This window comes from Magallana gigas, chromosome 3 (assembly GCF_963853765.1).
Source record: "Magallana gigas chromosome 3, xbMagGiga1.1, whole genome shotgun sequence".
NCBI lineage: Eukaryota > Metazoa > Mollusca > Bivalvia > Ostreida > Ostreidae > Magallana > Magallana gigas.
This window is the reverse complement of record NC_088855.1, coordinates 37,880,067-37,936,183: the sequence shown is the minus strand read 5'-3', so window position 1 is coordinate 37,936,183 and position 56,117 is coordinate 37,880,067. Positions and strand designations below refer to the sequence as shown.

The 56,117-nt window shown below is 32.7% G+C and overlaps 1 protein-coding gene and 1 long non-coding RNA gene across 4 annotated transcripts; one reads left to right on the top strand and one right to left on the bottom strand.

Moving 5' to 3' along the window:
- Positions 1-13,580: 13,580 nt before the first annotated feature.
- Positions 13,581-51,242, bottom strand: LOC105322944 (sodium- and chloride-dependent betaine transporter). 3 transcript variants are annotated; one of them, XM_066079654.1, is made up of 14 exons: positions 51,081-51,242; positions 41,237-41,444; positions 40,947-41,078; positions 33,447-33,759; positions 33,100-33,232; positions 32,779-32,913; positions 30,979-31,082; positions 29,943-30,073; positions 28,795-28,907; positions 27,267-27,398; positions 27,004-27,103; positions 16,564-16,664; positions 15,949-16,116; positions 13,581-14,404 (listed from the first exon to the last, which is right to left on the bottom strand). In XM_066079654.1, exons 2-14 carry the CDS (start codon positions 41,433-41,435, stop codon positions 14,264-14,266), a joined length of 1,902 nt encoding a protein of 633 aa, XP_065935726.1. In that variant the 5' UTR covers positions 41,436-41,444; positions 51,081-51,242; the 3' UTR covers positions 13,581-14,263. The 3 variants fall into 3 exon arrangements, with proteins under 3 accessions (XP_065935726.1, XP_034336023.2, XP_034336024.2); XM_034480132.2 differs by lacking the exon at positions 51,081-51,242 and adding an exon at positions 42,910-43,177; XM_034480133.2 differs by lacking the exon at positions 51,081-51,242 and adding an exon at positions 42,201-42,793.
- On the top strand, positions 25,453-25,968 carry LOC136273927 (uncharacterized). The gene is made up of 3 exons (XR_010712140.1): positions 25,453-25,562; positions 25,658-25,726; positions 25,923-25,968. It is a non-coding gene; the product is annotated as an uncharacterized lncRNA (long non-coding RNA).
- Positions 51,243-56,117: the final 4,875 nt, after the last annotated feature.

The window sequence follows — 56,117 nt, the reverse complement described above, 5'->3', positions numbered from 1 at the left end:
TGAAAAATGACGTTTGGTCGCAGTTTTAACGTTAGAAAAGCCCCCGCCCCTCCTCCCCCCCCCCCCCCCCCCGCCCCCAATATCCCAAATCAATAATCAATGTTGAAAAATGAAATCCGGGTGTACATTTCACGACTTTTGGTCTCAGTTTTCAACGTTAAAAAAGCCCCCCACCCCCTCCCCGAATCAATAATCAATGTTGAAAAATGAAACGCGGGCCAATTTTTAACTTGGGCTAATATTCTTTGTTACAACGACATGATCCCTATTGTTTAAGTAGTTTTAATTCAACCAACTTTAATTGATATTCCTTGTTGTTCTAATCTATAATTAACAAACCCATATATATATATATATATATATATATATATATATATATATATATATATATATATATATATATATATATATATATATATATATATATATAATCTTTTATCATGTTATATCATTAAAGGTTTCAAATCCATCCACGAATGCAATTGAAATGTGTGCAAATGTATATCATTAGTGGTCAAGGTAGTACTTATTTCTCATTTTTTTTCCATATCATTAGAGGTTACGGTTTTTGACCGCTAATGATACAAATCTGAAATTATATCATTAGCGGACGGTTAGGTTGTTCGTTAATGATAAAATTATATCATTAGTGGTCAACATCCTGACCACTAATGAAACATTATATCATTAGTGGACGTCGTATCATTAGAGGTTGCTACAGGGCTCTCATTACCGGTTCTTATTTCATAAAATATTGGGATTTTTTTTTGTGTGAAATAAGAGAGAGAGAGAGAGAGAGAGAGAGAGAGAGAGAGAAAGAGAGAGAGACTGTATACAGGGTTTTTTCGGCGCGTAGAATTTCAGACAATTTACACTTGCTAACATTTTCGCCCCGTCTTGAATTACCAGACACATCAAGTTTTGTGTTTAAAGAGAGATAATTTGAGACTTTGGAATTCGTCCAGTTTTAAAATAGCCCGCTGACAACGAGGGCAGAAGTGACGAAAATAAGACGGAGCGAATATTGCCCTGTATACAGCATACATCTTGATGACTAATTAGTATATTTTGTAAAATTAGACAGTCTTTAAGAAGCTGACTATTCAAATTTGTTTTTTATTTAATAACGTACTTCGTTTAATTTGACTTATTAGTGGGGGATTTGAGGAGGTATTGATTGATATTATTGGAGAAATAAGACCTTCAGTTATAAAAACGTTTATTTAAGGCTTATTGTGTGATAGTACGATTACAGAGTTTTATGACGATTGAATAAAAATTTTAACTACATTTAATTGTTTCTTTTTCTATTTTCAGACGCAGAATAATAAACAGATGATGATAGGGAGACCTATACCTATCCTCATGCGAATTAGCTGGTGTGTAGTGACTCCAATAGTTACGTCGGTAAGAACGTGACAGATGCTGTCACGCAGACCTATACCCATAGGTAGATAATATTTTGTATTGTTTATCGACAGTCATAATATCCTTATACATATCAGATGCCGATATTGAAATATTTTCCATTCTTTTGCCAATATCTTTAGCCATAAGTCTCAGAATGAAAAAAAAAACCAACACCCCAACGTGGTACCCACCATGGATCTCTTTAAGTAAAAAAAAATATACAGAAATAATTTTAGTTCTTTAAAAGATACCTTGTGTCATTTAAAATGCGTGATGATTTGTTATGTTAATGTGACAAGAGTGATGTTAAAAGAAAACGATCGCACAACTTTGCTTTGCAAAACTTAAAACCTTGCTCACTTCATACACTTGTTGCTAAATTCATTGTAAATCGACAAAGTAATGATTCTTATAAAGACAGGCCAGTGAAAAGAAAGCCTTTATTCCTGCTTTATTCCTACATTCAACATTCATTGTTCAAATAAAAAAGCATGATCACTCGTAAAACCTCAAGAAATCATAATTACTATTCATCTAAAACGTTTCGTTATTTATAGAGAGCCGAATTAGAAAATTTGTAACTTTTGAAAAGTTCGGTTTAAGGCTGAAAATATCCAATATGTAGCGCCATCTAGAGTCAAGCCTCGAATTAATATGACTGTCAGGAGAATGTATGGTAAAATGACCGTCCCGTATGCAACCTAAAACAGGCGAGTATCGTGAAATGAGAGAAAAGGCTGAATGTAAAACAATGCTACATGAAACAAGCATTCTGAGAGTATTGCATAAGCAATACACGTCCTCTACCGGTCTGTAGAAATTTGTGAAAAAAATGCCATGTTATGCAGAATATTATTTCTTACCGTCTCAACAGACCAACCCGATAACGAACCCGATTGTAATAATACAAAAACCTCTGTCGATTAAATTTACAACACAATGCTTGACACTATTTTACAGAACTTATTTGTTTAATATGTTTGTTAGAAACAATAAACGGAATGGTCCAAGTAATGCACGATATTATTTCTGACAACTACTTCCCTCGTTTATTTGATACACACCGAGTCCGATAACGAACCCGAACATTAAAAAATTGGAATATAAAAATTAATTTTCTCGAAAATATGTCAACCAGACACTACAAAAGTGTAAACTTGATCTGTAGTTTGACATTTTGAAGCTGTTCAGCAAATTTCATATTATTTCTCCAACGCATAAAGAAAAAAGTGTGGAAAACTGAAGTGGGACAGACAGACGGACGGACGGACGCAGAGGAAAGCTATAGTCCCCTCCGGTGGAAACCGGTAGGGGACTAAAAATACTATAATCTGATTACTGAAAATTCTACTTGATTTAAATCCTGTTATTAGTCCCCTACCGGTTTCACCGGAGGGGACTATAGCTTTACTCTGCGTCCGTCCGTCCGTCCGTCCGTCTGTCTGTCCCACTTCAGTTTTCACACTTTTTTTCTTCATGAATTTGATGAATAATATGAAACTTGCTGAACAGCTTCAAAATGTCAAACTACAGATCAAGTTTACACTTTTGTAGCGTCTGATTGACATATTTTCGAGAAAATTAATTTTTTATATTCCAATTTGTTTAATGTTCGGGTTCGTTATCGGGTTCGGTGTGTACTGAATAAAGAGGTATAGTGTAAAATAGTGTCAAACATTGTGTTGTAAATTTAATCGGCATGGTTTTTTTTGTATTATTACAATCGGGTTCGTTGTCGGGTTGGGCTGTTTAACTGTTTGGTTTGATTCGGGGTATAGAAGACGGTAAGAAATGCTATTGTGCATAACAGTGCATTGTTTTCACAAATTTTTACCAGCGAATACAGAATAGACTTGGCGAAATTACAGGAGATGAAATAAAGAGTATTATTTTACCTATTTTGTATATAATTTCTATATCAGCTATATAGTTTTAATTTCCTATGTTCATTTATCTCTGATTAAAGTATGACATCTCGTTTACAATAGCTCTGAAATAGTTGTGTGCTTGGAAGCTTTCATAGAATAATACAAACCGGAAGGGGACGTGTATTGCTTATGCAATACTCTCCGAATGCTTGTTAAATAAGAGATTGCACTGTACAGAATTTAACTAATTTCCGTGTATTCCCACTTATTCAACGAAATGCACCTCTTTAATCAAGCAATCAAACGATACACGGTAATACGTAAATTAAAATCAGGACCAGATGCCATTATACTGTCCTTTCTGATATATTTTATTTTATCAAATAAAATATACAACATGACTACTTTATGATCCCTCAAACTAAAATTGCAAGCAATCAACGTCAAACACGCGCTTTGTTACTTTTATTGGTTGTTTGTCAAAAAGTATATTTGGTACAGCAACCATGGATGACGTTAATATTTTGTCTGGTCATATTAATGCTTTGAATCGAAAAACAGAGAAGTTAGCTGAAACTTTAGAACAACATGGTGCTCATCTTTCCTCTTTTATATCACTAACCGATAAACGTATGAAAAATTTAGTACATGGAATCAAGGCTAATTCTGACTATATAACCAGTGTAGCAACCTCTTTCAACAACAAATTGTTTGATCTTGAGTCTGCTTTCACTAATGTCTCTGAAATCCTCATTAATCAGGTTAATCAAGCTTCATCACTTAGAACAAATTTCGCAAAGTTAGAAAATGCAGTAGAAAGTCTCTTAGAAGGAAAAATTAGCCCATTTTTGATTCCAAAATACATTTTGGCAGAGGTCATCTCAAGTATTCAACATAAACTTCGAAAGTCATACCAAAAATTTTATTTGATTCAATTGGATTCTTCAGTTTATTACTCAAGTAATAAATTCCTTTTTGCTCGTCACAATAATGATTTGTTTGTAACAGTGAAATTTCCTATTTCCTCTCAGAGACTTCCACTTAAGTTATACAAAGTAATCAGTCTACCTGTACCAACTTCAGAAAATGTCACCTCTGAGATGCAAGCAACCCAACTTTTGTCACTGTCAGATTATTTTGCAATTACCCCTCATCATGATTATTTTTTGTCTTTATATTCTCAGGATTTGGCTGATTTTGTTCATGGCACCTTAATTTTGTGTTTTTCTATTTGGCCTTAATCCCCAATAACCGTTCCTGATTGTACAATGGCGTTATTTGCAAACAATGTTCAACAGGTTAAGGAATTATGTAATTTTAGGTATCTTCAAAATATGTTAAATTCTAATATTATATAATTGTCTTCTGCGTCGGTTTTGTTGTACAATACACCAACAGTTGTTCTTGATTGTCCCAAAGAAAAGAGGGTTTTGAAAGGTTGTGCTTTTTGTATATTCCATATTCCCTGTAGATGTTCGTTGTCTACAGAAACATTGTTTTTCGCACCACGTTTGGTCAGTTGTTATGAGAATATATCAAATTTGTCTGTTATTCATCCTGTAAATTTAGCCCTATTGCAACAATTCTTTGACGAACCGTCCCTACAACAAATATATGGAAACACCTTCTTCCCAACCCCTATAAATATGTATATCCCAGAATTCATCTTTTACAATCATACAATGTATGATGTTTTAGTCAATGACCACAAAGCTCATTTAAATCTTAAGAAAATAGCTAAAGCAGTTAAGAAGGAGAAGAAAATTTTGAAGTCCCTTGTTGAGCCCATGTTAGATGGTCAAATTAAAATTCCTCAAGAGTGGCCCAATACCTCAGATATCATTACCTTAGTTTCTCTAAGTTTAGCAGGTATATGTTTTGTATTATGTATCAAGTTAAGGAAAATGTGTACCACCTTGTTAATTTTGAAGGAGGTGCACCATGCATCTTCTCAAAATGTCCCTTCGTTTATATATAAAAAGTCCAGTAGTGAAGCAGCTCTTAAAGAGACTTCTGATATCGGTCATTGTTTTGGTTATCCTTTTAATTGTATTATATCTATTATACAAATCTCAGTCGCAGAAGGGGTCAATTATAGCATTAGAGTTAACCTCCGGTGGAAATTGTGTTATAGTTCCTATTACCCATTTATCACTCTGTCCTTCATACTATGTCATAACCAAACCAATCATTTCTGATGTTTCAGTATCAAATTTTCCGTCTTGTAAAGTCATTACTAAATGGTCCGAGTTCTCTGTCACAGATAAACAAACAAATCCCTCACAAATTTTCTGTCAATCCGTTCTTACATTACAAGTTACACAACATTTTAAAACAACCCTTCAGAGCTTATGTAATCATTATTCACAACAAATATGCATTACACCTACAATAAATGCATTATTAATTTGGGCAATTTCTTTCACTGACTAACCAACAAAAAGATTAACTTTAAAGTTCTCCTAATTTCTTTTTGTTTGATTATTTTCTTTATTGAATTAGTTAAATGTTAAAAAAAAATTTCTTTCTTTCGAAACTAAAAACAAACAGAATCACAAAACGTTACCAGACTTATCTTCTTGGTTACTAACCAAATTTTGTTTTTCTATATTAACAAGCTTAACAGCATATTTTTTTTTTTTTTTTTTGTTTCTCTTAACTTTTCAGTTTTTTTTTCTTGTATTTAGTCAATTTTTTTTATAATGTGATGGTATTTTCATGGTTTTGTATATCATTAGAATCAACTCAGGGTTATTGTATTTCATTTTTTTTTCTTTAAAGAATCACTTAAAACATATATTTTTTTTACTCCCCTCAATACTTTGCTGATGTACATAGTTAATTGAAGGTATATAATAGTCTTTGTTTTATTTTTTTTTCTCTTGGTTATATACCAGTATAATGTTTCACCTTGCTCCTCTTAACTTTTTTTTTTGGTTTGTTTTCTTTTACTACTATGCTTGAAATTTGAGCTTTCGAGGACGAAAGTAATTGGAGCAAGGGGGAAAGTAGTCATGTTGTATATTTTATTTGATAAAATGAAATATATCAGAAAGGACAGATAGGTTACTTAACAGTCTATGTGTGTTTAATTAAATATATATGAGTTAAATTGTTTAGTGTAGAATATTAGTAGAGGAATTTTTAATCATAGTTTGTTTGATAAAGTAGAGTAGTAAATTTGTTTTATTGATCTCAATATTTTGTTCAGGTTTATGGTTTACAGCAATGTTCACATTTATTGCATTTTTCTTTTAATTCAAAATACATTACAAAATGTTGAATATAATGATTACTTTAAAAGTCGTTTTCGGCATATCCAACAGTTATAGATTTTTATTTTGTACAAAGCAATGTTGCTCAAAGTAAATACCTAAAGGTTGTCCAATTACTTATCAAAACTTATCCTGTTAGGTATGCGGAGTAACAATATCGCAAAAATGTAGTATTATGTAGTTTATTAGTCCGACGACCAAGTTAATTTACACTTGGGTGTTACGATGTTTATAATTGTTATTAAGGTTTCCTTTTATCTTTTTTACCTAGTGTCAAGATCAAGATGTGCTCAGGTGTCAGCAGATTTTTCTTTGTTAGGGGATTATCTACGTTAACTTTATTTCTTTATGGCCAGTGTCCGGAGATCAGGGTCACGTGGGTTAATATTTAATTACCAAAATTGTGTCCGAACAAAGTATCTAAATTTTGATTGGCTTAAATAGATCAGGGAAGCCCAGGTCTCCGATTGGGATAGCGTACCCTACCTTGGTCATTCTAATCGGAGACCTACAACAATAAACGTCATCTTTTAATTGTCTAAAGGCTTCCCTGTTCTAATTTCAGTGCAATCGCCCCAACCTTTTGGACTGGGCATTGCAAAACGGGTCCTCACACTGCAAGCGAGCAAAACTTTCCCCATATAACATCATAGTCAAAAATACGACACGACAATACGAAACCAAAATGTTCTAGACCCTCGGAACACCTCAGACCACTGAACCTGTTGAAAGACTTATCTTGAATCAAACCTATTCTTTTAAAGTCTTTGATTAAGTGAATTCCTTTTTGAGTGTTGAATCAAAATGGCATGGTATTTAAAAGAAAGGAGAACTGCTCCTTGGACTTCAACGTGATGTTACGATCGCGGGTTTCGGGAAGTGAGAGGCATGAATATAAAGTCACAACGAAACACGTGTTGCACATACAAACCCTGCCATTTGATTAGATACGGGAAACCTGACTTTACTAAACTGGCACCTAATATACAACAGTAATTATACCTAAGTTAATTTAATTACTCTTTTTCCGAGGAATAGGATTCAGGCTCTAGAATCGATGACTGGTTTTCTTGAACATCCATGGGGACTGTCTTTTCTTTAATCTAAAATCGAATCAGCTACACAACACCTCTGTTCATAGTTTAATTTCATTAAAAAGCTTTGTTATTTATCATCAGAAGATATCTCTATTTCTTGTTGGAGCATAAAAACTTGGGTGACAATTACAAATTACGAATGATTTTTCCTTTACATTTCACATCATGTATTTGACAATGACTAAATGTGACACAGTGTCCGCAACTGGGTGACAACTACATGTGCAATAAACTGTTGAGACTTTGTGTTAGCCAAGCAGAACTATTTCTATTTCTCATTTTCATGAATTCATTGCACAATTACTATATAATTATACTATTTAAACTTTATGGATCAATAATTAGTTCTAGCAAATTACATTATCCATTCCGGAACGTTTATACATATCAAAAAAAACCTTTTCCCTCAACAACTACAAGATGACAACTAAATTTGAAAACATCAGTCTCATTGATTGTCAATACCAGATGCCACCACTCTTGCTCTTTTATCAGGATGACGAGTTGAGTTTCATAAATTTTATTAATCATTTTTAACTGTCAAATTTGATGAATTTTTAATTTCATTTTGCTAGCTTTCAAATACCCCTAAAGTATTGCTGCTTCGAAGTATGAATCTTTTAACTTGAGACCTTATATAATGCTCTTTCTGCATGAGTTTATAGATCTACTTCTTTGTCCAAATATATATGATAGTGACACTGTGTGATGATGAAAACGAAATTTAAAGTTTATTCATGTATTTAACTTAATTAAACAATAAATAATTGACAATAATGATAACAGAGTTTTCCCTATGTCTTTATTATTTTATATCATATTTGAAGTTTAAAAGAAGACAAGAATCCAATAAGCCTTAACGGTCATCTGAGTAGCATATAACCCGTACACGAACTTGTCGAGGAGTCTCATATATGCATTTAATTTAGTTTCATTCTGGAGTAGAAAACTTATAAATTTGTAATGACGACCTGACCTCCCTGCATGAAATCTTTTAAAAAAGGCCAATGAAACCCATAATTTTAGCGAAAAACTTAACGATCTGGTCTGCAAATTCATAAATACAGTTTCCTTACAGGTGTGTGGGAGCGCAGCAGTGTAATATTACTACAGTTTAAGCTACTTATCATACTTTTATATCTATTCATATCTTAAGATATGTACATGATTATATTGTCTTAATATGTCCACTCACTTACTGCACATTGCACATTTGTATATAATTTTATATGTATTATAATTTCTTTTCCGATGAGTTGTAAAGCTCAAGGATAATAAATTGAATTAAATTGAATTGGGAGTAAAGATAATTTACTTAATTAATTAATTATATGCATTAACATTTATACATCCATTTTCGCCCTGTTCTAGAATCAAAACCCATATTCCAGCGTCAAGAAATTTGAAGATGGGTGGATAAGGCGTGTGAAATGCCCATACACGGTCGGACAAGCTGCTGAAAAATTAAAATATCAATAAATCTCATATATTTTTAAAAAATCATTTAAAACAATAGACATTTAACATATCATTGATTTTTAACCTATAAACATGTTCAATACTTGGAATATGTTGACTCAAACAGGCGTATACGTATCAAAACCTGCAAATACTGTCATTTTCTATAACTTTAAGGCATTTTCTTTCATAGAGTGGGTCTGTGCTCCATATTTTTCTCATAGTCTAAATAAGGTCTATTGGAAAACAAACCGATTTCAATCAACAAAAACGTGGAGAGATGACCCACTATACATTAAAAATATCATTTTGTATCCCAACAATTGAACGTTTTGAAAAAATAATACAAGTCCGTAAACTCGTGGTCAAAGTCACACATACTATTTAAACAGCCTACTTTCTTAGGACTGAAATGGCTCAGTGGTTAGAGTACCCGACATAAGCTAACCTTAAGTATCTAGGGTTTTTATGTTATGGGTTCGATACCGCAAAAATTTCTGACAATATTTTTTTTATCTTTTGTGAAATATATTAAAAACTGAATATAGTTAGAAATTGTGCTTTTGCAAACTTGTATTATAATATATTAGAATAGATTTAATTGGGAAAAAATAAATTAAAAGTTGTATTTCACTATTAAACCGAATGGGCATATGCGCCATCTTATTCCCCCATCTTCTTTAAAATCTTAGTACAGGACTTCCTGGTAAACAGAATTCTGAAGTCAGTTTTTACTACAGATATGTGAAAATAGAGAAGATTTTGAACCACCCCCTAGATCCTGAATCCCTGACCCAGGGGACATGAAGTTCACAATTTTGGTAGAGGAGTTAGTGGATATCATAACCATGCATTCAGTTGCTTTGCCCACACGTGTGGGAGTGTAACATAAATAGTAAATGAAAATGGGTGGTGAGTACCGAGAGACACCCTGAAGTCGTAAACGCCCGACTCTTTGATTGATCCGAGTATCTCATATCACGTGATCAAAGGGTTTAAATATGAGATGTCGTGAGTCTGCATTCAGTCGCAGTGTAGACGCTGAAATGAATACTTCCAAGTAAGGTTATTGTTCGTGAGTCAATATTGCTCAGCGATTTGCAGAACAATAATACTGGTATATAGAAGTAACTTGTCTTCGTGAGCGTTGCTTGTTAGATTCAGCGGGTAGACACTTGTTTTCAGTTACAAGGGTGCTTCGCGGGGTCACTTTGAAGTGACCGATAGAAGCGACGGGTCGCTTGAAGTGACTGATAGTAGCGACGGGGTGCTTCAAAGCGACGTATAGAGTTTGGCTAAGGCCCATACATTAATATATTTATATTTAATTGAATTTTGAATCAATAAACGCTAGGGAAGCGAAAAGGAAAATTATTATACATCTTAAACAATTATTATAATAATCAAACACCTCAGCAAGGTATCTGATGGGACCCATTAATATAATACAGTGTTTAGGCAGACACGTTACAGGAGTAAAGAAGAAGATTTTCTGAGATTTAATAAATTTTCACTATATGGCTATTTTGGCCCTGCCCTAGGGCTTGAACCACTGTCCCAGGGGTCATGAATTTCACAATTTAGGTAGAAGATTCCATGGACATCATAACCATACATTTAGTTTTCAACAAATATATATGGAAGTAGATAAGAAGGTTTTCTAAGATTTAATACATTTTTATTATATCCTAGAGTCTGAACCCTTGACCCAGGGACCATGAATTTCACAATAATTGGTAGAGGGCTTCATGGACATCATAACCATGCAATCAGTTTTTTCCTTACATGTGAGGGGGTAAATTGTTTCGAAAACATGGCGCTTTTTGCATATTTGGCCACGCCTGAATATCACAATACCATAGAGTTGCTTCACACCAAAAATGGTAACAATTGGCCCTGTAGTTTTTTAAAAGTTAAAAATGTAAAATTGTTAACGCACGACGAATGACGACGGACAAAAACAGATAACAATAGGTCACTGGGTTTACTCAGGTGACCTAAAAAGATAAAACTGCTTTTTATACAGCTTTATATTCATTAACAAGAGGCCAATTGGCCTTAACGGTCACCTGAGTAGCATATATCCCATACACAAACTTGTCATGGAGTCTCATATATGCATCTAATTAATTAGGTTTCATACTGGAGTAGAAAAATTATAAATTTGTAATGACAACCACATTTCAAAAAGAACTGTGAAACCTATAATTTGGTGAAAAACTAAAAGATCTGGTCTACAAAATCATGAATTCAGTTTACCTTTCAGGTGTGTTGGAGTAAAGAAGATAATTTTTTAACGTTATATATGCATTAACATCTATACATCAATTTTGACCCTGCCCTAGAGTCAAAACCCATACCCCAGGGGACATGAAAATTAAAATTTCAGTAGAGGACTTCCTGGTAAACATAGTTATTAGTCAGTTTTTTCATACAGATGTGTGAGAATAGAGAAGAAGATTTTTAAACATTATATGCATTAACACTGTATTACCATATTGCCCCCCCCCCCCCCTCATGTCCTGAACCCCTGACCCAGGGGCCATGAATTTCACAATTTAGGTATAGGAGATTGTGGATATCATAACCATGTATTCAGATTTTTGCCCACATGTGTGGGAGTAGAGAAGAAGATTTTTTAAGATTTAAAACATTTTTATTGGCCCCACCCTAGAGCCTGAACATCTAACAAAGGGGTCATGAATTTCACACTTTTGGTAGAGGGCCTTATGGACATCATAACCAGGCATTTAGTTTTTAACAAATATATATGGAAGTAGAAAAGAAGATTTTTTAAAAGAATTAATACATTTTTACTAATTGGCCATATTGGCCCCACCCTAGAGCCTGAACCCCTGACCAACGGGTCATAAATTTCACAATTAAGGTAGAGGGCTTCATGGACATCATTGTTATGCATTTAGTTTTGAACAAATATATATGGGAATAGAGAAGAAGATTTTCTAAGATTTAATACACTTTTACTATTTGGCCATATTTGCCCCACCCCAGAGCCTAAACCCCTGACCCAAGGGTCATGAATTTCACAATTTTGGTAGAGGGCCTCATGGACATCATAACCATGCATTTAATTTTTTACAAATATATATGGGAGTAGAGAAGAAGATTTTCTAATATTTGATACATTTTTACTATGTGGCCATATTGGCCCCACCCTAGAGCCAGACCACCTAACAAAGGGGTCATGAATTTCACAATTTAGGTTGAGAGCTTCATGGACATCATTATTATGCATTTAGTTTTTAACAAATATATATGATAGTAGAGAAGAAGATTTTCTAAGATTTAATACATTTTTACTATTTGGCCATATTGGCCCCACCCTAGAGCCTGAACCCCTGACCCAGGGGTCATGAATTTCACAATTTAGGTAGAGGGCTTCATGGATATCATAATAATGCATTTAGTTTTTAAAAAATATATATGGTAGTAGAGAAGAAGATTTTCTAAGATTTAATATATTTTTACTATATGGCCATATTGGCCCCACCCTAGAGCCAGAACCCCTGACCCAGGGGCCATAAATTTCACAATTTTGGTAGAGGGCCTCATGGACATCATAACCATGCAACCAGTTTTTTCCTCACATGTGTGGGAGTAGAGAAGAAGATTTTTGAAAATTTGGCTTTTTTTGCATATTTGGCCCCGCCCGTGGCACCCTAGGGGTGCTAGAGCCATAAATTTCACAATTTAGGTTTTTCTTACCATAGAGATGCTCCACACCAAAATTGATAAGGATTGGCCTGGTAGTTTTCAAGAAGAAGTTAAAAATGTAAAATACTTAACGCACGACGCACGGCGCACGACGCACGACGACGGACGAAGACCAATTGCAATAGGTCACCTGAGTGACTCAGGTGACCTAAAAAGCCCTTTAAATGAGTTTATTTTAACCCCCTTTCCCGATATTTTTATTCATTTATTGATTTGGATGTTACGAGGTCCCGTGACATTGTCACATATATTTACATACCAGTAAGTATTTGAAAAGTTTACATGTAAGAAATACGCAACATACATGTACATGTAAGCATCAAAGACCTCGATTCTGAATTTGTTCTACATGCATTAATCCATGCCAATTTTCATTATTGATATCGAGATAATAAAGATTTTAAATTAGGACAACAATTTTTAGAGAAATACTGAGGGTTCACAACATACAAAATTTAATATGACCGAAAGGCTAACATTTATCGTGGAAAATTAAAAGAATATTGGCTGAAATTTTCAATCTTTTCTTAAATTTATGAAAACCTTACAAAAATGACAACATGTTTTATTTTAGTCATATATTTGTAAGATAACACATTTATTTTATGCTAGAATTATGACGGATTGATACCTACAACGTCACACTAAATAGCGCGCTGCTATCGCTTTCAAAGTATGCATATCCTAAAATTTGAACTTTAATGCTTAAAGTATTTAGATTTAAGATTTTATTTCAACAATATTTTATATAAACATGAACCAGTGAACTTTTCAAAAATGCTTTTGGAAACGGGTTCAAAACCTTAAAAATAAATCATTAAATTCTATCAGATAAAAGGTAGCAAGAGGCAACACGCCAGAAAAGAACCACGAACTCTTGATCATGACTACTCGCGATGGTTAAGTCCAAGTAGGTATTAGTCGCAGAGTTTCGCTTATTTCCTCAAAGAAGTAGAGAGCAATTTCAAATGATATGTCAAGTGTGTAAAGTTTCCCAAATGTCGATTTTGATTACCTTATTCCCCGTGGTTTACTATTTTTTTCTCGCGATCCTACTAAAATATAAAATTACTTAATGGTCTATACACATGAATCATATTAAAAATTTTAAATGTCTAGAGCATTGAAAACATAATTTTATTAAAATCAGACTTTGAGTTCCACATTGTTAATTGATTTTCTTTTATTTTAAAGGATAAAAGGATTCCAAACAGGCATTGTAATGAATATTTGAAAACCTAGTTATCGACTGAAATAAGCAAAATGAAAATGAATATAAGCGCTCAAAACATACACAAAGTTCAATTTTTTACTTTTTGATATACAAATAACAACCAAGCTTCCAGATATTTGGGTAAAGAGTTTACAGCCAAATAATAGCCAGCACTTTCCATGGTGTGTCCTTCCTTGGTCTTTCAGCCTATCGGCGACGGTCCCCCAGCAAATTGACCCGGATTCTGTCCACAACGCCTCCTCTGTATTCATACACTTTGTACGTCTGCCAGTGTCGTTTGTTGTTGGGCCCCCAGCTTGAATCCGGACGAGCAAGGGTTTTAATCCTCTACAAATCAGGAAAAAATTGATATGATTTCCATTACCACTCATAAATATCATAGAGATATATAAACCCTTTCAATTTCTTTACATCCGATTGCGCATCCGAAACACGTAGCCGATTTGTAGTATTGCTTTCGTTCTTAGATTTTTTTACTTTATTTAAAGAATAAGGAATCATTCTTTGAGCATTATGAAGTTATAATTTTGGTCGGGAGGGCTTTATGATAGATTTGAACACACCCCGACCGAAATTATCACCTCATAATATTCAAAGAATGATTCCTTATCATTTATTTTTCTATAATTTTAAACCATCGTACGATTAAATATTTAAATATAAATAAGCAAACCCCGCTGGCGCCTCAATTTGGCGTCATTTGAAGTTATGGGTTATATAGTACAAAATCGATACGTAGTATTATCACTGGCAAAGACACTGGAAAATGTAAATATTCCTTGTTTTATGTGTATTTTTTGTTTGTAAATAGCACATTAAACCGTATATTTGATGTTAGTATTCTCCTGGCTTTTAATTTTAATAATTTCATCGCGACAGTGTTACACTGCAAAGTAAGATGTACGCCAAAACAATTGAGACCTCTACAGTGACATGCTTTGAACTTTTAGAGGATCTGCGTCTTATACAGGGGTTGTAGGGATAGCCGCGATGAAATAAAGATAAGGCGAACAATTCCTTTGACGATTAAAAAGATTGTCCTTTTCACGTGTTTATTTATTTAAACAATATTTTATTATGTAAAAAATATTACATAATATGATTAGGCAGCGGGCAATCTGCCTATTTGAGCCCTCTCCTTTAACAGCCAATTTGACAAACATTGATGGTACAATGTAACAATAGAATATAGTTGAGAAAAACAAAGGAAAAATAAGTGGAATTAGGATGTTTCACATGTTTTAATACTAGTCTTTATAAAAAAATTATTAAAAAAATTGAGACCTGTCAATCATTAATAATTTGAACTTAATTAAAAGATAAAATGATTCTCATTTACATCACTTTCAGATTGTTGCGCCTCGAGATGCTCCTACATGCGTCATGATGGAAATCTATCTGTTAGGGGTAATCAATAATCATAAACAGTGGACATCATATTTTCAGATACTTTGCTCTCGTACTTTCGATATCGAAAGTTTTGCTCTCTTAAAAGTGAATTGAAAATACATGTACAGTTAAAATTCGGTATCTCGAACACCGATATCTCGAATACCAGGGATATCTCGAGGTATGTCTGTGGGGACCATTTTTACTATCTAAGTGATTGAAAATACATGTATATAGATTACTCCGGAAAATAAGTTCATTTAGTGCCTAAAGTCAGTAACCACTTGCAAAAATTGGCATTGATTTCCAAAAAGGCTACCTTAATAAATGAAGCAGTGTGTTATTTAAGTCAATTTGGGCGAGGATGGGTATACCGATACGACCGTCTACACACTAACAAGGTAAACAAATGAGCACACCAACACACTCTAAATACGAATAAAAAAGATGTACTTGGACAATGACGCCTTATTAACTATTACCTGCAGAAATGTTCCTTCAGAATGAACGAGTCCCCAAATTATCGCAATAGGAACCGGTAACATTGGTAGAAGGGCGAAAAACTGGCCGATGGCAATGGCGAAGTCAGGATACGTGTAGCTAGCCGAGTTGGGAGGACCGTACTTGGCACATATTGTCAAGAAGAGGGCCTACATGGTAAGAAAAGAACTTCACAAAATCACCGTGAAAGATGACAACATTTAAAATCTTCAAACGGCATAGAAATAAATACATACGTACATGTACTCTAAGGATTACCTAAACATTTTAGTTTGAACGAAAACAAGAAAACATATAATAATTTTACTTATAATTTTTTTAGTATAAATGTTTATAAATAGTGAAATTATTGGCAAAAACAATAAAAAATAATTAAATATATATTTATTGAAGGTAAAAAAAATCTGAAATAATATGAATGTTGTATTACAGAATGGAGGGTTTTTGCTAGAAAAAATATCGATCATGAAGTGTCACGAAAAAAGACGCGCCTTTAACCGAGAATTGCCAAGTTTTACAAAATTTCTTTTAACCGCATTTTTTTCAGTTTGTAGGAGTTTTGGCAGTTAATTTTAATGTTTAGCACAAATTCTTACCAACATGAAAATCGGAGTAATCAAGCACCAGCCGATTCTCATTATTAAGGGGATTGATTTCCCTATCATCATCTCTATATCCCGATTAAAACGTTCTGCGCCTTAAACGATAAAAAAACCCATTTAATACAATTATACAACGGTTTGATTTGCATAATAAAATATGTTCAAATCAAATCAAAGGTTTGATTTGAACATATTTAATTGTATATATAATTTAAAATGTGTTTGAACATAAGTTCTAGCAACTTACTACATCCTAATACATATACAGACTTTAGGGTTGGTTATAAAAATGATCAAAGCTATCCCTTTACATGCAACACCAAGTAAAGATAATGTTAAAATATCTAAACAAATGTGTTATACATCAACTTACAAAAATAATGTTGAAAAACGTTAAGCTTTATTGATACGAGTTGAATATGGTTTTTTATAACAACATGTTTACACCCACGGAGTATATTTCCCTCAATTTCTTAAGGAAATTGATTGTAATTCATGCATGCGAAATCTACGCAATCCAACGCATGTAGCTGTCTGCGTAAGAATATACGTACTCTTGTAACTTTTAGATTCTGTTTTCGATGTTTAGCTTTTTATATAATAGTAGTTATAATTAATAATTTTCACATCGTTAATAAATGCTTAAATACTTTGGATTATTTCTTAAACAATCGATACTAAAGCTACACCGAAAGCACGAACTCAACGGACTTGCAACTTGGATTGACCTCTAACTTTAAAGTAGACTGTACATATAGTCTGTACTGTACAACGCAGAACTACTATACTCTGTCCCAAGATATTTTGGATTCACGTTTGGACGATTTTTAATAAAAATACACTTACCTGTGAAAGAAGTGCAATTGAAATAGTTGAAAGGGATATTTTCCAAGATAATTTCATTGACACATTATCATCTTTCACTCGGAAAAATTCACAGGAATGAAAACAGATTCCTTACGGAGATTTATAATGGGGAATGTTTACATCTTTTCTCCATTCGGAATACACTCGGAATACATCGCGCAATATTTCAACGTTATCATCCGGGCTTACTGCAATGCAAAATCTCCGTAGACATCACATTTTTTAGCATTGTATTGAAACCCGATAAGCTAACAGGGGCGTTTTGACTGAGAAATCTTGGAAATTTTTCATACTTTTGAATGAACATCGTTTGGATCCTGAGGTATTTATAAATATTAAACAATTAAGCCAAACGTGAATCCAAAATATCTTGGGACAGAGTATAGCTAAGAGTGGCGGCCGTGCACTTGGACAAAACATCGCCAAAATACATAATAACAATTATTCTGGTTTTACGCCGTACGAAAAACTATTTTCCTCGTGTGTTGCCCCTATCCTAGACTATGGAGCTGGTGTGTGGGGCTACCGTAAGTTTCAGGCTATAGACAATATACAGAACAGGGCAATGAGATGCTTCCCGGGGGTTCACAGATTTACACCAATTTTGTTCCTTAACGGTGACGTAGGCTGGCTCCCGAGTCAATTTCGACGGTGGTTCTGCATGTTGAGATATTGGAACAAGCTTAAATGTTTTGGTTTGAACATATTTTATTGTATATATAATATACAAAGGGTTCGAACACAAGTTCTTGCAACTTACTAGGTTCTCACCCAATTACAAGTTATTTGCAATTGTCATAAAATATGGTATATACATATATTGAAAAAATGGTAAAGAACAAAATAGTACACTTATATAAATCTGCAAGAATTGATTATAAAGTTCTGTACAGCTGTAAAAATTCTAGGATTAGTTTTATAATCTAGGTTGTCATTACCCCATAGTAAAGTATGCGAATCTATAATACCTAAATTTTGTATTTGGAAAAGTTCATTAAATAAGGTATTCCTTGCATATAATATCATTAAGATATTGTGGTACAAGATTGCAATGAATTTTGTACATATATGTTTTGAGGATGACCGAATAACAAAGATGGCTTTTAATCTGTACTATGAATGATGCCGTGATTACTGGTGCAGTGAAGTGACACCGAATGCGCTACTGATTTGGGGTTGGTGGAATCACATCTTTCGAATTTCTACTCGAAAATATGAAAAGACTCCTTGGAAAACGTACCAAAATTGCGGACGTACAAGACTTTCAAGACCGATTTCGGATTAGAAAATTATACAACGCTTATACTCTGTCCCGATTTTTTGCTTCCACCACTTTTTGCTTGATATTTCGATAATCATAAATACCTTTGTGCTCAAACTATGTTCATCCACTAATATGAAAAATGTCCAGATTATCTGTTTTGAAACGCCCTCTCTACCGCTTCAGGTTTCAATACGCATCCCAAAATAAAAAGTCTACGGGAGTTTTGCATTGCATTAGCCATTTAAAAGCCCGGATAAATATGTTGAAAAATTGCGAGAGGTATCCATTTTTAACTTGTTTTGACGCAAGGATTAGATAGCTACGTCCTACTGAAAGTCCAAGGTCTTGTTAAAATGGTTCTGTAATATATTATTATGCCTCCTGTCAGTTTGTCGCTATATATTCAATACTCATCTATTTTCGCATAGTATACAATGGGTTTATATAGCATAAGCATACTATGCCGAAATAGAGCACGGCTAATGTTTACAACAAAAACTTTGCAAGCACTGACAGCGGGTTTCGAACTCTTGCCACTAAAAGCATTACGTCTTGAAGTATGGGCAGCGGAAAGGGCAAAAATACAATTTTACAAAATCAACGATAAACTAAATTCAGCAATCTAAAATAATATTATCAATGACCATAAGTGCAAAACCAACAGTCTTCTTTGCAAAATAAATGTAAATAAAATCAACCAAAGATATCTAAATACACAAAAAGTAAAACCAACAGACATAAATGTAAAACGAACATACATCAACATGAAACAAGCGGACGCACAAATAAACGCCAGGTGGCGTTTTTTGGGAAGCAATATGCGTCATCGATTATTGGAATCCGGGATGGTTCCAACCTATTCTGTTTTTAATATTTGTATGGTTTTTTTAGGCTTGTCAAGGACAGTTTCCATTGAAAGAATAGAATATTCCATATAATGTAAGTCAATTTATTTAATATCTTGTAATATTTGTATGATACATGTAGTATGAAGCATTTTCATAAATGAATACGTACGACTGTACATTCATATGCATATGTTTTGAAGCTAAACTTCTATATGTTTCATGCAAGTACACTATTCATTACAGAAATATTGAACAATTTTTGATGGATTAAAAAAATTCCTACTACATGTAATTTTACAGATATAGATATATGTGTTTTATGCTGCGTGTCTACGTCTTTGTACATTGTCTATGTGTATTTGTGTACGTCACATCACAAATTTATTATGCTTTTATTAACTTCAAACAGCGTATATATGGAAAAATTCTTTTTCTATAACATTACGTTTATTACAATGTCTTTGACCAATGAAAAGGTTGTTCAAATATATAAAAAACACTAGATCGTTCTCGTTGCGAGCAACGAGTGGGTCTTCCGTCCGATTTTTGTGTAAATGAGATAAAATCCTTCACTTTTAAGACTAAATTATTAATAAACGCAAAAAAAATTAGGGAAATTTTTTTTCGGCACCCGGGGCTTGAACCCGGATCGCCTGTACACATGTCCATGACTCTAACGACTGAGCTAATCGAATTCTCGCTTCAGGACTTTGATGCTTAATATCTCAGGAACGCATCAATCGATATTAATACAAATTACATATTCTGAATCAGTAAAAGAGTCTCTATCAACCCGTTAGAAAAATATATAAAAAGCAAAAAGCTGAAAAAATCGATTTTTTATCTTTCCTTCCCGTGACGACCGGAAGTGACGGCGGACGTTTTTATGACCATGTTGCAACAGGTAAAAGTGATGTCTATCTTCACTGAAAATTTCAGCCCTATATCTTTATTCGTTTTTTAGATCTCTAGCCGACGAAATTGACTTTTAAAATTCGTTAACGGACGATAACTTCCGACCGGAAGTGATTATGAAAAAATTGAAACGGCGGTACAAACTTCAGATGCCGACACATCAACCCTTAAAATTTGAAGAAAATCGAATGAAGCATCTTCGAGAAATCGCTTGCACAAAATTTGTAAGACAAAAAAAAAGAATAAAAAGAACTAGATACGACCTCGTTACGAGTAACGAGTAGGTCTTCCGTCCAATTTTTTTTTTTTGTTAAAATGATACCATGAAATATCGATACAATTTCAAAATTCCCCCCCCCCCAAATTTGAAGATAAAGAATAAAAACCCTAATTACGTCAAACATGCGCCTAACGATGACTTTTTCAAACCGATAATGTACAGATCAACAACTTTGATTTTTATAATGCATAACAAAATATTGATCGTTTTCAAGTTATTCGTAATAGAATTTACGAGTCTCTTGGTCCCTAATTAAAGAGGCCAGCCCCTATTTCTTGATTTTATTGGATAGAACTTTTGATTCTCTACTACTTTTGTTCTATATGTCTTGTCAAAATATCAACTGATAAAAAGATACTGATCAAAACATATGGAAATTTTGATTTGAAATCTGTACCCCATTTTTGTGCCTAAGCGAGCTCCAAGGAATAGTGCCACTGGTGCAAAACAACTAAATAGTGCACAACTTCAAACCATACTCTACCTATCCTGAAAATTCCAAAGTCATATCTCTTATAGTTTCTGAGATCAGCTCTGCACAAAATTGGTCCTAAAAAATTGCAAAATCGACCGTAGATCCGGACCGGAAGTGACGACGACAAAAAATTCAAAAACATATAAAATTCAGATAATTTCCCATCATCTGTGCAAAAAATTGTTGAGATCGGTTGAGTAGTTTTCGAGAAATCGCGTGCACAAAATTTGGAAAAAAAAATAACAATAAACAGTACGAAAACAATAAGGTCCTCCGTTGGAAACGGAAGACCTTAATAATAAGAAAAGTGAAAAAGAAACAATAGAATAATAGTAGGGTCTTCCGCTGAAGACGGAAGACCCTAATAATGGTTCCATGAATTGTGTCCATAAAGAAATCTGCCAAACTCTGCACATCGACTCGTGTCAAATAATAAAAGCAGCTAACATTGGAAAATTAAAAAATTATCAAAGAATTTCAAAGACTCAATAAATCTATCAGTAAGAAATCAATATATGAGCAATATAAGAGGAAAGAATTCAAATGTCCATCAAAAACCAATAAAGAACCAGCAAGCACATGTGTAACGTCAGAAACAGACACTGAAAAAATAACAACAAGAGCTGAACAAGACATTATCATATCCCAACTAAAAATGAAAATATTAAACTTAAAGAAAATATCCGAGGCTATAGAATTAAAGAAATTAACTAGAAAATGAAACGAACCAAAGAAAAGGTGAGGAAACTGCAAGAAAAAGTGAATATCAGAGGAAGGAACAACAAGAGAAAGATAATAAAGTTGACAAAGGAGTTCAGTGCAACACTCTAAATACTTAAATTGAAGAACTCAAATGTGAAATCGACAATCTGATCGCTGAGAAAGATGACAATGTAGCAGATGAAGATGATTATGTACATGTAAAGAAATATTGGTGTTCACCATATTGTTCCTGTTTTAGAAGCTGTTTTTAATATAAGTGTAAAAAAATTAACAAGAGCACTGCTTCTGTTTTAACTAGTGAAATGGGTGTTTTAAGTAGATGTCATTTGAATGAAGAACTTTTAAACAGTAGAGACATTACAATGCATAGAGATGCAACTACAAAATGGACATCATCTTTATGCAGTTCAAATTAGTACTTGGGAGAAAGTTTTGACAGCACGTGTGAGAGAAGTGAGTGATGGGAAGGGAGAGACGTATGTGAGTGCTACAAATGAGATTTTTAATGATATTGTCAATAATGTTTCATGTTTTATGACGGATAGAAGTTCTACAGAACAGAAGGTTAACAATATTTTATGTCAAGATATATCTCATGATGTCCAATCTTTTAAATATTCAGTTCATCCCCTTCTCCAATGTTCTGAGGCTTGTTTGGAAGAAATTTTTCATATTGAAAAAGAGCTAAATATTCATTTTGATGGACCAACAGGGGCCCGTTTCATAAAGCATACTTAGGAGTAAGTTATATCTTAGGAAAGAACTTTTTCCTAAGTTCATTACTTATCCGTTTCACTATTCAAATCTTATCTTATGAAATTCCTAAGTTATGTCTTAACTTTAAGACAGGTAAATCGATGTGTTGGGAACAAACTGAACATGGCGACTGTTTATTTCATAATGAAATGAATTACATGCACATTAAAGTTGAACAAAAATACAAGAAAAAACGAATCAATATGACATGTTCACTTTACTTGTTAACTGAAAACTTTACAACTATCAAAATAAACATATATTTTTTCATTTAATTTCTTTTGTGTAGACTTTTAATTTACTATATTTTTTTAAGATTATCTGGTCGCACGCGCAGATAATTATCGGGTATTGTAGATCTAGTGCATTGATGATAATGAAATTAGTCATGTCCGAGAATCACTGATATCTTAGATAGTTTAATAAATATAGGAATAAATACTAAATAAAACTCAATTACAGAATGACTGGACGATTTTTCCTATCCCTCCACCAAATAAGCTTTTCTTTTACGAAAGAAATTTTAGGTGTTTTCTTTGCGGTGGGATGAGGGGTTGTTTATTTCAGGTTTTGTTAACGTTGGGAGGGGTAGGAGTGACCGGCAAGTGGTTTAGGTTTGTCGATGCTAAATTATCCTTGAGAATGCTGTTTCATTAAAAAATTGTTGCCTTTTATCCTCGCTTCCTCTTTTAGCCAAGATGCATTTATTTGCAATGTTTCCTTTTGTTAAAAAAAAACCCTTTTCTTATACCAACCATTACAAGAAAACACGCGTTACATTAAACTTGTTTAAAAGTTCCACATCTTTCCATTCTAAATCCTACTTGTCACTGCATGTGAGTATTGCATTCTCTTTTGAAATATACCGTAAGATATAGTAAAATCCTAATATTTGGATATCTCAACGGATATTTTTAATTTAGGATTAAGCATATCTGTATATGTTAACACGGACTATTTATAATGGACCAACTAGACAAAACATTCGACTAATGTTTTCAAATGATTCATGCTGTCAAGAATTATATGTAGCTGTAGCAAAAAACAAAAAAAGATACTGCGATCTCTCAAATTCAAAAATACCGTTTTCAAAGAATATACGGTGTTATTACGTTATTTTTATCTAATCGTGAAGGTAAAATATTTTACAAAATTTCAGGACATGCACATAGGCACTACACTATTTGCACTCTATTAAACGTTTTAACTTTTTTTTTAATTTGTTTCTAGGTGAATAAGGTAATGTGTCTTTACATTTACTTAGAAAGTTTACACCCACGCCATATTGAAAATAATTTACATAATCGATATAAGTTTGACGAAACAAACGAAATGGTTTAAAAGTGGCTTACAATGTATCTTAAGATAAGATTCAGTCAACTACGTTACGCTAAGAAAGTTTTGTGAAACAGCTATGACAAATCTTAAGAACTTCCTGAGTTACAACTAAGGCATATCTTAAGTTCTATCTTAGACTATTTGAAGGACCAGAATTAGAAGATACTGTTTCTGAATTTTTATTTACATATCCTATTAATGATGACTTATCATGTGTTTTTATCAAATGTTTCTGTGTTGTTTTGAAAACCAAAGTTGAAAAACTATTTGCTGATTTTTCAAAAGATAGTAAATATTTTAATGTACAAAAGAATTTAGATTTTAAGTGTTCATCCTGTCCCACGAGCAATATTTGTGTAGAACAGTTGATGGGATAGGTTGATTATCATATACAATCATCTTCCATGTCATCAAATTATACTGTGGAAAGTAAACTATTATATGTTAACAACAAAACTTCAGAATGGTTCAATAACAAAATTGAGGAAGTACACTGTACAAAATCACTGTACAAACCATGAAAAAGAACAGAACATTTATGACCTTAGAGAAACATAGAAAACAGACTTTATTAAGGAAACATCTCACTAACTTAAAAATTGATAGTGAGCTCCAGAAAATGAAAACCAAAAAAGACAGATTGTTAGCATTGAAAAAGCAAATCAACATCCACAAGGAAGTGTTTCAAATAAGGAAACGCCATAAAAATTTATTTAACTTTAGCAAAAAAGGAAAAGTCTTTGATGAAGGAACATTACGAAACAATCTCTTAAAGAATTTAAGAAAAGAAAATAGTGATACACCTGTCTGTGAAACCTCCTTTTTTCCCAAGGACCTGCTCAGTACAGAGATTATACATACCTGGTCCAAAGATGGCAAGGATGTTCAGTGGGAGGGAAAAATATTAAGCCATGCTAATGGAGTTTTTAAAGTAATTTAATCACAAAATTGCACTGCATGGTTCTTACAAAAATGGTGTAAATGGCATCCTACTCCCCTAACCAAGACAAATAATTACTTTTACTTTATGTAAAACGTCATTAAAAGTTATAGCATATTTACTCAGATATATAATTCATTAATCATGAATGGTACAATGGTGAGCATTTTACTTACTTAATGTGTTTTAATATATATCAATTTGATATGTTAATATATTCTATGTAAACTTAATAAAAGAGTATTAATAAAAGAGTAATAATGTTTAACACTGAATCCAAAAGATATTTAAAATTTAGTAAACTATTCAATGTTTCATGCTTTTGTTTGTCTACGTCAGTGTTTGTGTTTGTGTAAATGTTTGTGTATGTGTTCATAGTCATATTCAAAACAAAAAAAAATGAATTTTATCATTAAATTTTTGATTTTAATATTCATAATATTATTCTGTAAGAACAAACATTACAATTATTTAAATATTTCAGGTTTTTTATTGGAATGATAAAGAAAAGACAGACAGCAGTGTGTTTGACTTGACGGAACAAGAAATAAACAAAGACATTGAGGACGGAAATTTATTCTTTAAAGGTATTACAATGTAAAATGTATCTATTGGGTTATATTAAATATTATTACATTTTATTTATAAAAAAAACACATAACTGGTATTTCATTTATTTTAGACGCAGCAACTAGATTGGATCATTCCTACATTTGAAAAAGACTATAAAAAGAGGAGTTGTCTTTCATAGGTAATTGCACTATTATAAAGAGTAGGAGCTATGACCCTTTGGTCACAAGGCCAATTTAATTTGACCAACATATATAGATGATTTGCATATTTATTAACCATCAACCAATGAAAAGCTTTTTAGTTCGAGTCAAGGTATGGTCAAAGAAAGAAGGTTTTGCAAGTTTACTGAAGAAATTTTTATTTTTAAATTTTAGGTGGACTAGCTATTTCTCGGTAAGGTGAAACCTCTTTCATTTCTTGAAAAGAACATAAACCTTTGTTGATTTTTAATTGTACAACAACTTGTTGATTAAATAATCAATGAAATTGAAATCAATTGATTAATTTGAAAAAACAAACGCTAGCTTTCCCGATGATTATTTTTTGGGACAAGACAACACTCAAACGTCACAGCTACTTATAGCAAAGCACGTCAGTATACACAACACTCAGCATAATAATAACAATAGTGTTGTGTTGTGCATGTATTATGCCTAAATAGTAGTCACGGTTTGATACATGGTGCACGATCCTCGCCTCCGGCTCGTGCACCATGTATCAAACCCTGGCTACTATTTAGGCATAGTACATGCACAACACAACACTATTATATAAATATTTCCAAAGGTGACTTAAATGCCCAATGGGCCGGATGCCCAATATTCATGTACAAGTAGTTGTTATAAAATTTGTATCATACGGCACAATTGTACATAATATGCACATGTCACTATAATAAATAATTTACTTACTTATTTATAGTCACAATGGCAACCTTCACAGATATCGAAAATTGGTTATACCTTAATATGTGAAACCTTTTAATTGACAATAATTATAATTAACGTACTTTTACTCAGATTAGTGGATAGTTGATAAAATTATTCAAATTAAGTAATTATAAACAATAAAATGTTTTCCATGGTGCTTCATTCGGGCTATGAAGGTAGGTATATGTACCATCGCAGAAAATTATTAAATAACCCGCTAAAGTGGGTTCTGTATTATTTTCTGCAATGCTAGCTGCCTTCATAACTGCATAAAACACAAGAGGAAGTATTTTATTGTTTAATTAAAAAATTTGTCCTCGAGTTACAAAATTGTTTAAGAAACTAAATATTTTCGAAAAATATAACAATAGGAGGTAACTGAAAGGTTCAAATGTGATTTACAACTTTGATTCGAAAATTAATGCAACGTATACTGTATTTACATGTAAACAATAACTTTATTTACAGTTAATATTATATTCCTATGAATTATTGGGTAAACAGGAAAAAGAAATTCCTTGCTTACCGTAGATCCAGGATATTATGATACACTCTGAGAGGGCCGCAAACGTAATGCATAAACTTGCAGCGTACCAATCTATCAGCTGGAATATGTAAATCCCACCCTAGAGTAAAAAAATATTCACTGCAATGGATACAAATGCGGTAAATGTTGAGAAATAACGATAAGAAAGACATTATTTTACAGAACAGTTGTAAATAAAGAAGTTACATTACATAAATTGATTATATGTAGATTTTACAAATCTTGAAAAGAAAAAAAATTACGTTTGTTGTTAAAGGAATTCCCAACACAAAGAAAATAGTACACAAAAATGCCGTTAAAAGAACTCTGTGTGAATTCAGTTGCTTTGGAAATATGTCAGCCACACCACTAGAAACCGTCTCTACATTCGCAAACTAAAAGAGATAAGCAAATACGTAATCAAAAGAGTAATAGATATTTAAACAGATGGATTAATAGGGATCTGTAAGACTTTTAATGTACCATTGTCTATATGTGTCTTTTGAACAGCTTTAACCGCGAAATCAGAACATCCCAGGACAGTTATGTTTTTCTCATTTGGGTGTTTTAATTTAATTCTTATTCTCCAGACCATTTTATATGAAATAAAATATCCAAAAATTATTTCAGAGTTGAACTGAAAAATATTTCAAAATATCAATGAATGATTACTTATGACTTATATTTCTATAGTTTTCAGCAATCGTATGATTAATTATGCAAACCCCGCCTGCGAACCAACAATACGTCATTAAAATCTATTGGAATGTAAAATAAAAATTGTTCGTTATGTTACTTATTACAGACAAAGACACTATAAGATGTAAATATTTTGGAATAGAGGACGCAATATTTCCCTCTACAAAAGGCATGGACATTGCAGGATTCATGTGCATGTTATTCATGCAGTCGGTATTTACGAATTCAGTATATTGTTATTTCAATCAGTCTTGTTAATAAGATTTTCTATTAAAATTACTCAGTAATATGAAACAATTCTCGGTACTTGCCTCGGTCGCCCAAGCATCTAAGAGTGCTTATATGATCACAAAGAATGAAAGCTTAATATATTCTTATATATTACCTATTGCAGATTTTTGGAAGCAATCTATGAGACTCAGTACTTTATATTTTATGCGAGTATTGGAATTATATTTTATGCATTATTTTCCAAATTGTTTTTTTAATTTGCAGTGCACTGCAATGCATCCAAGTACCATAACTTTGGGAATTTTTCAACTTCAAATTTTTGCTCCTATCATTTATGGATACACTGTGTTTTCTCTAAAATCACTACTATCGTTAGGTAGCGAAAGCATTTGATTCACTGTCGAAAATATAAAGTGGTTATGAACAACTCTTTATATATATGCACATTTCGTGATTTATGTATACCATATATATCTTTGAGTAAATGCACGATCAATCCACCACGTATAATTATAGCTTCCAAACAAAACAAAATATGAAGTGCGCATGCTTGGTTCTCAGTAAAAATGTCTCAGTTGAATTCAAACGTATACCTCTTTCAGAAACGCAACCTAGACCCAATTAAATATTGCCTAACTTTGATAGTCGGACTAACTTAAGCCAAAATCTAGGCCTTTTTGAGAAACGGAGCCCTGAACTTCTACTATAAAAGGTATTCTGTCCTTGAAATACTTAATGTCATATCTTGCTTAATTAGTCGGCGTTACCGATAAAGCTAGAGGTTTATAGGGGTGATGGGAAGAAAAGAGAATGCATACAAGATCGATCCATAATGCTCTAACTGAATATATACTTTTTTACCTGACTGTCCACGCCAACCGCAATCAACATAAAGAAAAACAGCACTCCCCACAGATGGGGCATCGGTAGTTTCATCAGTGCTTCCGGGTACGCAACAAACACAAGTCCCGGTCCTGTTATAAATATCAAATTTTTGAAATGTTTGAAGTTTTGTAATGTAATTGTTTTAGTGTTTAGTCGGAAGGAATTATAAAGTTTACTACCTATGTATGCACATGTGATTTCAGCATTAGGCTACCTGCAATAAGGTATTTAATGCATTTGGACATTATCCGGGCGTTCAATTCTTAAAAAGTTTTAAAAATCGTCATTATCTGAGATCATTGATAATAAATTTTACTACAGTTATGGCGAGATCAAAGAGATGCCGCGGATATTCTCCAATATACCACGAACGTCATCAGTAAATTATCAGATCAGAAATACCTATTTGTCTCGCACTGATCATGGAAGTACAACTTCAAACTGTAAAAAGTTTTAAAACCATGTCAATTTCACGTGTTAGTTCCAGTCAAAACAATGTGTATATCTTAAAATTTTTGTTTTTAAGACATCAATGCGGCTGTTCCTAGGACCTCCCCAGCACATTTTCACTGCGAGTTTTTACATAAAATATATAAATTGTAGTAGTCATAATCGTATTAAATTGCCCCTTAAAATATTAAGAATATAACTCAAAGATATTTTATAAACAAGTGAAGAATATTAAAAATCCAAAGGAGAAACGATCTGTAGAAATACTGGGCTGTTAGTAGAATAGAAATAAAGTTCTTGTTTTCGTGAATGTTGCAGGATAACCTCCTCGGTCTCGAAATGTTGAGGCGTTAGCCGAGGCTTTTATATTTCAAAACAACATTTCTCGACCTCGGAGGTTGTTCTGCAACATTCACGAAAACTTATTTCTTAAATAATATACAATTTGAAAAGGATTATACAAATTCTGGCAAGTGGGTCATTCAGTCTTAGTTCAGAATCAGATTGTTGCTTAATATTTCATGCAGCTTTTCTTACATTGATACATATAATTTTAAAAGCATCAAAGGACGTATAACAAAATTTTATGTAGTACATGTAGTTGTAGAATTTGAATTTCTATTTATGAAGATATTGTTCATGTAATAATGACTCCTTAAGTTATGTCTTATTACCAGTTGCTGATATAGAAATTTCTTCCATTGTAAGGCCTACATCTTTAGCCATAAATCCCAGAATGGAAAAAACAACAAACCCAGCGTAGAAACTCGTCAGCCCGTCAGCTAAAGTACCCATCCACGCATCCCTAAATGACACGAAAGACATCTTATTGTTAACCTCACATAACATACATTACTCATTAAACCACATGTGTTTGAGGACAGGACCAAACCCCTTTCTTGGGCCTGATTAAACAAAAATGATTGTTTTAGGTAGTTCTGTGGTATGAATGTATAAAATATGATATGAGTTGAATTTGGCCCCGATATTTCGCCATTTTTTAAAGTGTTTCGGAAACAATAAACAATGTTATTTTTTAGAGGAGTTGATATAAAATATATGTTTTACCCATTTATTTCATTTATTTGCACTTACTTGCAGTCTATGACGTCAGAAGTGATGTTTTTTTCTATAATTCAATCAAAATAAATCAAAAACTGACCTTTTTCTTATCTATTAACGAATGCTAAATATAGAGCGCATGCTTAAACAAGGGAAATTTTTGTGTCAGTTATTAGTCTTGGCTAGTTACATCTCTGATAAAAATATTTTGTTTGTTAAAACATGCACTCTATGTTTTCTAAAAGAAAAACTGCTTGAAAACAAGCTGTTTTATGCTAAAAATGCAAAAATTGCGGTAAAAGGTTGTCTTTATGATATCATATTTCTATATTGTGGGCAATTGAATCAAACTGAACATAATGTAAAAACATCACATATATATATCTGTACGAAGAAAAGAATTAAAGTAAAATGATGATGTTCATTTTAGGGGGTCATTAAAGGCCCATATCATATATAGATTAGAGGTGGGGTAAGAGGGGGGGGGGTCGGTCTTGTCCTCAAGCACCTGTGGATTAAACAATACTTCTAAATAAAAATTTCATTTTTATCAAAGATTGTAGAACGTTCTATTCAAACAAGAATTTTTTTGCATTTTCTAGAATAATCGTGATATTGAGAAACCTTTTGTTTACGTTGCTTACTCACTTAATACACTGGTTGGTGAAACGATTGTAACTGGACATTGTAATGACCCCACCCCAGGCCACGCCAAGCGAATAAAATACTTGCATACCTGCCTCCAACCACACCTGCAAACGTGTCAGACAAAAGAAAAGTTAAACAGAAACATGTACAACAAAGATCTGTTATTATAGCCCCTGCAAACGAAATTTGGGGGGGGGGTATATAGTAATCACCTTGTCTGCCTGTCCGTCCGTCTGTGCAAAATTCGTGTCCAGTCCATATCTGTCTTGTGGAGAAACATTGGAAGTTGTTACTTAACACAAATATTGCTTATGACATGACCGAAGAGTGTGTCATGACCTTGACTCAATGTCATATGGGTAAGGTCAAATCACTAGAATGAGAAATGCAAAATTCGTGTCCTATCTTTATCGTTTATATTGAGAAATATTGGAAGTTTCCATTTCATGTAAAGAAAGCTTATGACCTGAGAATATGTCTTGGACTAAACCCTTTTTAAAAATTCATTGTTTAAAAAAATTTTGAATTAATAACAATGATTAGATGTTAAAATCTGACGCAAAGATTGCCTGAGACCACATAAAATTTATCAATTATAGATTCGTATCCCCGCCCGCTGCGATGTATTTTATTCTATTTTAAAAAAGAAATTGTGTAGAAAACTGTTTGAAAAAATAATGGGGCTCGGTTTACCAAAAACTCAAAACATTTAATGGCTGATTGACATGTTGATTATCGTTTGTTATCATAAAGATACAAACGTTTTAATGCATTAACATTTCAGATGAAATAGAATGTAATTTAAAGTATAAAAATTTGTTTGTGTACTCATATTAGTATTAACAATTTAAAAATATATAACCATTGTTATTAATAGAACATGGACGATGAAATAGATGTTTCAAAAATTAAAAAATAAAATCCATCAACCCACCCCATGTTATTTGCAAATCAGGATTAGAATCTAAATGTTAAATTTATGTTGCCTAGCCTGTTATGTTTTGACTTGAGCTTTAGTTAATTTGTGCAAGTTCAATGTCACAGTAACAATGTTGAAAAGAAACGTCCATGTTATTATTTTTCTAAGCGGGGGTATCATTTGAGAGCTTGCTTTTAGTACCTATAGTTGGTATTTGATGTACATGTAGTCGATAATTAGTTTAAACAAAATAAAAATTGTTTATAAGTCTGGAATGCATCTCAAATTTGAAAATCAAAATCATTTTAAGCTTCAATTTGGAGTCTAAACTCTAACCAGAGACTTTTCTGACTGTTACCCCTCTTATATTATTCGTATGCTGGGGAATCTTTGAATATCTTTCCTAGTACCATAGCTCTGGGGGCAAGAAATTGTAAACTTTTCTTTAAAAGAGACCTTTAGGCATTTATAAGCCAATCTTTTAAAAATCTCACAGATTTTTAATGTATAATGTACACAACATGCATACAATTAATTGTTATACAATTAAACGGCTGAACCCCTGCCCAAAGGCAGTGAATTTCACAATTTAAAAAGAGGACATTATGGGCATAATAATATGCATTTAGTTTACTTCCCATGACTGTGAAAGTACAAGAGAAAATATTGTAAAAAATAACATACATTTGAACTATAAAACGATATTGGCCCTACCCAAGGGGCTGAACCCCTGATCAAGGTGTCATGAATTTCACAATATAGGTAGAGGGCTTCATTGATATCATTAGCCTTGCCCAATGGCTTGAACCCCTTACCAAGGCGCTATAAACACAATTTGCTTCATGAATATGTTTCCTTTTAAATTGCACATTATTACATACTTGAAAATTGAAAACTTTGGAAAAGTCAGGCTTTATGTAAAAAAGAATCCCATCTGTTGAGCCATCTAGCGTCAAACCTCGTATAAGAATGACTGTCAGGAGAATGTACGGTAAAATGACCGTCACATATACAACCTAAAAAATTAAACATGGAAATAGTCTTGAAAATTTACAGAACATAAGAACGTGAATAAAATCTTAAATCCGAAAATGAATTAAAATAAATTCACAAAATGAGTACACCTCTTTGTTACACTTATTAAATATAATGTACATATTTTATATTTATATATAGCTACACAAAATTAAGTCCATGTGTACCTTTCCTAGCGAACGCACGCCTTTAATTAAACAACAAAATGTTAAGACCCAGGAGGCAAGTAACACCAAAACCAGATGCCATTGAACAGAACCCAGCTCTTCAATGCCTTTGGAACTCCTCAGCACATTAAACCTATTTTGACAAGAAGTAACCTTATTATCACTGGATTCACATGTTTTATTTTAAAATTCAATTTTGACTTTTCTGATTAATTTTTATAGACAACGATTTTGTTGTTACGCCAAAATTCCTTCAAAACATCTTTTTCAAACTAGGGAATTCAAAAGAAGTGAAAAAAAATCTGGATAAAAGATAAAAAATTTTCAATAACTATGTATACACGCACTCCCAAAACTCGTATGCTGCCGTATTATAAGTCGAACTTCGATTAACATAAGTAGTGTTGTATTTGTAGGAAATAGTAGACTCGTTTGCCAGCAGTCCTGCGAAGGATTGATTGACTCCATCAGCGGTTTTATTCAGTGTCAGTCTGTCCTTATGGCTGACGATGCAGTGATCCGTGTTCCACCAGTTATCACACGTTGACCATGGAATCTTGGGGAAGAATGCATGGACAAAATAATAAATGACCCAAGACATCACCAAGTTGTAATACCAGGTAATAATAAAGGAGATTGTCATCATAAGCCAACCGAGTCCTGAAACATACCAAAAAAGCGAAATTAGAGTCAGGTATTGTACACAAATATAACAGATATTGAATAAGCACACAGAACCGATAAGTTCAATTAGTTAAATATCTGTGGGTGCATGTTTATTCTAATATCATGTATAAACATGCAAACATCTAATTATTTCTTTAATGAGTGCATGCAAAATTTAAATGTAGTTTATTTTGCGCAACAGTTGCACTGTTGCACTGCTGTTGCCGTTGGGATTTGCATATTAATTTTCTTAAACGCAAGTGTTATCAAACAAAGTGCAAATTTACCTAAAACGTTACCATGTTTTTATACATTTAAGTTACTTAGGAAATTTAGAGTCATTCTTAAGAAATTAAAGGTAAATGTGGCGTATTTTTAGTGAATAACAATAATAAGATCTGGGGCCGGTTGTTCAAAAGGTGGTTAACTTTAACAATTTGATTAGGGATAACATTGTGTTAAATCTTAATCAAATGATTAGCTAACGCAGTGGTTAAATTCCGTTGTTCAAAATCAATTTAACACAGTGGTTAGATAAAACTGTGTTAACAGAGTTAACCACTTGAATACCACTTGGTTAGTCATAATGCATTTCTACTTCCTTTGTAAACAATATGGCAGAAGTCGTCTGCATAAAGAAGGAAAGGAAGGCTAGAAGTCAGAATTTCATTTTAACTGTAACTGAAATAATTAAAAATCAGGTTAGGTTAAATCCTATATTAGAAGCAAAGCATAGTAATACTGTACAACGAATGCTAAAAAGCAACATATTTGGAGGAACATCACAGATAAAGTAAATGCTGTTGGGGTATCACAAAGGACTGTCCAAGAAGTCAAAGATAAGTGGAGGAACATGTGTCGAGAGGCTAAGCTCAAGTTCACAGAGCACAGGAGGCAGAGCCAGAAAACTGGAGGAGGACCCCCACCCACCCCATTGTCTCCGAACCTTGCAGATGTCGTACGTGTAGACATGTATCGGGACAGCAGCGCATTCAGTGGCATTCAAGTGGGAATGGAGACATCTACGTATTTCTAATTACTCTAGTAAAAATTTGTTAAATTCAGAAATCCTATAATTACAATAACATGACTGTATTTAAACCCCACTTCAAAATTTACTGTAGGGTCTTATACTATAGACCGACCTCATGTATGAATTTACATATACTCTGTAATTTCACGCATTGGTTTTCTTTTTCATTTAAGTTAAAACAATACTTAGAAAAGAAAAAAAATATTAGAACATAATAAAACAATTGTTAAGATAAAGAGCATTGGTCATTAAAATTTATTATCAAATTATGGCAGCGTAAATTTCCGTCTGCTTCTCGATTTCTCGTGCCTTACGTTGCTGTCGCCGATATGAGTTGCCATTAGGGCATACAAATGTATGATATGGTATAGTCCTAAGTATTTTTGTGAAACAGCTATGACAAATATTAGGAACTTCCTAAGTTATAACTTAGGCATATCTTAAGTTCTATCTTAGGAAACATCTTAGGAAATCTTTGTGAAACGGGGGCCCGTTTCACAAAGCATACTTAGGACTAAGTTATATCTTAGGAAAGAACTTTTTCCTAAGTTCATTACTTATACCTTTCACCATTCCAGTCTTATCTTATGAACTTCCTAAGTTATGTATTAACTTTATGACAGGTAAATCGATGTCTTGGGAACAAACTTAACATGACGACAGTTAATGTTTTATATTGAAATGAATTATATGCACATTAAGGTTGAAAAAAATATACCAGAATACACGTATCATTAGGACCTTTTTCACTTTACGTCTAAACTGATTACTTTAGAACTATCAAAACATACATACTATATTTTTTTTAAATTAATATCTTTGGTAAAGATTTTTTTTAGATTATCTGGTCGCACGCGCAGATGGATAGCGGCTATAATTATAGCTAGTGCACTGATGATAATTAAATTATTCATGCCAAAGAATTACTAATATCTTAAACAGAAATAAATACTCAATTATATAATGACTGGATGATTTGTCCTATTCCTCCATGAAATAAAAAAAATTCGGGAGAAAGAATCTGGGGGAATAAGCCGAGGCAAAAAACCACATAGGTCCATTAAAAAAACTAACATTTTTTTTTCTAACAAATTTCACTTTTGTTACATTTATTAAACATAGGTAATCATATACATTCAGTGCTGCCATAACCCACAAAAAGTAACTTCACATTTAATTGTTATTAAGACAACAAAATAGTTATATGCTAATTTGGCAACAAAATGATATAGAAATCGGATGTTCAAATTATATTTTTTCATAGAGTGGGTCATCGTACCATTTTTTGAAGAACGAATATTGATAACACATATAAACGTCTATCTTTTTCTAATTTCCAATAAATGGTACGAAAACCCACTCTATGGTAAAAAGTAAGTTTTCTTCTTTTAATCTTTAAGATTGGTCTTTAAATGGCTAAGTTCAGTTGTTTGCGTTATACTGATAACAATACAATCAGCTATATTATACCCTCTAAACAAGCGAATCGGTGGTGTAGTGGTAAGCGAGGAGTTCTTTGAACAAATGTTACTGTAAAAGTGGGTGTTCGAATCGTTATCGTTTTGGGGTGTTTTATTGTTTATCTTTTTGTTTACATTGTTAAAATGTAATTTTCTTTTTATACTTAATGATATACATTGTTAAAATGTATTTTTCTTTTCTCAATAATTAAAAATTTGCTAATAATAACTTGAAATTATTTGATATGCGTTTTCTACTACTTTTATAAAATATGAAATGTATGTTATTCTTTTTAAGATTGCACGATTTCATATTGTAAAGAGATGGTTGTTGTGCATGCAAGAAACTATTAAATGGCAAGATAAAACGTTCCATCTCTGAATCCTTGAGAGTCTTGTTAACACAACTGGGACATACGCTGGACAAAAGCATGTAATTGTGCTCAAAATGCAGAATACAAGCTAAGTCAAACGTACAGTGTGCGCCTAATGAAAATTCAACGATTAACTAGGCATGTATTTCACTTCCAATTGTATCGGCAGGAAAATAACATTACAAATGCGAGTTTTGTTGTGAAAAAAAAGCATAGTAGTTGTACCAGAAGACACATAGACCACTCGGACCAATGACCAACACAAAGTATGATTAGTGACGAATAACAAGTCCCCTTTTTATACGTTAGTGGTTTGACTACGGCTGTCTTCCGTGTGGTAAATATATCATAGGCGTCGGAACCGGGGGGGGGGGGGGGGGCGCTAACTTTTTTTTTTGCAAATTTATACATACCAAAGACCTTTTTTTTGCTTGTCAATATTTTGTACAAGTCTAGCCCCCCCCCCCCCCCCACTTTCAATTTGATTCCGACGCCACTCATTTTTTTGGAGAAAACTTTTGGAGAAAACTTTTGGAGAAAACTTGTTTTAAATACCTACAAAAGGTGTTACCTAAATTCCTCCTGTTTCCGAAGCGCAAAACTCGACTACTACAAATGGTGGAATCGACTCCCCCATACTCTTTGTCGACTCCCCTGCGTTAGGGGTTGTATATGATGACTGAGGTAAATTAGTAAATAAAATATTTTTAGAAAGTTATCAACATTTTTGTATTTAAACTCTTTAAATGAGTACGTGATTGTCATTTCAAATTTGCCAGTTTAAAGTATATGTAAATACTATAAAATTTAAGCATAGTTACGCCTTTTTGGACATTTTCATTTGGACAATACTGTCCACCGTTTAAATGCCCAGTTAACTCGTACGTTTATTACTTCTTATTAGAGGTATGAGAAGGTCGTGGGCATTTGCAACGGCTTATTCCCCCAGATTCTTTTAGATGTTTTCTTTGAGGGGGTGGGTGGGTTGTTCATCTGATTTTTTGTTCGTGTGTGTGTGTTTGGGGGGGGGGGGGTGTAGTAACCGGGAAGTGGGTCAGAAATGTCGATGCTAAATCCTTCATGGGAATGCTGTTTTATTCAGAAGTTATTGCATTTTATCCTCGTTTCTTCTCTCAGCCGAGATACATTCATTTGCAATGTTTTCTTTAGTAAAAAAAAAAAACCCACCACATTCATATAACAACCATTACAAAAAAAAACAACCAAAAGACACTAATTACATTAAAGTTAGTCTAAAAGTTCCACATCTCTCCATTTTAAATGCTACTTGACACAACATGTGATTACTGTATTTTGTTTGATATAGTAAAATAATAAAATTTAGATATCTCAACGAGCCTTTTAATTTAGGATTACTCATATCTGTATATGTTTACATGGGTTAAATAATGAACCAAACTAGACAATAAAATGCAGCCGATCATTTATAAAGAATAACAAAATTTCTACCAGTAACCAATGTTATCAATTGATATATGCGGTCATATCCAAATAATATTTAATATAAAGAAATATATGTTTATAAAGTTGTGTAGCAATAAACAAGAAAGATACTACGATCAATATATACTATCTCAAATTCCAAACATACCGTTTTTAAAGAATATACAGGTTTATTACGTAATTATTATCTTCTCGTGTATGCACTTGAAAGTAAACTAATATTCACAATTTTAGAACATGCACAAAGACACTACACTATTTCCACTCTATTTATACATTTTACTTTTTTTTAAGAAGTGTTTCGGTGAATAAGGGAATGAGTTTTTATATTCAATTATATTTAGTTTACATTCATGTCATGTTGAAAAGGATTTACACGATCGGTATTAATTTAGAATTAATAATATATGAAAGTGGCTTACAATGTTTCTTAAGATAAGACTTAGTCAACTGTTACGCAAAGTTTTGTGAAACATCTATGACAAATCTTAGGAACTTCCTAAGTTACAACTTAGGCATATCTTAAGTTCTATCTTAGGAAACATCTTTAAGTTAGGTAATCTTTGTGAAACGGGCCCCTGACTAGCAAAACCCCTACAACTTCATGATGGAAACTTAAGTTTAATTCGGCTTGAATTCCCATTCCATCAATCTACATGGTCTCCGATGACAATCTTCCCTTTGTTCCTATCCTTTTCTATCTGTCTCTTTTTTCTTTCATTGCCAAATCTGTCAAACTTAACGGTATACCTCTCTCTCTCGTCGTCGCCATTGATGTTGATAGACCGAGATGGATGCCACGTGACCCATTTAAGCGGGGTTATTCAAATCTTTTTTTTTTTTCTTTTTTTTTTTACCGTATTTTATTTATTTCTTGTATCTTTTTTATGAAATCGACTTATAAAGCGTAATTTGTGTGAAAATCCTATCTTTAAGTAAAGAAATTAACCAAAAAATCTTTTTATCACAAAAGAAAACAAAACTATTTTTTCTGGGCTGATCAATCCTTTTACAAAGATACATTTATAAACATAATTAATCATGCAAACATCTTTATTACATTCATATACATCGGCCTACTGATATATTTGTACTGATGCTTTATTTCATACGGTGCTTTAATTACAAATCCACTTGATTTCCTGCTTGTTTCGTGTTGAAATAAGAGGGAGGTCCGGAAATCTTTTTCACAAATCTTTCGAAATTTGGTCGTACAGACTAATACAGCAAGAGAAGCTCTTCAATGCGGCATAAACAGTGATGATCAGGGAACGCACATGTTGCTCGAAAATAAGGTATTACATTTGTACATGTAACATCTGTAGGCCTGTAGCATATTTTACTTGACAAATTAAAATGAAATTGATTTTTTTTTATCTGTAACTAATTTAAGTTCTGAAATTAATGTAATACTATAGAAATATTACAAAGCATACTGGGCTAAATAAAATTTTTGCAGAGATGTCAAGGTCATGTAAAAATGAAAACAGAACGGTATTAATGAAAGATTAAATATATGCTATATCTATGAATGATGCATATTCCATTCAAAATTCATTAAATTATAATCTGTATTAAAGATACATGGCAAAAGTTATATCTTAGGAAAGAACTTTTTCCTAAGTTCATTACTTATCCGTTTCACTATTCCAGTCTTATCTTATGAAATTCCTAAGTTATGTTCATGCTCCATGTGTCCCGTGTCTTTACTTTAAAAGTTATAAACCACAAGTGGATTCTTGTTAAGAGGAATTTTTAAATAAAGACCAACAGTACATGCATCTCTCAGGGAGAGGGGATATTTACTCCATTTATTGTGTCGATGATGCTAAAATTGTGTTTCGTCTTTATCACACATCAATAAATTTTTTTATCGTAATACATGAACGAGTATCAGAATTATAATGCTTCGAGTATCATCTGATATAAAAATTTTCTAATTTAAGACACGAAAAACGTGATTCTTATTTGTAAACAAATTGTTCTTCCATCGTGTTTTCCCGCACTCATAAATGGCGGATCACATTAATATTCATCAGACGTGTAGCAAAGTTTAGCGACAAATAACTACAGAGAGAACATGTTTTATGGGCCTAGAGTTTGCTAATGTCTAATTAAAAGAAGCATTAAGGTTTTTTTTTTTTTTATTAAACTCATGTCATAAATATTACTCCAAATACGCCACATATACCTTTAACAAATGGTTATTATATTAACCAACACAGCTTTTTAAAATATGAAATAAACTTAAATATGGCCAACCATCCGAAAAGCGTGAAACATCAAGATGAAGCGTGTTCTTCTATGCTTTGTATTTTTAATGAGACACCCTGACCTCAATAAAGTGCAAGGTCGTTTTTAAGCTTTTCAGCGTTAATGTTCATGCTAGAACATGCATATCTTGTCCTGATTCCATGTTAGTATAATCGACCATGGATTTTTAAAAGCTTTATGAAATTGTGACCGTTAATAGAACTGATGAAAAAACTCAAAAAATTAAAACTTTTAAAAAGATGTTAGCTAAAATGAAGTTCAACATTAGCATGAGGTTATGATATAAATCATCAAAGATTTTCAAGAATAGATGTAAACATTAACATGGCTAACCACCCGAAAAGCTTGAAACATCAAGACGAAGCGCCTTCTTCTCAGGTTTGAATTAAAAATGAAAGACTTCGACCTCAATGAAATTGTGTCAAAGATTTTCAGTGTTTATATTCATGCTACAACCCACACCGCTCGCTCTGAAGTGAAGGTAACAGCAACCAACCGTTGATTTCCAATGACGTAGAAAGCATAATGAAATGCTGACCGTGAATAGCAGTGATGGAGAAACTGTAAAAATATTACCTTTAAAAAGAGGACATATGGACCACACTATCACTGGACTCTTTCCTGTAAACTGTCCCAGGGATACCTCCAGAAGATACAGAGGGACTGCGCAAAAGATCAGACAGATGAAAAAAGGGATGAGAAATGCACCTGAAATAACAATATACTTAAATCTTCGTAATATTTTTTTTTAATCTAATCTGTGTTGTAATTGTGTTGTATCTGAACGTAAATCTTATTTGATCAAAACAAATCAAGTGATCACAAGTTAAACTTAAGTTCGTAAAGTTTTTTTTCCCAAAGATTACCTCCCCCATTTCTCATGCAAAGGTAGGGGAACCTCCAGATATTGCCGAGTCCAACACTGTAGCCAAAGAGAGACAGAAGGTACTCAATTTTCCGACTCCATAGTGCTCTTTCCGGCAGTTCTGATGAATTGGATTCAGAATCTAGCAACGCTGGTTCGTTTTCCTGGACACCTGTGTCAACATTTGTTTCCTTTGACATGATCTATATCTGAATACAAAGCAATAAAAGAGAGAAACAAAGAAAGAAATATCTGTGATGCACGTACGTCGCGATTCTTGCTTACAAAATGTGATTAAATCCGAATTGCCCAAAAGGTATTATCACATGGTAAGTTTTTTTGGCGCCCACAATAAATTCATGTTCTAATGTAAAATCGGGGGAATAGAGTCAATGGAATCTCGGATAACCCAAAGACTTTTACATTTCTTTTAGAAACAGGTGCATATGGTTCACACAATGCGGGCTTTTTCAACTTGCTTCATCCATATTTATGGGAATCGATGTCGTGGATTTCATTGAAACTACAATAGTTGATACAACTAAGAGGACAAAGCATTTTGAATACGTCGAACAGATGTTGGCTAGTACAGGTGAAAACAATCCCATCACTACCCATCACTTTTATCAGTTCAAACATCCAAAATGATTTTTTAAAAATAGCAATAGATAAATATCAATGCAATTACATTATAGAAAGCAAGGCAAATAGTTGAGGCGTGCACATATTAGTTTTTTTCTGTTTAATTGTTAAAGCAGTATGTAAATTACGTAATGCAGACTTGGTATCTAAATACATACTAGACTTTGACCCGTGCGTGCACGGGTTGACATTTACGAAATAGATACATGGACACGCCGTATAGTTGACATTTACATAACAAAGCAATGCTATTAATTTCACTACACTTTCTTTTGTTAGAATAGATCTAATAAATCTAACTGTGTCTTAGGAAAGGCCCTCACCATGGACAGTTCTAACGCCTCCCATATTACCGTAATGTAACAGAAAATTGACGAAACGATTTTGGAGAAAATTAATGAAGTTGCATTGAAAATAACAGTCAAATTAATTATAATAAAACATTTTGAGACTGACTGTAAATACCTTTCATCTAAAAATTTAATCCATACAATGTAAAAATTCGACACCTTTTCCAACAACGTACACGTATTTCCTTTGCTACAGAGACAATACACAGACGCATTCTATCGTAAAACCGGGTCCGTGGGACATAAATATATATTTTTATCGTTTTAACGATAAAACATCATAGATTAAAAACACAAAATAACGTCTACTAAGTATTTAAATTTTCGTCTGTTTATTTTTTTCTATTTTTTAAATGTATTTCAAAAACTGAATATTAGCCTGCCTTCTTATTTTTGCTTTGACATGAATATCCAAATATTTATTTGATAATTTTAACAATTAACTTTTACTAATTAACACTTTTTAATTGTCAATGAGTCCATGACTACATTTGATAAGAAACGCCATTGGCCAAAAAGAAGAATTTGATAGCTTTTACTTACATGTTATTAATGGTAAATCAAAAGATTCAAAAATATAATTTTAGTTAATTTGAAAACAAGTTTTCTTCACGACACAATTGTTTCCACATTCGATGTTCTTAATTTAAAAAATAATGCATTATAACTTTTACAAACTTACCAAAAACTTAGACTGTGTTCAGATGGAGACTCCGACGCTAGAATGACACTAAAGAACGATTTGTTGTTTAAATACATAGAGAGGAACGATTTGTAAAAGCTACCACAGGTTTATAGGTATATTAAAAAGTTATTTAAACCGATTTGATTTTTGGTTTGTACAAGTATCTTATACGAATTTATTTCACTACATTTTGTTTTTGTGTTTCAAGCAATAAAAACCTAATAGCCATTTTAAAACTAACATAAAAGACTATTTGCGGTATTATGCATTTTCGCCCCAAAATTAAAGTTTTATAAAGAGCTTTCAAAAAAGGTGGTTGATAGTTGAATTCATATTGAAAAAAAGCGTGTAAAAGGTTATCACCACAGTGACGTCATAATGTAGTAATCACGTCATGAAGATTGTCTTAATAAATTGATGATTGAAGCAATATATGGGGTTTTCTGCATGATGGCTTTTCGACTGGTAAACACCGAGCGCGGGCTCGCTCAAGTACCATTTTTTAGCATGATGTGTATAATTATACATTTGAAGAAAAACATACGTTAAAATCGTTCTTGAGCAGACCAGTGCTCTATGCTTTAAAATGCAAAATATAAAGAAAAAATGACAATATTTTCATTTGTTTGCAAATGCAGGAATTAGGTCATTTAGGCGACGTCATACACAAACAGTGAATGAGCAATGATGATAAAAATCAAGGTTAAAGTAAAAGGCATCTTCTGTACAGTGATTTATGAAAATTTGACTTTTATACGCTGTTTAAAAGTTGGTTAAAATTAGGGGCAGTTATTAAACCATACCAAATATAGTCCTTTGTTTTGAAAAAATGTAAAGACAGTCACTTTTTCTCTTTCTGAACCCTTGTACTTTATATGGTCTCATAGCTTGATTGCTGTATAGTTCTTCTACAGCTAATACGAATTGTTAACAAAAAGTGATAAGGTCTTAATTCAATGGTCTATTGTTGCAACATGGGTTATAATTTTTCATCTTACTTTGGACTCTTAACTCTGTATTCGCCGTTGACATCAATAGCATTAAGTCATATCTAACTCAACAAAAGACATTAAACTACTAAAATTTTAAGCATATATACATTCATTGCCTGTCTTCATTAAATTAAGAACGAATAAAATCAAGTATACGAAGTATCATTTTCCAAAATAAAACGCTTTTAGGTCGGAAAATATGCAACCACATTCTATAACAAGGGCAACTACAATTTACGGTAAGCGGTAGCGGGTGTCCGACAGAGAGCAATATACAGTTTTCTTAATGTCACCGAGTTAACAGGTGTGTGTGTATGTGACTGTTAGTCAAAATATCGGGTCTCAATAGCTCAGTGGTTCTTGCGCTGGCCCTGGGTTCGCGTCCCGGTTGAGACTTGACTTTCCACCACCTGTTACATTTGGCGCCCAACGTATAAAATCCCACGTTCACTCCCTAGGAACATGTTTCAAAACATTTCATTAACTCGTAGAATTCTGCTCGTAAATTCGAGGACGAATTTCTACCAAGAGGGGGAGTATGTCACCGAGTTCACAGGTGTGTGACTGTCAGTCAATATATCGGGTCTCAATAACTCAGTGGTTAGACCGCACGGCACGCCAGAGGCCCTCGGTTCGAGTCCCGGTTGAGACTTTACACCACCTGTTAAATTAATATCCATTAAATAGTTCCGAAACCATTGATGTTGTGTTGTAAACGAATTAAAAAAGACATTTAAATAGATAAGAATTTTGAATGTGCAATTCAACCAAACTTTATATGTTACATGTAAGTCTCGATCTGCTTAAATCAATATATTTCATACACTTATCATGGATTTCATATTAACATTTTTATTCAACCAACATATGTACATTTTGTATGATTATGCAAAAGTGCAGTTATATTTTGTGGATTGATTGCATGTAACATTTAAAGGAGAGTTTATTTGGGTTTGCATATTTCCCAAACCATGAGTATACATGAAAAGAATGCGAATTTACTTATAACGTTAACATGTCTATTCAAAATTCGAAATCTTTAAAATAATGTAGTTAATTCAACATAAATACGCACAAGATTATGATATGAATCATCAATAAAGACACGATGGGATAAACATTAACATGGCCAACCATCCGAAAAGCGAAGAAACCCATCAAGACCAAGTGTTTTCGTATTTGCATGTATTTATAATGAGATAACCGAACCCTAAAAGGTGAAATATATTTATGATACAACCTGCACTGCTTGTTCTAAATGGAAGGTAACAGTAGCTAGCCAAGGATTTTCAATTAAATAGCGAGTATATTGGAATGCTGACCGTGGATAGCACTAATTGACAAACTAAAACAAAATACCTTTAAAAAGAAGACATGTGGACCACACTATCACAGGACTTTTACCTGTAAGCTGTAAAAATGCACCTGAAACCGAGCATCAAAATGCAATCATTCATCGAATCCTTGGGGAAAATGCATAGACAAAATAATGAATAACCCAAGAAATCGCAGAATAAGAGTACACATGTCACAATGAAAGAAATCGTCATCATTAGCCAGCCAAAACAACTAAAACAAAACCAAAACAGTAATACTGATAGTAAGTCAGTTACCGTAAAACAAATATAATAAAGATTGCCAGAACAAAATTATTACTAAGAAAGTTAACTGGTGAAAATAAAAGTGTGTGTATGTTAATTGCAATCGTTGTTGTAATTTGTATAGTTATGCAAAAATGTAGTAATTTTTTGTTAATTGATTGCATGCAAAATTTGAATGGGATTTATTTTGCAAACAGTTCAGTTTCTTAAAAGCTGAGTATAAAAGAACAGAATGCGAAAAAATTTAACATATAAGAGGTTATCAGATAGATCTACGAAACGTTTAAAAATTAAGAATAAATATAAACATGGCTAACCATCCGAAAAGCGTGAAACATCAAGACGAAACGCGTTCTTCTCTGTTTTGTATTTTTAATAAGATATCCCGAAATCAATAAATGACAAGGTCGTTTCAAACCTTTCAGCGATTGTGCTACAGCATTCATTTCTTGCCCAGACTACCAGGGAACTTTAATTAGCCATGAATTTTTAATGACAAAGAAAGCGTAATAAAATGCTGACCGTGAAAAGAACTGATGAATAAACTAAAAAAAATTATAACCTTTAAAATGATGTGAGCTAAACTTTAATTCAAAATAAATGAGACAATCATAATAATCAACAAAGATTTTCGAATTCATGAATAAACATTAACATGGCCAACAATCCGAAAAGTTGGAAACAAAAAGAGGAAGCGTGTTCTTCTCTGGTGTGGATTCAAAATGAGATACCCAGATGCCAATTAATTACAAAGTCGTTTCAAATTTTTCCTGATTACATCAACAAACAAAGTGCAGTCATCTTAGCTGTAGATAAAAATGAGCCTAAAGCTCTTATGAGTCATACGGGATAAAACAATTGCGAACACTGTAGAAAATTATGTATTTTCTCAACAATGTCGCCAACGTTACACAGCCCCTATGGTTCATCGAAGTAAGATATTTATTACATTTGCTCACAGATTACGATTTTAAAATTTAAAAGTTGAACAAAAATATTTTCACCTTACCATAGACACAGGACATAACAATACTCTCCAAGAGGGACCCAAATATGATGCAAAAAGTAGAAGCTTACCAATCTACTAGCTGAAAAATGTAAATTCCTCCCTGAATAGAGGTATTTGAGTTTCACTTCTCTAAAACAAATTGAGTTAAAAGTTATAACAAAATTAAACACTACAAAAGACAAATTAAGAACAGCGTTCATTCAGAACCAAAATGAAGTTTTTTTTAATGCTTGGTTACTTACTATTTATATCAATATAATTAAACCACAAATTACATTTGTTGTGAAAGGAATTGTCATTAGAAACAGAGAGACATACACAAATGCCGTGGTCAGAACTTTGTGTGAATTCAGTTGCTTTGGAAATCTGTCAGCAAGGCCACTAGAGACAGTCTCTAAATATCCAAACTAAAGAAAATTAAAACGATATCTGAGATTAAATGCATTTTTTTAATCAATAAAAGGACATCGTATATTATTTGCTTCACATATTTGTTGCAGTGCCATATTGGATATTTTTAGACCGAAAAATATTTCGGATGTTGTTAACTGTAGGTTTTGGGAGTCAATTACTGTTAAGAGTTTGACTGGATGCTTCCGGTTAAGTTTAAATACAACCATGTACCTATACTATACTATCAATGACAGTCATTAAACAAGAAAAAGGAAAGAAAGGGCAAATCAATGTCATATTATCTAGAGTTGCTCAGCTTATAAGATTAATTTTAGCTGACTGTCCAAACCAATAGTGATTAACATGAAGAAAAACAGCATTCCCCACAAGTGGGGCATCGGTAATTTTGTCAGTGCTTCCGGATAAGCCACAAAAACTAGACCCGGTCTTGATATAAGAAAAATGATTTATTTCAGACGTTCTGTAAATCAAAAGACTTCCTCGCTTGTACTGAATATGCAAAGTTGTCCCTCGTATGATGCAAGGGAGTACACATTTTGAAACAAATTACATAATTATTTTTTGATTTGTTTAATATCTGTCACTTAATATTCATTAAAAATCAAAAGTACCGACAAATAACAACATATTCAGTTTAGAGTCGGGTTTTTTTTTTGGGGGGGGGGTTAAATAATGTTTAATACTATTACGGTAAACATCAACATTAGCAAAATATATGGGTTTTTTTTAATTTAAGGACTCACTGCACTCATATTTTTTATACACACCAGACGCCGATATAAAAATTTCTTCCATTGTAAGGCCTATATCTTTCGCCATAAATCCAGAGTAGAAATTCGTCAGCCCGTCGATCAAGGTACAGAACCATGCATCTCTGTTAGTGACAAGAATATACTTAAATGAGTTTTACCTTTTCACAAAATACATAGTAAATTTATGCAAAACATAATGTTTGCCTGTCATTTTCATTAGTTCTCTCTATTTCTTGTTGCAGCATAAAAACTTGGATGACAATGGCAGTTTACTAATTCAAATTAAATTTCTCCAGACATTTCACGTCATGTATTTGACAATTAAAAAAGTGGCACAGTGTTCGCAACGGGAAATCAACCATATTATACTGTTTTGACTGGAAGTCAGTCAGGTATGGTCGGTCAACTTTACAAATCACTCATGTACATTAACGTGTATCTTTACATGAAAAAAATATTACGTAATTACTCTTACTAGAAATACATTTCAAAATATGGATTAGATTATTTACTCGACATATCCGTAATATTGATTATTTTTTGTAAGTTGTATATGCACTTGTGATGATTTCAATTTTTAAATTCTTACTTACGATTAAGCTAAACTATAAACACATTATCTAGATTTTATTAATTCGATTTTCTTTTATTTTTCCATATTCATTGTTTAATTTTTTGAAACATCTTTTTTTAAACTGTATAAAGCAAAGATTTTTCCTTAGAAAATTAGACTATAGACATTTCGGAACGTTATCAAGTCGTACATGTATAAAGAATGATTATCTTTCCCATCAATAACAACACCATAAAAGTTTTTAAAAATAGAAACATTGCATATCTTTTTTATATAAAAAATGAAAACTTTCAATTTCAAATTTATTTGAAATGCATCAAACCCAAGAAAATGTAACATTGTGCGCATATACCCTAGGCTGATACAATTTCCATTTTTGACTGAGGCGATTGGTTTACTTTATCTTTGTCTTTATGGCTTGTTGCAGACTATCTGAAAGTCGATATCGGCAGGCTATATTTCGGTAGTAGTTTGATGCCCTAGGTGATAGGATTCGACTTGAAACAAAGCATGGGAAAGCCAGGGGGAAGTTAACTAAACTATAATACAGCTCAAAGAGATGCCCTTATATGGGTGGTAAAGGGAAAGGTAAAATGCCAAGAATTTCTGACAAAATATTGTAACATTTTTTTCTTCTTTTTTGTCGATGCAGCCATTTTATAGTTGCAAATGATACGTTTTGTTGAGGTCAAAATTTCTAGATAATATATATTCAACTCAGTTTTCAAAAATAGGAGAAGCTCCGAGTGACCACCATCACATCAAAAAACAATAAATCACCTTCATATAAAAAGCACCTTCACATAAAAAAGCACCTTAAGCTTCATATTTAAAAAGCACCATTACATAAAAAGCACCATCATATGATAAAACACCTTCATAATTAAGAACCATCATATACAAAAGCACCATCATCATATAATAAAGCACCATCATCATATAATAAAGCACCATCATCATATAATAAAGCACCATCATCATAAAAAAAAAGCACTTTCTTCATATAATAAAGCACCACCATCATATAATAAAGCACCATCTTCATATAATAAAGCACCATCTTCTTATAATAAAGCACCATCTTCACATGAAATAACCACAGCATGATATAATTAAACACCATCTTCTCATGGAATGACCACATAAGGCAGCTATGGCGTTCCACACAGAAGTCATCAGATCTGCCTTAAACTCGAATTTTAGCTTTAAAATAAACCAGTTTTCAATATCTTTAAATAGAGCTCTTCTTCTAAGGAGATTTAAATATAAGTCTAAAATTGGTCGCGACCGTTGGGCCCAATAACTTCTCGGGTTTTTTCCCGAGAAGTTGTGAATGCCGTTGGGCCCTCTTCGATTCAATGTTCCTCGACACACATATATTTTATATGATGGATAGGCAAAGAACTTTTTTTGAAATATGATTTCACAAAACAGAGACCAATATCGGCTTTTATGTACAGTCATTTCCTGCATATCCTTTTACTATTTTATGCTACGCTATGTTATGCGATTTCAGGGCTATGAGATTTGTATGCAATGAGAAATTGAAATGAAGAGCTTAATGATATTGTATGCAACAAAACAACATGGCTTATCCTAACATTTGTCTGATCAGTATTGATATCAATGTGTGACAAAACTTTAACCGGACATTTATCGCTTTTTAAAAAAGAACCGAACATGAAAGCCACTGGAATCACCTTTAGTAGTAAAATAAAAATTCTTGTATGTTACATTCAAAATCACCCAAACCGGATTTTTGAAATAAAAATCAGTATCTAATACCGGTATTACAAGATTTTATGCTTATTTTACGGACAAATAAAAACTTTTAACGTTTGTATTTAGATTATTGAAAAGGACTATATATGTTATGGGCCTAAAATGGCCCCCTAGAATGAACATCATCATTTTACCGTAATTCTTTGTTTTCTTTATTCAGATATATATGTGATGTTTTTACATAATGTTCATTTTGATTCATTTGTCCACAATTTAGAAATAATGACATCGTAAACACAACCTTTTCTTGCCATTTTTGCATTTTAGCACAAAACAGCTTGTTTTCAAGCAGTTTTTCTTTCAGAAAACATAGATCGCATGCTTAAACAAACAAAATATTTTTATAATCAGAGATGTATCTAGCCAAAGCTAATAAGTGACCAAAAAAAATTTCCTTGTTCAAGCATGCGCTCTATATTTTCCATTCATAAAAAGATAAGAAAAATGTTAATTTTTGACTGAATTTGGTTGAATTATAGAAATACATGTAGCGTCACTTCTGACGTCATATACTGCTAGTGAGTGTGAATAAATCAAATATATAGGTGGAAAATATATTTTACATCAACGCCTCTAAAATATTATATAACATTTTATTGTACCAGAAACACTTAAAAAAATGGCAAATTATGGGGGCCAAATTAAACTCATATCATATATAGTTCTTTATTCATTTAACTCTTTCCATTAATTTGTTCTGTAGATACCTTTCAGGCGCAATTGAAAAATTTAAACTCCAAAAATGACTAAATGAACGAGAAATATTATAAAATTCATAAACTCGAGATTTCGTGAAATTATTCAGGCAACATTTTGATTACGAACAACTTCAAAACACATTCCAAAAATATGAAAATACTTCAAATGCTGGTCATTTGTCAACAAAACAACCTTTTCAAATTAATAAAAAATATTTAAGTACATGTATATCATTTTTGAAAACAAAAATCAACATTTTCCCCCATTTTTCACATTCTATTGAAAAAACAAATGACAATCAAGCGTACACATATCTACGGCCAACCAAAAGATCTAGATTATCACCTTCCTTGGCAGTGACGGTCTCCCAGCAAATTGACCCGAATTCTGTCCACCAAGCCTTTCCTGTATTCATACACTTTGTACGTTTGTCGATGACGTTTGCTATTAGGTCCCCAGCTTGAATCCGGACGAGCAAGGGTTTTAATCCTCTACAAATTAGGAAATACTTTAATTTTAAATAAAAATACCATTGTTAAAACATTGTCATTTTTACATGTATCAATACTAGTCTTCATTCAAGAAAATACTTATCTTTCAAGGAAAAAAAACATTCTTGTCAAACAACAATGATTTGAACTCAGTCAAAACAATGCATGTTTTATTTGTATTATTTTTAGATTGTTGCCCTTAAATAAGTTCAGCTATTGGCTCCTGTATGCGTTTACGACAGAAATGTTACCAATCGCGGCATACATTACACGGTATCATGATTCATTTAATCATATAAGCTTAACACATAAACAGCGTAATATTCTTATATACCTTCATTTTGTACCAACAAAATCTAAAGGGTTTAACTTTCTCATTAGTGGAATGAAAATAGATAAATTATACAGCAGAAAGGAAAAGTTTATGAGGTTGTTCTACAATTAGTGACTGTCTGTGAGATTTGGAGTGAGTTTCCTACGAATCCCCTGTGACAGAAAGAAAAGTCGGGCTGAGGATTGAGCAGACGACCTTCTTACACACTAATAACGTACAAAAACGGAAAACTATATCATATGAAACAATGACGCCTTCAGTGCCTTACCTGCATTATCACAATAGGAACCGGTAACATTGGTAGTATGGCGAAAAACTGGCCAATGGCGATGGCGAAGTCAGGATACGTATAGTTAGCCGAGTAAGGAGGACTGTACGCGGCACATGTTGCCAAAAAGAGGGCCTACAGGATAAAAAAAAATATTGTGAAGTTTTGTGAAGATGTATTAAAACAATGGCAATTTTTTTTCTTCAAAATTTTTCAACAACTCAAGAATAAATACACAATTTTATATCCAATAAAAACATTTCAATTAGAACTAAAACACGACATATCTTATGATTTTGCGTAAATAAAACTGGTTATAGCAAAAAAAAAAAATTAAATAGTGCAGTTACTCTCGTGTGTGAAACTATTTATTCCAGCATAAACATTTTGTGAAATCATTTGTTAACGTCGTAATATAAGATGGAAAAAGTTCATAAATGTCTCTTTGACCAATAATTGACAGGTTTCATAAATTTCTTAACCGTGGATTTCCATGATTTACTAGATTTTTAAAAAACAGTTTGTTGAATAATATACATGTTTAATATAAGTTCTTACCAACATGACAAATGGAGTACCTAAGCACCAGCTGATTCTAATGATGAAGGGGATTGATTTTCCAATCATCATCTGTATATTCCGATTAAAACGCTCTGCGTCTTAAAAAATACTTCATTTAATACAGATATAAAAAGATTGTATATATTTGTTAATAAAGATTTTAATAAAATAATCAATGTCATCCTTTTATACCTTAATCAATTTGTTTTTGAGTTCAAAAATTGTATAAGTATCACTAAAGTCATATTCCTTTACTACCTATCGCAAATAACAAGAACATTAAGGATTCAAACAGGCACGTAGCATCGTTTTTGAAAGTGGGAGGGGGGGTCCAGACCCATCCAAAAAATCTTGACAAGCAGAAAAAAAAGGTAAATTTAAAGTTTCCAAAAATCTTCAAAATCCTAATCCGTGGGGGGGGGGGGGGGGGGGGGGGTAGACTCAACTATGCTTCCAAAAAAAATTTTCCCTACCAAAATTTTTTTCCACCAAATCATAAAATTCCTAATCCGTGGGGGGGGGGGGGGGGGTAACTTCAATTTGACTACTCATTTCCTTATTTTCATATCAATTTTTTACTAACTTCCAAAAAAGTGCGGGGGCCAACTCCATTACAATTCATTTTCTTATATGTAAATTTTAAAAAATTTGTTGCTGCGAGAAAAAGTGGGGGGGGGGGGGGGGGGCAGGCCCCCCCCCTGATGCTACGTGCCTGTCAAAGGCAAGGTACAAGTGTTTAATGTAAATACATGATTTTCACAGTAACTTTATTTACAGTAAATATCACTGTCTCATTCCGCCCTGGAAGAAACAAAACCGCTTTTAATCAAACACAATTGGTCCATGTTTTGTCTTAAAAAGCACGATTAGAAGAAGAAATTTCAAAACATTTGTTACATCATAAAGCAAGAAATATTGTGTAAAATGATTTTAGAGGAGAATTTAGCATTCTTTAAGTGAAAAAATAATTAGCCTACGTTTGTTGTAAAAGGAATTCCCAACACAAAGGTAAAGGTACACAAAAATGCCGTTAAGAGAATTCTGAGCGAATTCATTTGCTTTGGAAATATGTCAAACACACCACTAGAAACTGTCTCTACATTCCCAAACTAAAAGAGAAAAGCAACAAAATCATTAAAAGTTTAAATTTAAAAATTCAACAGGGATCTGTAAGAGCCTTTTGTTTAAGTTAGTGTGATTGCCTGTATGTGTATTTTGACCAGCTTTACTAGTATAAGCAGGATTTTCCAGGACAGTTTTGCTTTTCATTCTCTTCTTTTTTCCATAACCACTTGATATTAAAAAAGAAGTGCCCAAAACTTTAATTTAGAATTGTACAGAACAATCTCCCAAGAGGTCTGGATAATAATAGCTATTTAAATAAGTAAAACCAAAAAGTGGCACTCTGAAACAGGCAATAGCATATTGTAGTAAATAAACTTAAATATAATTGTATAAAACTAATCCGAAAACCTGCTGATATTAACATGTCTTGAACAGCTGAACCAATGACCCTTTGAGTTTTATAGGGAAACTAAAATGAAAATCAATATCAAAAGAAATCTTTGGATAAAGACGAACGGGGCTTAAAATGCGATAAGGTCACTGATTTCTAAAATTGCTGTTTTAATATCGAAAACTTTAAATTTCCTATTAATATCCATTTGCTGTCGCATGACTAAAATATAGGGGATTTGGAAAGAATTTCATCTTTGTAAACCAACCTGATCATTCAGGAACACGATACATATATTAGAATTTTAAACCAAAGTTTCAATGTAATAAAAACCTCATGCATCACAAAGTTTAGGCTTAGTATATGTCTTAATTTACACGTTCTGCGTTCAGGACCCCTGCACTATGAAATATATTCAGCACGTAGAAAAGAAGGTAGATGCAATGTATACATTTGTCATGTACCAAGTTCAAACCTGAAAGCTATAACTGAATAGTTTACTGTACCTGACTGTCCACACCAACCGTTATTAACATCAAGAAAAACAGCACTCCCCACAGGTGGGGCATCGGGAGTTTGGTCAGCGCCTTCGGGTACGCCACAAACACCAGCTCCGGTCCTGTCATAGATATAACGTTTTTGAAATGTTTGAAGTTTTGTAATGTAACTATTTTGGAGTTTATCTGCATCTGCAAAGATTTATAAGTACGCTACCCAACTTATATTTAAGCATTGAATGCTTATTTTTGGATGTCGTCAGTCCTGTAACACACCAAGCGGTGTAGACAAATTGAATAACGTATTTTCGCGAACATAAGGGGGAAATATACACTGAATGTAAATATACACACATGAAATTTCAGTTACAGACTACCTGCAAGTAAGTATATTTAATCAAGTAAGCTAAATTGATAATTCTTCATCGATTTATCAGTGAGATACATAGAAAAAAATAGGCATATACCTAATATTTAATGATGTTGAAAATTCAACGGGTGTTCAACTCTTTCAAGGTGTTAAAAACCGTCAATATCTGAGGTCATTGGTGATAAATTTTTAAATACAGAAACATTCACCTTTCTTGTATATCCGCTTTTGGCATAAAGATATTTCATTCATATTTATGAAAAAAGCATCCATCAACATCTATGAATTATTATTTTTTATCAGTTCATGTACAAAAGGTTAAATTAAACACGAGTTCACTTTTCTTTACACTATGTCAGTCTTCTTTAAAATCAGATCGTTGCTCGTCATTACTTGCAGCTTATTTCAGATTCATTAAAAAAAGATTATAATTTCCAAAACACCAAAGGACGTATAGCAAAATTCCATATACATGTACTTGTAAAACTGAAATTTCTTTCTATGAAGATATTGTTCACGTAATAAAGACTCTACTGCAGTATGCATAATGTCATATTATTACTAGTTGCTGATATAGAAATTTCTTCCATTGTAAGGCCTACATCTTTAGCCATAAATCCCACAATGGAAAAAAACAACAAATCCAGCGTAGAAACTCGTCAGCCCGTCGGCTAAAGTACCCATCCACGCATCCCTAAATGACACGAAAGACAGCTTATTGTAAACCTCACATAACAATTTCATTGATTTTTACAATATTTCTCAATGAAAATATCATCATTCATGAAAGAAAATGAAATGTTCTATTTAAACAGGCATTTTTGTACTCTCTTATTTTCAAGTAGTGTTTTCTTCATGATTTGCGATATTTTTAATGCTCTTAATTACTAAGTACGTTGCTAACTCACATCATAGACTGGTTGTTTAATTTTTTGTAATTGGACATTGTAATGATCGCACCCCCAGACCGGGCCAAGTGAAAAAAATACTTGCATACCTGCTTCCGTCAACACCTGCAACCGTATAAGATGTATAAGGCAGGTGTAATATTATAATTACATACAGAAACATGTACATCTCGAATTCATTTCCTTGATCATCATAATATCTTGGTAAGTTTATATACGTTAAAAATTTGAAAACATTTGTTATTCATTCAAATTCCAGAATCTCATTCTAAAATATTTTTTACTTGAAACATAGTTACCGGTACTTTCCCAGCAATTTTTGCACTGTTTTTGAAAGGAACTGAATTATTTATTGAAGTATCTTGAAGAGTATTCATGTACATTTAATTGAAAGATATATCAAGATATTGTTGAACATTTGGTTCATGATTGAGATCAACGCTCCTGTGCTTGGAAGCCTCCAGATTCAGAGGATCTTGTTGATTTTTGGACCCTAA

Coding starts and splice junctions, on each gene's coding strand:
- LOC105322944 (XM_066079654.1), bottom strand. CDS start 41,435: ATGTCAAAGGAAACAAATGTTGACACAGGTGTCCAGGAAAACGAACCA. Junction 16,117..16,563: donor TTACTCCGATTTTCATGTTG/GTAAGAATTTGT, acceptor CTTACCATGTAG/GCCCTCTTCTTGACAATATG. Junction 14,405..15,948: donor CTGAAGGAACATTTCTGCAG/GTAATAGTTAAT, acceptor CCTGATTTGTAG/AGGATTAAAACCCTTGCTCG.